Source organism: Gastrolobium bilobum, unplaced genomic scaffold, assembly GCF_033153095.1.
Source record: "Gastrolobium bilobum isolate Gb01-03AN ecotype WA unplaced genomic scaffold, APGP_CSIRO_Gbil_v1 utg6656, whole genome shotgun sequence".
Classification (NCBI taxonomy): domain Eukaryota; kingdom Viridiplantae; phylum Streptophyta; class Magnoliopsida; order Fabales; family Fabaceae; genus Gastrolobium; species Gastrolobium bilobum.
In genome coordinates, this window is record NW_026896856.1 from 17,759 (window position 1) to 89,847 (window position 72,089).

A 72,089-nucleotide genomic window follows, 5' to 3' on the forward strand; every position below is an offset into this window, starting at 1 on the left:
AAGAGGTGCTCTTGGAGCTCAAAACGTCACTCCAAGGTTTTGTCTCTCTCTGCACACGAAAATGGTACACCAAGGTGGTCCTTTTACTCAACAAGAAAGCTCCTTTAAGCCTCAAAACCCAATGAGCAAGGAGGCACTCCACCCAAACCTCAACTCAGAACACAAACAACCCACAAACAGTGGCCAAACCTCAAGCACAGCACCCTCACACCCTCTCAAGATGTTTCTCAAGTGTTTCCCAAGTGAAAGGATGAAGAAAAATCAAGACTTGGTTCAAGAATGGAAGGAAAGGCCAATAGAGCAGTCACCAAGCAGCTGGTCAGCTCCCTCTCGCGTTGGTTTTCTGTTTTCTAGGGCTATGTGCCCTTAAAAATGGGTATTCATAGCTCAAACGCACTTAAACACACAGTATTAACTTTAATTTCTACGCTTAGCATTTTAATCCCAAACTTTGGATTATGAAACTACATAATTTTCTAAGATCTATCATATTTTTCTTATAATTTTCTGAGCACTTTTCCGGTACGCGCTTTTCAAAGCCAGTACCGGTTTCCAGCACCAGTTCTCATTATCTGGACTTGAAAATCGTTTTACAAGTCCTACATATCATTCTAGTAATTATCATACACTTATTATAATTTTTCGGGATACTTTTTCGGTACGCATTTATACCGACTAGCAGAACCGGTATCTGCACTTTTCTTCCGAAAAGCGACTTTCAGCATTTTTACCCACTTACTATAATTATTAAAGCCTCTTAATAATTACTAGAGTCAATTATGGAATCATTTCCTAATTTTGCATAATTAATTAATTAAATACCTTAATTAACGGTGCGGGTTCTTACATTCACCCCACCTTTTTAGGATTTTGACCTCAAAATCAGAAACATACCTGGTCGAAACTCGGGGTACTGCCGGAGAAGCTCGTCCTCACGCTCCCAAGTACACTCCTCAGGGGTCCTTCCGGTCCACTGCACCTTGACCATCAGAATGATCTTGCTCCTCAGCTGCTTCTCGCCAAGATTGAGAATCTGTAGTGGTCCTACGGGAGTCTTTAAGTTCTCCCGAACTTCCACATCATCCGGTTGCACCACGTGCGAAGGATCTGCTATGTACCTCCGAAGCTGAGACACGTGAAACACGTCGTGGATGTTGGCCAGGTTCGGAGGCAAGGCAAGCCGGTAGGCAACAAGTCCTACTCTACCAAGAATCTGGTATGGCCCAATAAACCGCGAGCTCAGCTTCCTCACTCCGAGTTCCCGTCCAACACCCGTGACAGGTGAAATTCTCACAAAAACGTGCTCACCCTCACTGAACTCCAGTGGACGATGCTTGACATCGTAGTAGCTCTTCTGACAATTCTGTGCCTGCTTCAGCTTTTCCCTGATCATCTGGATCTGCAGGGTGGTATCTTGGACATAGTCCAAGTCAAACAACTCACGATCCCCAACCTCCGACCAGCAGGTAGGTGTACGACACCTCCTACCGTAGAGCGCCTCGTAGGGTGCCATGCCCAGGCTAGCATGAAAACTATTGTTATAAGAAAACTCTACCAATGGAAGGTACATATCCCATGCCGAGCCCTGCTCCAACGTGCAAGCCCGCAACATGTCCTCCAAGGTCTGGATAGTCCGCTCAGTTTGTCCATCAGTCTGAGGGTGATAGGTTGTACTCAGTCTCAACTGCGTACCAAAAGCTCCCTGTAGCGCCTCCCAGAACCGAGATGTGAACTTCGGGTCCCTATCACTGATGATACTCACGGGCACCCTGTGAAGCCTCACAATCTCGCGAACATACAGTTTGGCCAACTGCTCTGTAGTGAAGCTCACCTTCACTGGAAGAAAATGGGCAGACTTCGTCAGTCTGTCCACAATGACCCATATCGAGTCACAGCCAACCTGAGTCTTCGGCAGACCCACAACGAAGTCCATGGAAATGCTCTCCCATTTCCACTCCGGAATCTCAAGAGGTTGAAGTTTACCAGACGACTTCTGGTGTTCAATCTTCACTTTCTGGCAAACCAAACACTTGGACACAAAGATAGCAACATCTTTCTTCATGCCCGGCCACCAGAAGTTCTTCTTCAAGTCTTGATACATCTTAGTAGCACCAGGGTGGATAGAAAACTGACCCTTATGGCCTTCTGCCATAACCTCTTTTGTCAACGGACCTTGAGGAACCACAATCCTCCGCTGGAACAAAAGCAATCCCTCATCATTCCAAGACACACCGTCTTGGTTCTTCACATAATCCAGACACTCTCTCTGAACTTGTGCCTCTTTAATCTTTTCTAGCAGCTCGTTCACAACATCTGATGCTTCCAACCCGAGAAGTACGCTCGCACACGGAGCGGTCACTGCCAAGTGGCGGAACTTCTCAACCACATCGAAGTTACCAAGTAGCAAACTGGATGAACTACTGGATTTCCGACTCAAAGCATCAGCTACCACATTAGCCTTGCCAGGATGATACCTTAGCTCAAAGTCGTAGTCCTTTATGAACTCCATCCATCTCCTCTGCCTCATGTTCAACTCTTTCTGGTCGAACAGGTACTTCGAACTCTTGTGGTCACTGAACACCACAAACCTCAAACCAAAAAGATAATGCCTCCAAATCTTAAAAGCAAACACAATCGCAGCCAACCCCAAATCATGAGTCGGGTAGTTCTCCTCATGAGGCTTCAACTTCCTCGAAGCAAAAGCAACAACTCTACCAGACTGCATCAGCACACAGCCCAGCCCCTTTCCAGAAGCATCACAGTAAAGCTCAAACTGCTCCTCAGGATCAGCAAGGATCAACACAGGTGAAGCAGTCAATCTCTCCTTCAACTCCTGAAAGCACGCCTCACACTCGTGAGTCCACACAAATGGAGTCTCCTTTCGGGTAAGGCGAGTCAAAGGGAGAACCATCGTGGAAAAACCCTTGATGAACCTCCGATAGTAACCTGCCGAACCTAAGAAGCTCCTCACCTCCGTAGCTGTCTTGGGTCTCTCCCAATCCAACACAGCCTCAATCTTGTTGGGATCCACTACAACTCCATCTGCTGAAATCACATGCCCCAGAAACTTGACTGATTTGAGCCAAAACTCACACCTAGAAGGTTTAGCATAAAGCTTTTTCTCCTTCAGCACTTGCAGAACTATCCTCAGATGCTCCACATGCTCCTCCTCAGTCTTGGAGTAGATCAGAATATCATCAATGAAGACAATCACAAACTGATCCAAATACGGCTGGAAAATCCTGTTCATGTAATCCATGAACACTGCCGGCGCATTTGTGAGTCCAAACGGAATCACCAAATACTCAAAATGACCGTATCTCGAACGAAACGCGGTCTTCGGGACATCCTCCGGCTTCACCCGAATCTGATGGTATCCGGACCGGAGATCAATCTTGGAATACACACAAGCACCCCTGAGCTGATCCAACAGATCATCAATCCGAGGAAGGGGATACTTGTTCTTGATTGTCACCTTGTTCAACTGCCTGTAGTCGGTGCACAATCGCATTGTCCCGTCCTTCTTCTTCACAAAGATAACTGGTGCTCCCCAAGGAGACACACTCGGTCTAATGAAATCTTTCGCCGAAAGATCCTCAATATGCTTCTTAAGCTCAGCCAACTCCGGTGGCGACATCCGATAAGGAGCTAAAGAAATCGGCCCCACACCAGGCAACAAGTCAATGAAGAACTCTATCTCCCGCTGCGGTGGAAACTCAGGGATCTCCTCAGGAAACACCTCCAGGAACTCCCCCACCACAGGAATGCCAGTGATATCCTCATGTGTCCCACTCACCAAACCACCCAACATGACATAACCCAATGCCCCTGCTCGCAACGCTCTCTAGCCTGCAGCAGTGAAATGTATGGCGAGGAACTAGCTGTGGAATCACACGGAGACATCACCACGCGCTTTGCACAACAATCAATCAATGCACAGTTTCTAGACAACCAATCCATGCCCAGAATAATCTCAAGGTTGGCCATCGGCAACCCTATCAGATCTACCGAGAACTCACGGCCATCCCACTGAAACGCTACATCGCGATGTACAGTGGTAGAATCACAAATCTCTCCTGTGGCGGTAGTCACCCGCAACGGTGGAGAAAGCACAGCACTGGGAAACTCAAGCCCCAAAGCAATCGGGGTAGCAACAAACGAATGAGTAGCCCCGGAATCAAAGATAGCATCAACAAAAGAATCACCAATAGACACAGTACCTCTGACAGGTTCGGAGCGCGATCCGACTGCTGCCTATCCAGTGTATAAACTCTCCCAACAGAAGGTGGCACTGCAGGTGCCGAAGAAGATGCCATCGGAACCATCTGCAAAGGAACTGCCTGAACAGCTGCAGCTCTTGCCGTCAACGACGGACAATCTCTAGAGAAGTGGCTCTCCTTGCCACACTTGAAGCACAACAATTGCCCCGTAGCACAGCGTCCCACATGCTCCTTCCCATATCCTGAACATCTCGGAGTGGTAGGAGGCCTAGCAGAACTCCCCTGATGTGAAACAGCTCTCTTGAACTGACAAGGCACCTGCCTAGTCGCTAACTGCTTTCCCTTGCCCTTATCAGCAAACCTCCTGTCCTTCCAAGAAGTAGGAGCAGGAGTGGAACCACCTGTTCCCTTGCTCTCCTCAACCTTGGCCCTCTTGGCCTTGCTTGCCACGCAAACATCCTCGATGTCCTTACACTGCTGAACCAGTGTACCAAAGTCCCTCGAAGCAGCACCAGCAAGATGCTCAGCAATCACCTCGCTAAGTCCCCTGCGGAACTTAGCTACCAGAAACAACGGAGTAGGAGGAACCATCCGGAAGTGTGCAAACTTCACTAGCTCATTAAACTTAGCCAGGTACTCATCAACAGACATCGAGCCCTGTACCAAACGATCAAACTCTCCCTGCTTCCTCTCCTGCGCATCATAGGGAAAGTATCGGCCCAGAAAGCACTCCTCAAAGAATGGCCACGTCATGACACGGCCCTGCCTCTCAAAAGCACGAGAGGTGTGCGTCCACCACTCATGGGCATTGCCCTCCAGCATGTAGGTCAAGAACATCAGCTTCTGTGGGTCTGTACACTGCATAACCCGAAAAATCTTGTGCAGCGACTCTAGCCATCTCGCAGCAGCAATAGGATCCAAAGACCCCTCAAACACAGGTGGCTTATGCTTCCTGAAAGCATTCAGCCGGCGATCGATCACATCACGATCCTCGGCAATCCCCACAAGGGGCTCCCCCGTCTCAGCGGCATGAGTAGCACTGCCGATGTGACTATGGCTCTCCTCCTGAACACTAGGTGGAGGCGGTGGCGGTGGTGGCGGTGGTGGTGGAGCCTGGCCAAGAGCAGGACTAGCTCTCATCTCTTCCAACATGACTCTCATCATCGTCATGTTCGTCATCCTGTTCGCCTCGATGACTTCCTCAGTGGTCCTCCGGTTCGCTTCACGAACCTCAGCTGCGGCTATCCGGTTCGCCTTGCGAACAACTTCCATCATTGCCGCGTTGGCCACTCTAGCGGCCTCCTGATCGGCTAACCTAGCCGCCTGCATCTCAACCAATGCAGTCAGAATAGGATCGGGTTGATCCTCAGAAGTCTCTCGTGTTCTCCCGGACCTTACCATGACTCTGCACAAGTTACACAAATTATGAGTTGATCAGGCCCACGCAGTGTGATTACATATGCATTATCATAATAAAATTCGACGGAGAAAACAAACAAGACAGACACAACCAAACATCCTAGCTATTGCAATACATACAGGCTTTTCCCTCGAATCATTGCTCTGATACCATAAATGTAACACCCCGTATATATCCGGCAATGTTATCATAATATCGTATTAAGCTGAGCTTAATAAAAAAAATGCGGAATTACTTTCTCTTTTCAATTATGATGCCATTAACATTACCAGCTTGCTTAATAATCAATTAATAGAACATCGCTTGGATGTAATTGCAATAAAACAGCTAACTGAAATACCTCATAACATAGATAATATAAATGTGGCTCTAGTCACGGAACTACAACAATGTAGACCGGACCATCTAACAGTTTATACAACTCCAATCTAAAAAGTACTAACAGAAAGTGTCACGGACAATCCCCATGCTCACTCAAATAAGGCAAGATGCCCAACATCAGTCTCAACAACAACATATCATAAATAGCGGAAAACATAAATAGCATCAATATCCAGTCATGCTAACAAATAAGCAGAAACAACATAATCAGCTAAGCTACGGCCTCCTGCCGCCTGAGGCATCAGTACCCATACTACCTGATCCTGAAATAAGCATTCCCCAAACGTGGGGTAAGATCTCTAATCTAGAAATCTCAGTAAGTCAGTGAGTCCTCAAGGATCTTCCACCCTAAGCTCACTTACATGTGCAATATAAGTTCAAAAACAGTTTATCATTTATCATTTCTAAAACAATGCAATGCAGCAGATAATCATGCCATGTGTGTCAATACTAATCTACTGGCCAGAGACAGTGCAGGTATACGTCTATCACATACACACCGTGCAAGTACCACTTGCATTCACCCCGGTACATCGTCTTGTATGGCGCTACATACTCAGGCTTCCCGTCAAGATGAAACAACACATGCATATTAAAAGTCATTACATGTAAAGTTCAATCAACATATCAAATATCCAAAAGCATGTACACAGCATGCATAAACCATACCCCCATGGGACATGTGGAACCACAATATGGCTAAACCGAGGACACGAAAGCTTACCTTGCAAGCTAACTCCAAAAGCCAAGAGTCCACAGCTCAAAGTCCAAACACAGCAGATTCACAATCTGTTATGGACCAAAAATACATCAACAACATGCACCACAAGCATACAATATTAAGACAACGCCTTTCCATACGTTTAACGTCTTAAGGCTCCATACCAAGCCATAAGTCCTTAATCACTTGATTCTGACTTAGTTTAATTAAAACAGAAGTTCAACTTCATCAATCTAGGGTCCACAAACCCCCAATAGCCTACTGTCCTCACAGCACAGCTACTGTTCTTCGAAATCCCAGAATACCCGTATATTCCTCGGGGCCATATCCGGATATGCAATATCCGGATATCATGAATCCCATATCCGGATATCACATATCCGGATATTCCTCGGGCACATATCCGGATATTTCACGACAGAATGCAGAAGATACATTCCGTGAAGATATCCATCCAAGGTTGGGTTTTTAACGATTTAAAGCACCTAAACATGCATTTCTAGGTGTGTTCAACATTACCCCACAACAAGTTATCATATTTAAGCCTTAACATGCATCAAGCTTTCATTTTTAAGTTCAAAGACTAAAGACCAAAGGTGACAAGGCTTACCAAAGCTCAATCAGCCAACAAGAGGTGCTCTTGGAGCTCAAAACGTCACTCCAAGGTTTTGTCTCTCTCTGGACACGAAAATGGTACACCAAGGTGGTTCTTTTACTCAAAAGCTCCTTTAAGCCTCAAAACCCAATGAGCAAGGAGTCACTCCACCCAAACCTCAACTCAGAACACAAACAGCCCACAAACAGTGGTCAAACCTCAAGCACAGCACCCTCACACCCTCTCAAGATGTTTCTCAAGTGTTTCCCAAGTGTAAGGATGAAGATAAATCAAGAAAGATCAAGACTTGGTTCAAGAATGGAAGGAAAGGCCAATAAAGCAGTCACCAAGCAGCTGGTCAACTCCCTCTCACGTTGGTTTTCTGTTTTCTAGGGCTATGTGCCCTTAAAAATGGGTATTTATAACCCAAACGCACTTAAACACACAGTATTAACTTTAATTGCTACGCTTAGAATTTTAATCCCAAACTTTGGATTATGAAACTACATAATTTTCTAAGATTTATCATATTTTTCTTATAATTTTCTGAGCACTTTTCCGGTACGCGCTTTTCAAAGCCAGTACCGGTTTCCAGCACCAGTTCTCATTATCTGGACTTGAAACTCGTTTTACAAGTCCTACATATCATTCTAGTAATTATCATACACTTATTATAATTTTTCGGGATACTTTTTCGGTACGCATTTATACTGACTAGCAGAACCGGTATCTGCACTTTTCTTCCGAAAAGCGACTTTCAGCATTTTTACCCACTTACTATAATTATTAAAGCCTCTTAATAATTACTAGAGTCAATTATGGAATCATTCCCTAATTTTTCATAATTAATTAATTAAATACCTTAATTAACGGTGCAGGTTCTTACATTCACCCCACCTTTTTAGGATTTTGACCTCAAAATCAGAAACATACCTGGTCGAAACTCGGGGTACTGCCGGAGAAGATCGTCCTCACGCTCCCAAGTACACTCCTCAGGGGTCCTTCCGGTCCACTGCACCTTGACCATCGGAATGATCTTGCTCCTCAGCTTCTTCTCGCCACGATCGAGAATCTGTAGTGGTCCTACGGGAGTCTTTAAGTTCTCCCGAACTTCCACATCATCCGGTTGCTCCACGTGCGAAGGATCTGCTATGTACCTCCGAAGTTGAGACACGTGAAACACGTCGTGGATGTTGGCCAGGTTCGGAGGCAAGGCAAGCCGGTAGGCAACAGGTCCTACTCTACCAAGAATCTGGTATGGCCCAATAAACCGCGGGCTCAGCTTCTTCACTCCGAGTGCCCGTCCAACACCCGTGACAGGTGAAAGTCTCACAAAAACGTGCTCACCCTCACTGAACTCCAGTGGACGATGCTTGACATCGTAGTAGCTCTTTTGACGATTATGTGCCTGCTTCAGCTTTTCCCTGATCATCTGGATCTGCAGGGTGGTATCTTGGATATAGTCCAAGCCAAACAACTCACGATCCCCAACCTCCGACCAGCAGGTAGGTGTACGACACCTCCTATCGTAGAGCGCCTTGTAGGGTGCCATGCCCAAGCTAGCATGAAAACTGTTGTTATAAGAAAACTCTACCAATGGAAGGTACCTATCCCATGCCGAGCCCTGCTCCAACGTGCAAGCCCGCAACATGTCCTCCAAGGTCTGGATAGTCCGCTCAGTCTGTCCATCAGTCTGAGGGTGATAGGTTGTACTCAGTCTCAACTGCGTACCAAAAGCTCCCTGCAGCGCCTCTCAGAACCGAGATGTGAACTTCGGGTCCCTATCACTGATGATACTCACGGGCACCCCGTGAAGCCTCACAATCTCGCGAACATACAGTTTGGCCAACTGCTCTGTAGTGAAGCTCACCTTCACTGGAAGAAAATGGGCAGACTTCGTCAGTCTGTCCACAATGACCCATGTCGAGTCACAGCCAACCTGAGTCTTCGGCAGACCCACAACGAAGTCCATGGAAATGCTCTCCCATTTCCACTCTGGAATCTCAAGAGGTTGAAGTTTACCATATGGCTTTTGGTGTTCAATCTTCACTTTCTGGCAAACCAAACACTTGGACACAAAGATAGCAACATCTTTCTTCATGCCCAGCCACCAGAAGTTCTTCTTCAAGTCTTGATACATCTTAGTAGCACCAGGGTGGATAGAAAACTGACCATTATGGCCTTCTTCCATAACCTCTTCTGTCAATGGACCTCGAGGAACCATAATCCTCCGCTGGAACAAAAGCAATCCCTCATCATTCCAAGACACACCAACATAAAGAATATTTCATTTATTTATTTACATAGAACACCAACATAAAGAACTCCCACTAAACCGTAGTATCATCGAACAAAACAACACCCATATGAGCAGTATGCTCGTGAAAGACCTTATGCACTAAGCCTTTAGTAAGCGGATCCGCAAGCATGGAGTTCGTCCCTATGTGTTCTATGGAAATCTGACCACTTTGAACTCTTTCTTTAACAACAAGAAACTTTATATCGATGTGCTTCAATTTTGAAGAGCTTCTGTTGTTGTTGGAGTACAACACTGCTGACCTGTTGTCACAATAAATCTTCAGTGGCCTTTCAACACCACTCACTATATGCAGCCCTATGACAAAGTTTCGTAGCTATACCCCATGGTTTGATGCCTCAAAACAAGCTACAAATTCAGCGGCCATAGTAGAGGAAGCTACGAGTGTCTGTTTAACACTCTTCCAAGAAATAGCTCCTCCGGCCAACATGTAGACATAACCTAACGTGGATCTTTTACTATCTTGGCATCCAGCAAAATCAGAGTCAGTATATCCGACGATCTCTAATTCATCTGACCTCCGATATGTAAGCATATAATCTTTTGTTCTCTTTAAATACCGTATAACCCTCTTGGCTGTTTTCCAATGATCCATTCCTGGATTGCTCAAGTATCTTCCTAACACTCCCATTATAAATGCTATATCAGGGCGAGTACAAACCTGGGCATACATAAGGCTTCCTACTGCCGAAGCATAAAGTACCTTTGTCATTTCTATCATCTCAAGCTTACCTTTAGGGCATTGGGCGAGACTAAACTTGTCTCCCCTAGATATGGGCGTATCTCCTAACGCACAATCCTTCATGCCAAATATATCCAAAATCTTTTCAATGTAGGCCTTTTGTGATAACTGTAGGATACCTTGAGCGCGATCTCGAAGTATCTGTATTCTTAAGACAAAAGATGCATCACCAAGGTCCTTGATCTCAAAAATTTTAGTGAGAAGTTTCTTGGTTTCATGCAATAAGCCTATATCGCTACTGGCAAGTAAGATATCATCAACATATAGTATCAGGAATATGAATTTACTCCCACTGAACTTGTGATACACACAATCTTCCACTAAGTTCACCTCAAAGCCATAGGAGATAATAACCTGATGGAATTTATGGTACCATTGACGAGAAGCATGCTTAAGGCCATAGATGGACTTTTTCAATTTGCAAACCATAGACTTTGAATCTCTCAATACAAAGTTTTCTGGTTGCACCATATAAATTGTCTCATCAATGTTACCATTGAGAAACGCTGCCTTTACGCCCATCTGATGTAGCTCCAAATCCAAATGAGCCACAAGCGCCATTATTGTCCTAAAGGAGTCCTTCGTAGAAACCGGAGAGAAAGTCTCTTTATAGTCTATGCCTTCTTTCTGAGTGAAACCTCTAGCAACTAGACGCGCCTTATATCTTTCGATTTTGCCATTTAAATCCCTTTTGGTTTTCAATATCCATTTACAACCAATGGGTTTCGCACCTTTAGGCAACTCAATAAGATCCCAAACGTCGTTGTCTTTCATAGATTGCATCTCATCTTTCATGGCATCAATCCATTTATGAGCATTAGAGCTTTCTAAGACTTGTTGGAAGTTGATTGGATCATCTTCCTTCAAGCTTAAAATATTTTCATGCTCTTGAAGAAACACAATATAATCATCCGGAATTGCATTTCTCCTTTCTCTAGTGGATCTCCTTAATGACACTTCTTGAGTTTGATGAGTTTGTTCTATAGGTGGCATAGGGGGTGGTTCATTATTGTCTTGACCCAAAGCAATGTCAGAGACCAAAGCCTGTTCCATAACAATGTCATGCAGAGGGACCTGATCATTAATTGCTTGTTCCGTAATTGCATCTTGAATGATGACAATATTAGGAAGAGAAATATAATTTTCTTCCTCATCAAAGACAACATTCCTTATTTTATCTTCCTCCCCCCCAAACTCAACATCCTCAAGGAATCTGGCATTTCCCGTCTCAAAAAAGGATCTTGTAGTGGGTTATAAAACTTAAAGCCCCGAGAGCGTTCAGCATATCCAGCAAAATAACAGCTGATTGTTCTTGAGTCCAACTTTCTTTCATTTGGCCTATAAGGCCTCGCTTCTGCTGGACAACCCCAAATGTGTAAATGCCTTATGCGAGGTTTCTTTCCATTCCATAGCTCATAAGGGGTTTTTGTCACTGCTTTGCTAGAAACCCTATTAAGGATATAAACTGCAGTCTTTAGTGCTTCTCCCCAAAGTGATTCTGGCAATGAAGAATGACTAAGCATACTCCTCACCATGTCTTTAAGAGTCCGGTTTCGCCTTTCCGCAACACCATTCATGCTAGGTTTACTTGGCATTGTGTATTGCGGGACGATTCCACACTTCTTTAGGAAGATCAAAAAGGGCCCTGGACGCTGTTCACCTGATCCATCAGATCTACCATAGTATTCACCACCACGATCAGATCTAATGGCCTTAATTTTCTTGCCTAACTGAAGTTCAACTTTAGCTTTAAATTCTTTGAACACATCCAATGATTGTGACTTCTCTCTAATCAAATATAGGTATCCAAATCTTGAATAGTCGTCTATGAATGTGATAAAGTATTGTTGACCATTCCAAGAGGCTATAGGAAATGGTCCACAGATATCCGTATGAATCAATTCTAAGACGTCTGAAGCTCTGTTGGAACCTATTTTTCTTATGTTTGTCTGTTTCCCCTTTATGCATTCAATGCACACCTCAAAATCATCCAGATCAAGGGGTTCAAGAATTCCATTAGTCACAAGCCTCTGAATTCTCTGTTTAGAGATATGACCTAAACGCTTGTGCCACAGAACCAGTACCAACAAACTAAAGTGAGAGTCATACCCTTCTTTTCGCGCCATGCCTTGTATTTGGAACACTCTTTCTTCATGTGTCCAGATTTCTTACAAAAGAAGCAGGTGAATTCCTGGTCCTGCTTCTTTTGCTTCTTTGGCAAAGCATCCGCATTATCCTTAGCTCTCTTTCTTTTCTTGTCTTTTGGAGGTTGATGCCAAGTGAGCACTATCAGTCTTCTCTCGCTGTAACCTCTCTTCCTCTTGCACGCAGTGAGAAATGAGCTCATTAAGAGTCCATTTTTCCTTTTGAGTGTTATAACTCACCACAAATTGACCGTATTGTGCAGGAATAGAGATAATAACTAAGTACATGAGCAACTCGGAGGGCAGCTCTAACTTTAATGCCTTTAGTTTTCCAGCAAGATTAGACATTTCCATAATGTACTCCCTTATGTTTTCCTTTCCTTTATACCTCATGTTTATGAGTTTGGACAAGGTTTGATCAATTTCAGCCTTTTCATTTCGAGCAAAGTATTGCTCGAGTTCCTTCAGAAATAACTTGGCATCAGTAGTCTCAACAATCGAGCCCCTAAACGCCTCCGGAACGCAACGTTTCATGATCATCAGACACATGCGATTTGAACGTTCCCACTTCTCAATTTTATCCATGTTTGGATTCTCCTGAGTGGAAGTGGGTTTCTCAGTCCTTAGCGCATTGTCGAGATCCATGCAGCCGAGAACAATTTCCACATTCTCTTTCCACAGCTTGAAATTTGCCCCATTAAGCATTGGAAGCAAATTCATTTGAGCAACATAATTGGCAGCGATAGCAGAAACTATACAGAGAACAAAAAAGATAACATACAAATAATCCGAAGTAAAATGAGTTTATTGTAAGATACCTAGCACAACATTAATATTTAGTCTGTGGACAAAAATATCAACTTATAAGTGGTACTCTTAATGTAGTAATCAAACATTGACAATAAGTCATGTCAAATCATAGCCTTCCTGTGGGCCGACTATGAATTACATGGAGAATTCTTGATAATTGTCACATATTTATTACCACAGGTATGTTTGTTACTTGGCCAAATAATAACCTTCCTGTGGGCCGATCACTATCCGCATAAGCAATAAACACACACATGATCACATAACATATGTTATTTGGCCAAACAATAACCTTCCTGTGGGCCGATTATTATTTGCATAAATAAAATATATTTATATGACCAACCTATTTGAAATCAAATTAACCTTTATAAATTTGGCCACTGTGGCGGCTAACAAATCTATCATATTTAATTTCAAATAGAAACCTTTAGGGATAATAAACCCATTTAAAAATAAAATAACAACAATAAAGAAAATTATTCTTTATCAATCCTCAATGTATATACATACATACTATATCATTATACCATTAACAATAAATATCTTTTCATTATAAGGCTTAAAAAATGATGCACAAACAACGCACATGTAAGCCTTTTCAAATGAAAGCTTGAAAATGATGCATACAATAAATACCTTTTCATTATAAGGCTTAAAAATTAATGTACAATCGACGCACATGTAAGCCTTTTCAAATGAAAGCTTGAAAATGATGCATAATACCAAAAATAAATAAATTATATTTAGCTTTTAACAAAGAATATCAAATATAAGGAAAACCCCAAAACCAAAGACCTTAAACACTTGATTTCTTTCAAACCGTAAGTCCAAAATTTTCTAAGAGAATTCATTGTTTATTCAAAAAATTCAAACAACAAAACCTCATCGATTATAAAGCCAAAATTCTTTCAAACATTCCATCTATTCACAGATTCAAAATTTAAATAATAAACCCTTATTAAACTGTGGATCCTAGTTTTTTTCTAAAAAATGTAGCTTTTGTTCCAAAACCAAAAAATCACCGTCAGGGAACAAAAATAACACTACATAGCTAATACAAAATACATAAGATGGAACCCGCGTTCAAAAAATAATAAACTTTATGCCAAAAGACAATAAAGCAAAACTTTTCATGATTAATCATATATAAAAATCACAAAACTTAATTTCCTCATAATTCAATATGACGATGGCTCTGATACCAATTGTTGGAATTTTTAATTCTTCTAAACTTTATGGTGATAACTATCACCTACAAGCCAAGATCCATCATACCAAATCATAAAGAAAAATAAGAACAATATAAAGGTGGAGGAATACCTGTCTCTATTGCAGCGGAATAACTTTGATCTTGTCTCTTGGGGTTTGTAGTCTTCCTCAGTCAAATCACCCTAAAACCGAATTCCTTAGTGTGTCGTCTCTCTCTTGATGGGGAAGAGAAACTAGGGTTGTTAATTTGACGTCTTGGGGACCATAACCCTTATAGTGTTTTTATCTTTATTGTTGGGCCAATAAGCTCCCATTATACCTAGTTGACCCAACACTGGTATCCACTCATTCAGCCCATACTCACTTAGGAATCTATTTGGGAATATTTAACTGATCACTTTAATTTACCCAATATATATAAATAGCACAATATAATTATTAATATAATATGTGACCCACAATAATTATTAGAAAATATAATTTCCTAACAATTTGACATACAACTCAGATGGTTTCGATTCAATGTTTCATATATCATGGAACAATGCCCCTTTTTCGATAGGTAGAAGAATCAAACAAAGCTAAGTGGAACTTTAACCGTAACAGCGCCCCTATAGAGCGGTTCATAATCAGTTTTAACAAAAATTGAACTGAACTAATGGTTAAGTTTTTAAACCGAACCATTTTCTTCTTTTAAAAATCCAAAACAGGTTTGAAACCGGTTCCAAAATCGGTTTATGGTTTATAACCGGTTTGATTTAAAATCGATTTTAAACAGGTTTTAATTCAAAATCGGTTTTAAATCAAAATCAGTTATGAACCATAAACCAGTTATTCAATTCATAACTGGTTTTTTAACAAATTCAAAATCGATTTTTGATGGATTGTGCTATTTTTATAAGTAGTCGTTTGTTTCTCCCGGTTATAGGTAGTTGACCAACTATATCTAGCAAGAATCTTCATTGTTTTGGAACTCTCCGAATAAAATGATTATAACACCTCACAATTTTAAATCAAGTAATTAAAATATTAAGTGAGCATTCAAGTGATGGATTAGTGAAAATCCTAAAGAATATGCCAAAATACAAAGAAATGGCAAAACGATAATTAGCCAACACGCAATCCTAGGAAGATAAAAAATTGAGTAGAAGGTCTCATATGGTAAAAATAACCCTGGAAATGGGTTCAGAACGAAAAATTGAGTGGATAGGCAAGTTTCAGAAAAATCAGTGAATAGTGTTTTTCGCGGGTAAAAATACCGCGTTACGATTGCACCGTAAAACGTGCCAGTTGAATTTTGAGCTCTAGGTTTCAAATATGAGTTACAAATGGTCTAATGAGTTAGGAAATATGACTGTCGATAAAATTTGATGAAAGTAAGTCATTTTGGGGAAGCGTGCCAACGACGCGCGCGATAGCTTAAAACAGTGTTTTCTCCGAATGACCGGAAAAATCCGGATTCATCTGATCAAGTATGATTAAAGGACAATGGTTAATGTTAAAAATTAGAGTTTCTAAATAGGTTGTGAATTTACGGACGTTTAATGGAATCGAAGGAAAATTCGAATTAGTTTTAAATCGCGTGAGGTGGCGGTGGGACCCACCCCACTTAAGTGACTTAAGCCACATGTGCTTGGCACTATTCATGCATCACTTTCCTCCCTTCTTCTTGTTCAAACCCGCAGCCACCATAGCCATTCCCCTCCAAGATTTCATTTCACCATAACTTAGCCATTTCTTCACCAAATCCATTGGTTCTTGTCTTGAAATTTGATGGAAATGGCCTTCTAAACCCATTGGTGGTACTCCCAAGCCTTGAATGCCACTAGATTTTGAGAAAAACCCTCCCCAAAGCCGCGGCCCTTTCCTTTAGATTTGTGAAAATGGTGTTGATTGATGCTCCAATGGTGGAGTATGTTTAGGAGGAGCCTTGTGCCAAGCTTTTGGGTGGGTTTCCTTGTGTTCCAATGGTTTAATTTTGTGGTTGAATTTATGAACCCTAAAGAGGGCTTGTTGGATTGATGTGTTTAGAGAGCTCAATTGGAAGATATTTGTACATGAATGTGTCTTAGAATGATGTGTAGTAGCCATAAATGCAATAAAAATTATTGATGAAAAATGTGAATTTTTAACTTAGACATTTTTGAGGTTGTCATGACTTTGAGTTTTGAAAATGTGTTAGGATTGGATTGATGAGTTATTGTATGATTGTATGTTGATATAATAGGATTGTATGAGGTGTGGATTGGTTAAAATTGAGTGAAAATCTTTGGAATTCCCTATGTTACAATTCGGCCTTTAAAGGAAAAATTTGGGAATGGATGTTGTTGAAAATTAATTGAGTGATGTACTATGTGTTATATGGTACTTAGATGGGTTGTGTTGTGGTTGGAAAGTGTTTGAATCAATGGGAAAAATGAATTGTGTTTAGAGACCTAAATGATCCTAGAGTGAAATATTTCGCAAAACGATGCGTAAATGTCGTAAAACGGAAAAACGACGATTGAACTAGCCTCTAAGCAACCTAAGGAAGCGTTATAAAATGAGAAAGAAAATTTAGAAAAATAAATCTCAAATTATCACTTGAATAGTCGAACCATCAAGGGAGGATTTTGTGATTTTGCGTTTTGATGCTATTTGACGCGTACTGATGGATGTACGTGATTGTATAGGTTGCCGTACGTTGACTTGAATCCCGAAACTTGAATCTAGGAGTTGCCCTTGGTCCTGGACCAAGTGGATTGAGGTATGTAATTGGTTCAATGCATGTATAATTGTAAATTAGCATGTATTGTTTGAATTATAAGAGATTGGGAATGTCCTCTGTGTAGGCATTCTGCTGTGTACCAAGTTGAGGGATAAGCTGCTGCGGAGCTAGTTAGGAAATTACTTAAGGTAACCTCTTGGTACTTGGGCTTGTACCCCTTTTCTGTTCCACCTTGCCAGTTGATGGCAACGGTAGAAAGTGTGTATGAGTAATATAGAACACATGAGCATGCATGCATTATTACTATGGGTATTTATGTACCGAGTCTCTAGCCAGTAGACAGTTTTATTAGCCTGCGAGCAGTTTCGGACTTCCGCTGGATAGGTCTCCAGGAGGGAGTTCCAGTTGACTGCGTGTCATGGTGTGTGATCCGAGTAGGAGCACACTAGGAATGTCTTTAGCGTTTTGGATGGTTTGGGCATCATGGTAGTGGTTTCTTTGAACACACCTTGGATGATACCCATAGGCTTATATATGCCCAGGGCGTACGTGGAATTGGGGTTACCATCCCGTATCGTCGTAGTTTGTATCTTTATATTCCCCATTTCTCTAAATCCCTTGCTATATCCCGTTTTCAAAGTGGTTGTTTTATTCTATTGATATGCATCGAAGTGAACCATTGGGTGGAGTTTTCTCCAGAACCTCTTGGTTACTGAGATATATTCGTATATCTCACCCTGTCTCGGGGCATTTATTTCAGGAGGTAGCAGTGGAGCCGGAGCAGCGGGCAAGAGGCCCGCAGAGTGAGCAGTGGAGTGCTTCATATTTTGCATTTTGTTGGCCGTGTGGCCTAGGCTAGACTTAGGGCATGAACATCTCATATGTATGTGGGATGAGCTTCATTAGCATATTTGTTCATGCCATTTTGCCTAAGTCTAGTAGTTATGTATTTGGTTATGTTGTTATTTGAATTTAAGTTGTAATATTGGAAGAATGTAAGTTAAAGTTTAAGTTTCAAGTTGTAAGTTGTAAAGCAATCTTATAATCATATTTGATGCATGACTATTTATGATGGAAGGGCCTTAGGCCTATTTTAGGGTATGATTACATGTATGATGAAAATATGCATGAAAAAGGTGTTAGTGATTGCAACTACTTAAGGATGATTAATATGAATTATATGCCTAATAACTATAAACTGGATTGGATTGTAAGTGCCCCAAGGCGTTGTTGGTCCTTGTGTGTGCCACCCATTGGATTATTACTGTATTATCATGTGATTATTAGGTACATTTGAGGCTTAAATGATCTTTTACAAATTTGGGATTATTGGAAAAACAAAGGAAATTCTGACGAAATTTCTGTAGAATTGGCAGATTTTAGGCGAACTTCGAGAGAGCATATCTCCCTCCATAGAGGTCCAATAGGGACGTGCCATACGCCATTTTGAAGGTTGAGATGTCCTCTATCTTGTGTCAAAAATTGGGAAAAATATGGGTTGATCTTCGGCCTGAAATAAATGGAGAAACACGGACTGCTCATGTGCCACTGCATCTGGGGCAGATCTGGACCTGATTTGGGAAATTAATTCCCGCTTCGTTTCTCAGTCAAATTAAGCGTGTGATATATCAAAATGAATTTTGAGATGTCTAGTTTGTAGGATAAAAATTTGAGAGCAAATGGATGAGTGGATTGAGTGCAGTAATTCGAGTAATGTTAGTGGTTTGGAGCTGTTTTTGGGTTGTTTGGCTATTTGCTTATTCAACTTCAAACGACGATAACCGGAGCAAATGAGCTCCGAATTGAGCGTATGATAGCTTGTTAAAAAGGGAATTAAAGACAAAGATATAATCCGAGAAGAAGGTTTGTTTGCGAGCGGTGTGGTCGCAGAAAAATTAAGAGTGAAACATGTCCGAATAGGTAAAAACGTAAAGTTTGGAAATTGGCTAAGTGGGTTTATGGGAACCCCTTAGTAACTTATAATAAGTAAAGTAAGTTATAAAAATAGTTTAAATAAGTCTTCCGCAAGAGTTTACGGTTACGGTCACAGCTTTTAATTATTACGCCTTTTTATGTTTTAAATGCTCGCGTAATAATCGAAAAAAGTTTTGATTGAAGGTCTTTTACGAGGTCTTTTATTACGCCTTCAACTAAGTTATATCATATATGGCTGGAGGTCTTTTACGAGGTCCACATTGAAGTTTTCATTCATTTATTCAAAAATGTGTGTGCATGCTATTAACTGTGGGCCCGAATGCCACTGAGAAGGTACTTGTTTTTCTTGGGTTTATGTAGGATTTACATCTAACAACCACATTTTCCATATAGCTCTGACTTATGATATGATATAATATAATTAATCTTTAGTTTATGCTTTATTCTTTACCTTAACGAAAAAATTATTATCCATATGGAACATGTATGTAATGTGACATTCTTTATAGAGGGTGTTACATGTACTATTATAAATAGAGAATTTTAGTAGAACTGAAGATCCCTGTTACAATACCTATCCGAGTAATTTCCATAGTAAATAATATAGTTCTACATGATAGAACAAATTCTAACTACAAAAAATTCTTACTACTAGCTTACTACCCATCACATTACCATTGGATCAAAGAGAGGGAATGTTAAAAAGTTTTTGAAGAGAGAGAAAATGTTAATCTAATGGTAATTAGATAGGTAGTAAGTTGGTAATAGAAAATTTTGATAATGAGAATATCCCTCTTCTAGAACAAAATGTCAAAATATATGGACGGGATAATACAACATTTGGAGTGCAATGCTTTGCCCATAAGTAGAAACTGCATAAAATCAACAGGATAAAGACGACTAATTATATTCGTAGTCTCTATGGTTAAAAAAACAATGCTCAGTTGATACAAATGATATCCTTCTAGACAATGTTAGAATGTTTCATTTGTTGGAATGTCATTTGCACGAACTTTAAAAATGACCACAGCATTTAAAATAAATACATGAGGATATAGGCAATTTAATAAATTCATGGATAACACATATTCACCATGGTTGCCTTCCTTTCTAGCTCCCCGAAAGATTTTAGAATACCCCTATAACCAATCTTTACCATCTCATCTTCAATATGTTAAAATCAGCCCATAAAAAGAAAAAATAATTTACCAATAACAATATTGTAATGAAAATTGGGGCCCAACACCAATCAGATCATCCAATTCAAATTTAATCGATACCAATAGTGCACACTGCATAAGTGATTTGCAGGACAAAATGTAAAAAAATACAACAAAATTTTCAGTAGGTGCTTACCATAGAGCTTCACTGCGCACACATTTTAATGAGTGTGTAAGAAAATATATCAAAGAAATTCTTGACCGCAGCTGCTATCTCTTTGGTTCCCTTGAAAAAACTGTTTGCAATGGTATCCACAAGACATCAGAGTAATGTAAATAAGAAAATATCTCAGGACCCATCCAGTTTGTAGTTACCTCTTTGTACAGTTCAGTTACAAATCCAGCCGGTTGTTGAATATTGAAATCCCAAGTTACTATAGCTGAAAATAAGGACAGGCAATACTCATCAAATCAAAGTATAACTAGAGAAATTGAAATCATTTTTAGCAAAAATAAAATAAAAATGAGACAAATAATCAATTATTCTGGAAGAACTTTCTATACGTATCCACAGTTGAATTTTCTCCGATGAATACCAAATAAATGCAGATTTCAACTCGCATGAAGGAACTTACAGAACAATAATTTGAGCCTTTAATTTTGAAAGCTCGTACTTCTGCTGCCGATTCCTTCTCCGTGAATCTTTTGTAGGAAATCTTAGATTTATGCGGAAGCGGTTTAGGACCTAGTACATTGGTATGCTTACCGAATCATCCTTGTTTCACAATTACCTCTCGGTGCGCAAGTCTCGTGTAGAATCTTCCCTTGTAGGATTCCTCTTCACGAACAGCTCATCTCAGCGCCGCAGCACGAACAACCTCCTTGAAGCTGGACTGTGGCAGATCTTCCAAACTATCTCTCGAGGAGGAAGGGGAAGTGTGTGGGCACTGATTAGATTCAGAGCTTGCCTCTTTCTCACAAAAAGACCTTTTTGGCTGATGACTTAAGAGGTACTATTTATATGGGTTCCAAGAAATCCTAACTCATTGGGCTCTAGGTTCCTTGGGCTCTTCTCATACTAATAACCCATTTGGGCTTTAGTAAAAGAGCAAACCCAACAATCTCCCACTTGCTCTTTTGGATACAAACTTGAGTCGTAAAACCCAAGATCATGTAACCCATAAGTCATCATCTATCCGAAAAATACCCCATCCCTTGTCTCAAGCTAGCTTGGGGATCTACCATCTGTTATTAATCAAAGCTCCTGATAATCAACGAATGATTATCTAATTCGGTGCTACTCCACTAAAAGCCCGAACTTGAACTCCAAGATTAACAACACTTATAACATGAATATGCATCGCCCCTTTGTAGAATGTCTATAATTGATTGACAAGTTTTCTGTAACTCAATCAATTATTTATTCCCTTGACTATGATAGTTTCTCTGATGGATTACATGCACTGGCCAGTGTCTTTAATATCCAAGTACCGAAACATATCAAGGGGACATATCCTACAAATTCCATGTTGTTTATCTCATAAATACCGATAATCAAATAATCTCACTCCCAAAATACCGAGTTATTGGCCGTCAATAGATCAAACTTCACCCGTTGGTAAATCAAAGAATGAAAACTATTTGATTACCTATTTATAATAAACTCAGGATTAAGAGCAATCACATAACTATAGTTAACTGGAGATTTGATACCTTATGACAGAAAAACAACCTTAATCAAATCTCTCCTTGATCCTTTCAATGTGAATGTTAATTCACACCAATATTTTACAATGATTCAGACAAAACCATTTCATAAAATATTGCAGCCTAAATAAAGTGCCCAACTTTATTTAACAGCTGTGAATCCATTCATCAATTGTGAGAACCTATGATCATGTCCTCTATGAACGTATCCATATGATCATATACTCCACAATTTGATCCGGACCTTTATGTTTGTAAATAGTGCGCAAAATAAATAAATAAAACCTTATTTATGAAATTCAGAAAATTATTTTATTGTTTCATTGTCTTACTCCAAGAGCACAATGAAACCAATAACTCCCACTTGCTTAATGCAAGTCTGGGATCCTCCTAAGACCCAAAGAAGTAACATGCCTCTCGAACACAAGTTCAGGCAAACTCTTAGTAACTGGGTCTGCAAGATCCACCTCTAATGCTATCTGAGTTTAGTGAAAAACTCATAGCTCGAGGTTGATTTTCTTGAGTCAATATCCACTTGAAATAACTGAATTTTTGAAAACTCAGCTTTTCAAGACTCCCACTAGAATATACCAGCATATAATCTCTCGTTCTCCAAAGATACTTGAGTACATGCTTAACAATAATCTAGTATTCCTCTAGGTTCAAAATGGTACTATCTCACTACTCCCACTGCGTGACAGATGTCTGGTTTAATGCCCAACATGATATGCATGAGTCTACCTTTGCCAAAGCATAAGATATCCTACTCATGCATTCTTTCTTCTTAGAAGTCTTTGGTTATTCCTTAGGAAGATGAATTCCACATCTGAGAATTATAATTCTTCTATTAGAATTCTCATGTTGAATTTTGGCAAGAGTTTTGTCAATGTAAGTAGCCTGAGGTGATGCCAACAACTTATTCTTCCGGCCTCATAAGAGTTTTATACCAAGAATATAATTGGCTTCCCCAGTACTTCCATACCAAAACACTAACTTAGCCAACTCTTTATGCTTGATATTACCTCCACGTTGTTTCCAATAAGGAGCATATCATCTACATAAAGTACCAGAAAAACTACTGTCTTCCGTTGAATCCTTTACATACAAATACACATCATTCATCAAGGTTCTCTCAAAATCAAAATTTTGATAACCTGATCAAAACTGATGTTCCAAGACCTGGATGCTTGCTTAAGACTATGAAATAGACTTTCACAACTTGCATACCGTGTGTTTCTACCCATTTGCTATAAACCCTTTTTGGTTGTAGTATGCAGATATCCTGACATCCAACTCCCAAAATTAAATCTCATAATTGAGACTTATAGCAACCAAGAGAATCTGGATAGACTCAAGCATGACGTCTGGCAAAAAATGCCTCCAAGCTAGCTTTGAAGTTTTTCACCTTCCTGTCCATCCTCTCTTTGCCTTTTATGTCCACATGCACCTTGTTGGTTTTACCCCTCTTGGTGTTTTTACTAGGACCGAACGGAGTTGAAGTACAAGTATTTCATCTCATTGTTCATAGCTTGAGCAACACTTGATCAACAACATTTTCTAGTGCATTATCGTAACTAGTAGGATCAATGTCACTCAACAAGAGACAACTTGAGAGTTAACAAGGTTCTCTCCCACTACGAATGTACTGCACTAGACCTTGTGTATTTATAGGTAAAACAAAAAGTGGGTCAAATGATGGATCTTCAATTTCTTGAGGATCCGCTTATACTTGATATTGTTCCTTTACATGTGATACTAATATTTCTACTAGTTTCACTTATATATTATCATGTTGAATTTCCAATCATGGTTCTCTTGTTTGTTCACTTAGAGATATATTTATCCCCTCTTGAACAATCAAGGGAACAGTGGATGAAGCTTCTAGAGATTCTTGAAATTCTTGATCTGAGATAAATCTCATCAAGAATAACTTAACTTAAGAGCTTATAATTGCTTATCTAGTCCTCCTTTAAGAAAATCATGTGAGAGCTCACTTAGATTATCTTGTCCTTAAGACTAAATAAGAAATCATCCCTAGTTCTCTTAGGGTAGCCAAAAGATATGCACTCTTCCAAACAAGATTCCATCTCATTTGACTGCTGTTGTAGGACGTGTGTCGTAGCACCCTAAATCCGAATATGGTTTGATCTGGGCTTGCACCCTTTCCATAATTCTTTAAGTGTCTTTACAACAAACTTTGACGGAACCAAGTTAAGAAGGTACATTTCCTTCTCTTAGGCATCTCCCTTGAACAACATTGACAAAGATGAATAACTGAACATGATCTTCACCAAGTCTAGAAATGTTTGATTTTTGCATACTGCAACTTCATTCAACTAACGCGTTCTTAGAGTTGACAGTTACGAAAATTATCCCCTCTTAAATCAAGTAAGACCTGAACTTACCAGATAAGCAGCCAACACTTTAGTCAGACCAAAGTGTTTTTGATTTGAACACCTACATGCTTTTCTGCCTCAGACTAAACCTCTTGGAAATTTCCAAAAACTTTAGACTTACGACGCACTTGGTTCATCTGTCCAAATCCAGAGTAAACATTCATATAATGAAGTACTCATCACCTCTTCTGGTCTGAACGCTAATTGGTCCACCTACATTAGTATGTACCAGTTCCAGTTGAATAGTTGCGCAAACCTTTTTGGCCCTTGTAGGATTGCTTGGCCATTTTACCTTCCAAATAGGACTAACTTGTAGCTGTTAGTTAAAAGATTCTTGAACTTTCAGTCCCTCTTTTAACTAAAATATGTTTCCTACTTGAGATAATGTGACTCAATCACAAAGGCCAAAGTTATGTTTCATTTGAAACTTTTATTTCTTTGGTGAAAATCCTTGTTCATCATCATTTCCATTCAACATAACAAATTTAAAAAGGTTATAGGACATAGGTAATAAAGACTATTTAAACAATGTACCAGAACAAACAAGACGAAGATGAACTTCGAAATGTAACTGAGGAATCAATTGCATTGTCAACCCATGTTTTAACCAAAACAACTAACAAAAATTGAATTCCTCTTGAAATCTGGAACAAATAAACAGTCACCCAAAACCATAGTCTTATAAATAACTTGTCCTACTGCAAATGCAGACACAAGTTCCCATTTTCAAGCTTAAAATATCTATGTCCATTGCTGACAGGTATGCCATGTTTGAACTACTACAAAGAGTAACAAACATAATCAGTGATTCCTGAATCAATAATTCATTCACTGATCAGGCCTTGATATGCCCATGTCAGGTTCTTTTCATCACCTATGGACAATTTTTCTTTCAGTATCCCTTCAGTCTGCACTTGAAGAACTTTCCTTGCGGCTTCTTCATAGCAACTGGTTTGACAACTGATAACCAAGTCATTTTGTTCTTGTTACCACCCTTGGGTTTCCCTTTGGATTTAACAAGACTCTTAGCAAAACCTGCACCGACTGCATTCTGTCTAGCAAAGCTGCTAGACGCAGCAAACATGTCATTAAGAGTCTGAAGCATTTCTACTCCACTCTTAATCATGTACACTTGCTTCTGCAAGTATTTGGAAAAACTGACAATAATATAGCAGCGAACTACCATATCTGCCCTTTCCTAATCTGAGAAATGCATCTTAATTTCCTTAGACGCATCCTCTGCAGGTTGCTATGGCCCTCGCATTGTCAGGACAAATTTTAGCTTCCATGTTTTAGAACAATATCAAAGATTTGCTTTTCACTTATTCATAGTTGGTACCATCTAGAGGTTTTCGACTCAAAATCATTTCTAAGATGTTTTCTGAAAAACATATAAAGCACACAATTACAAACAAATAATGCAATAAACAAACGAAGTGCGAGTAGATTCTCATAACTACTCTTGTTTATTGTTAACAATCCTTCAGTTTATCTTTACAAGGCTTACGATGGGCAAGTCACTTGTAAAAACCAAAATTGTTATTTGGGCCTTCAGTGCCATTGCCAGAGCCTCGACGGGAGGGTTAACAATTTTACCAAAGTTGAATGTAATTAACCATTGTATAATTTCAAAATTATCCTTAGTGTCTAAACATTGCCGACGATGGGCCGTACAATACTTTACTAAAATTTTGAAATTATTAAGATTTAATCTAGTGAAATCTGATTATCCTTATCCGATGGGGCTTCAGCGATAACCATTTCACTAATAAACCCACAAATAGAGCCCGCAGGTTTTAAAATTAATTAATTTTTAAAACCTTCACCCATTCAACATTTTTGTTTGAGAATTTTCATAAGCCCAGTCGAATTCATTGTTTAATTTCAAAATTATCTTTAATAACTTAGTATTATCGACGATGGGACGTACAATACTTTATTAAAATTTTGAAATTATTAAGGCCCAATAAAATCCAATCATGCTTATCCGTTGGGGCCTCACATGATTATTTTATTGATAGGCCCACAATGCGCCTGGAGGTTAAATTAATTTCTTAATTTAAATCTCCTCCCATAGATATTTAAGTCCAATCTAATAAAATCCAATCATGCTTATTCGAAGGGACTTCACATGATTATTTTATTAATGGTCCTATAATGCGCTTGAAGGTTAAATTAATCTCTTAATTTAAATCTCCTTCCATTCAACATAAGCAACATTTTTCTAATTTCCAAGAATTATTTAATTGAGAGTATCCTTTGTTCGATTTCAAAAACTATATAAGTAAGAGCGCCGATAAACGTGCACTAAGCTTAACATAATTTTGAAAGCATTAAGGTCCTGAAATCCGGTCACTTTACGTCAGCGTGTGCTCCAAACAATCATGATACATGAATGTTGTATGCAGCGTGTGTTATTCCATGACCATTTCAGAAAAATCCACAAATTACTCGCAAAATAAAAGAATTCTCTCAGGAAATTTTCTCTAATTATTTTTCTAGATTTAAATCATCCAAATAGCTGACTTAATTATTAATCTAGATTGCAACAATCATAATAATTATCAATTATGAGGATAATTTGAAATCAAAATAATTTCCATAACGATTATTTGTCTTGATGTTAATTATCCAAAATTAATTAATTCAATTATTAATCTAGATTTTTAATAAAAATCATAATAATTATTAATTAATTTCTTAGGATGATTTAAATTCAAAATAATCCCATAATGACTATCATACTAGTCGCTGAAGACATAATAGCTATTATGCTCATGCAATCATACAAGTTATGCAACAATATGGCACCACCTATTCTATATGGCATGTTATCGCAATAAAGCATGTTATCAATCATATAATTTATACCAATCAATAAAAGCATTAAATAATAAATCATAATTACTTTAATCCATGGCCTTCCTATTTTAAAGAAAATAAAATTAAATAATACAACTTTGGAATTCGACTTTCGCCTAGCCCATAGTATCTGTCCCAAGCCCCTTTAGGGTTTCATGGGCCCAAAGCCCAAAGACCCAATACTTTGGCGAGAAACCCTAGGACGCGAAAGAGGAACCCTAGCCGTCAGGTCTGCCGCGCCGTCACCCGAAGTCAAATCAGGCCGAAACTCCAGGGGAAGGACCACCACGTAGAGCCGAGTGCTCCGCCGCCGAAACCACCCAAAAAGGTGGCCGGACGCTCCCTCACTCTCCCATTCTTTGCCGGAGAGTGGCGGCCACTTTCAGCCTCTTGTGGAGGCGCGTGGTGGGGCGTGGAGTCTCCGATGGCGGTGATCCACCCACCTTTGCGTTCGTCTTTCCGTCCTCTTTCCAACCATATATAGATCGCCCCATTCCGAGATCGGTAAGTCTTCGAAAAGTCTCCGACAGTGCTGACTGCGCATCTTCCTCGCGATTTCTCGATCTTGAATTTTTACAAAATATTGAAAAATACACAGAAATTCCAAAAATAAACAAAAACAGCAAGGAGGAAACCTAATCATATGAGATTAGCCTCCTTGTTACAAATCGAGAAATACACGAGAGACCCTAACCATGGATTAAAACATTTTTACCGATTAAAATTTAAACTTTTATGAAAATGAATTATAAAATACACATGCTAGATTCATACCATAATCCTAGAACCCTAGGTGCCACATTTCAAGAAGCAAAACTAATTACATGAATAGTGAAACTAGATTCACATACCAATGTACAGCCAGGCTCTGATACCAATTGTAGGAAATCTTAGATTTATGCGGAAGCGGTTTAGGACCTAGTACATTGGTATGCTTACCGAATCATCCTTGTTTCACAATTACCTCTCGGTGCGCAAGTCTCGTGTAGAATATTCCCTTGTAGGATTCCTCTTCACGAACAGCTCATCTCAGCGCCGCAGCACGAACAACCTCCTTGAAGCTGGACTGTGGCAGATCTTCCAAACTATCTCTCGAGGAGGAAGGGGAAGTGTGTGGGCACTGATTAGATTCAGAGCTTGCCTCTTTCTCACAAAAAGACCTTTTTGGCTGATGACTTAAGAGGTACTATTTATATGGGTTCCAAGAAATCCTAACTCATTGGGCTCTAGGTTCCTTGGGCTCTTCTCATACTAATAACCCATTTGGGCTTTAGTAAAAGAGCAAACCCAACATCTTTCAACACTACAACAAAAGATATGACAACAAAAAATGTAAAATTCAAATAATCAGTTCAGTGAAATCACCATCCTCTTCATGGAGTGTAAACAGTAAAACTCTTCATTAAACTAGACAAGAAGTTTAAGAGCTCACATGATTTGCAAAATCAATGCTAGCAAGCTTGACATTTTCCAGCAAGATCGACAAGCAAATTAGCCACTTTGATATCCCTATATGCAAACAAGAAAAAGGAAGAAATAAACAAGACACCAAACAGTCAAAAACCATACTGAATCAACAATTTCTTCCCAAAAAAAAAAAAGAGTCAAAAAAGTAGTATTTGACAATAGATTGTTTTAAAGCAACAAAATAAAAACTTGATGGATTTCTAGCCTTTCTGAACAAGGAAGGACATATTCTGTTAAAAGCACCTGTATTTGACGTTGGACAAAGCACAAGGACATTTTCAGATTGGAAACGAATGGAAGCACCTTATTTGCCGTATACAGCACATATGGTTCAACAAAAGGAATTGCTAAAGGCAAAAATGTCATTTAGTCTTCAAGTTAACAAACAGACATATAATTTTTTTCTTTCTCAAAACAAGCAATAATATCATTTTTACCAACTAAACAGAAAAATGAAATTCTACAGAGGACAAAGTTGAACTTTCTATTATCAGAAAATTGAGTGACGCGTGTACAAACTGATAATACTTACTTGAAACCAGAATCAGAAACCTCTTTGCCATCACAAATGGACTTTGGATTGACTGGAGTGAGTGTGAATGTGCTTATCCATATTTAATATTTCATCTCCATGCATATTTTTGGAATTCTCAACCACCTTTACCCTGCTCCCAGCTTACAAACCGGCTGCAGAAGATGGTAACAAATGTACAGAAGTAGATAATTTAAGGGTTTTCGTTTTATCCTTTAACATAACACAACAAATTTTCCTACACTCACAACATTTTGTGGGGCCAACATTTTTTAAAACAAAAAAATAAATAAAAAATTAAGGCACGCAAAACGAATCTCTATAACATTACACAATCACTTTTCCTACAACATAACTCTTATAAAACCCATAATTTAATCACCTAAAAAGATAACCTATGTATAGCACATCATACAGTCGATGCATGTCAAAAATCAAGTAAAATTAGCATCTGAATTAGGCTGAGCGAAAAGTGAAAACTAACATGGTGGTTACCCAAGTGGTATTAAAAGTTATAAAGTGTCAACTCACATTTTGGCAATATACTATCATGAAAAAAACAATAGAAAACAATTCAATGATTACATATGATTGATCCTAAAATATGTGGAACTAAGAGCTTGATTATTATATATATTTTGGGTACAGAGCTTGATAAATATTAAAATGTCATAAAAAGTCATTCGTGCTTTCATTCTTTGGATAGGTGGATTGCAGACTATTATCAGCAAACATGTCTGAAATATGTGACTAACCAATCCACCATTCCTATTTTTGTAAAGCAGGGGTAGAAGAAGCATATCAAAAGGTTATCGGTGACACATCTATTTGAGATAGAGAATGTCAAAATATAGATACAAATCCTGTTTCAAATGTTAAAAGGAGTAGAAATGTAGAATGTTCCCTCTGTCCTAATTTTTAAAGCTTGCTTTTTCATTTTGGGAAGTCTAAAAACTTGTTTCTCATTTTTGAACACAAGTACATTCTTTACTCTTTTCCCATCTGTTCTTACTTTTTCTTTTTAATTCAAAAAAGATAGGACCAGTATTCAAAATAACACTCTTGATCTGATATATTAAACTATTAAATAGAATTATGTAGAAATATGTGATAGAACATAAGAATCATCTTCAACTTCTTGTAAAAGCAAAGGAGTCATACTATGTGGAACAGAGAGTGCCAATTACCATCTTGAGCTTTGATGGGATAAGACCCACCTTAATACATGGGATGTGATGTTTGGGAGAATTATGGCATCCTAGTTGAGACAATTACCTAACCATGAACAACAGCCGCATCCATTTATGCAAGGTTTATTTCAGAACACCTGGTTCTTAATTTAGGGCAAGATAGGATAATGTACCAGAACTTACAATGCAAAATAGACCTCAGCACCCAATAATCCGATATCATTCGGAAGAATGGAATCTATTAAATGAATGCTGCGTCATTTCTTCCGTATAATGATAATCTGAGCTCGCAATCAGCAGCAGTATTTTGCCAGCCTGTTTCATGAAGACAACTAAGTAACGAAACGAAACACATCCTGTGATATACAATGACAACACATTACAGGAAATACCTACTGATCCAAAAGTGGCAGAGGTAGTAGTACTATTTCAGGTTCCACAAGCTGTTCAGGCTTGACATAATCTTACTCTTCAGTCTACATAAATTCAATGTGTTTATCGACTTGAATAAAGCACCGCAGAGACATAGCGTACTGGACAAAGACAAGAACATGAATGTGTTCCACCTTAAGGTTCTCTTCTACATGTGCCCTTAAGAGAGCTTCTCCAACAGCTTGAAAGTAATGCACATGGCAAAGAAAAGAACATATCTAATCAAATATAATGTTCACAAAATATCAACACATATCAAATATAATTTAAAACTTGTAGTTGTGATGCTGATTCCTTCACCATGAATCTTTCAACACTTCAACAAAAGATATGACAACAAAATGTAAATACAAAATAATCGGTTCAGTGAAAACACCATCCTCTCCCCGAAGGAATGAGGATGGTGCTTTCATTAAACTACAATAAAAATTATCTGTTTGTCTTTCAAAACTACAACAAAATGCAAATAATCAGGTTAGTAAAAGCATCATACTCTCGTTGAAAGAGTGTAGACAGTAAAGCTATCTATTAGACTAAAGGGGAAGTTTAAAAACTAACATGAGCAAAATCAAAGCCAGCAAACTTGACATTTCTAGTGCAATCAGCAAGCAAGTTAGCCATTTTGATATCTCTATATACAAAAAAGGAAAAGGAAAAGAAATAAATGTTAGATATAAAACATTCATGTGATTTCATCCAATAGCTTAAATCTTAGGGATAGTGGTTCACAACAAAAAACAATCCATTTAACAGTAAAAAACTGTATTAAAATGTTTTTCCACAGAATATTATATGAATGGCTATACATCTACTGCCGAGCTCATGCTATGCAAGCATATGAGTATTCCTTAGAGAACAGCAGTTTTGTTATGCAAATAAGACAACTCAGATAAAATATAAAAAAGAAGGGCTATGTTTTCATGATGTATTTTTAAATTTTAGAGACTTTGAAATTCGTTGACATTGATTTTTTAATTGAAAAATAATCATTATAATTGTTATTAGCACTGCATTTATAATTTTTTTTAAAATAGATTTTGTTGAAGCAACAGAATTTGATACAGTCTTAATGAAGTTGGATGAACAGATTCTGTTAAAGTTGACAAATGTATTTCTTAATGAAATGTAGAGAGAAAACAAAAAGACAAATACATTAGAAATGTGAGGCACAAACAGACATAAGGAATTGCTAAAGGCAGAAATGCCATTTTGGCTTCAAGTTAACAAACAGACATATAATTTTTTGCTTTCTCAAAACAAGCAATTATATCATTTTTACCAACCAAACAGAAAAATGGAATTCTAGAGATGACATAGTAGAACTTTCTATTATCAGAAAATTGAGTGACGCACAAACTGATTATACTTACTTGAAACCAAAATCAGAAACCTCTATGCCATCACAAATGGACTTTGGATTGACTGGCGTCAGTTGAATGTGGTCATCAATATTTCATATCTCATTCTATGCAGATTTATGGAATTTTCAACCACCTGTACCCAGCTCCCAGCTTACAAACCGGCTGCAGAAGATGGTAACAAATGTACAGAAGTAGATAATTAGATCATCTAAAAAGAAAACCTGAGTATAGCACATCATAAAGTCGATGCATGCCAAAAATCAAGTAAAATTAGCGTCTCAATTAGGTTGATTGAAAAGTGAAAACTAACATGGTGGTTACCCAAGTGGTATTAGAAGTTATAAGTGTCAACTCACATTTTTGTAAAGGAGGGTAGAGAAGCATATCAAGAGGTTACTGGTGACACATGTATTTCAGATAGAGAATGTCAAAATATAGATACAAATCCCTCTGTCCCAAATTTTAAGGCTCGCTTTTCATTTTGGGAAGTCTGAAAATGCGTTTCTCATTTTGAAAGACAAGAAGTAAATTCTTTACTCTTTAGCCATCTGTCCTTACTTTTTCTTTTCAATTCAAAAAAGATAGGGCCTATATTCAAAATAACACTCTTGATCTGATATATTAAACTATTAAATAGAATTATGTAGAAATATATGATGTTCTTAATTAGAACATAAGAGTCATCTTCAACTTCTTGTAAAAGCAAATGAGTCATACTATGTGGAACAGAGAGTGCCAATTACCATTTTGAGCCTTGACGGGACGAATACCCTCCATTCATACATAGAGTGTGATGTTTGGGAGAATTATTGCTTCATTGCTGAGACAATTACCTAACCATGAACAAGAGCTGCATCCATTTATGCAAGGTTTATTTCAGGACACGAGGTTGTTAATTTAGGGCAAGATAGGATAATGTACCAGAACTTACAATGCAAAATAGACCTCGGCACCCGATATCATTGGGAAGGAGGGAATCTATGCATCATTTCTTCCATATAACGATAATCTGAGCTCGTAATCAGTAGGAGTATTTTGGCAGCCTGTTTCATGAAGAAAATTAAGTAAGGAAAAGAAACAAATCACGTGATATGCAACGACAACACATTACAGGAAATACCTTCTGATCCAAAAGTGGCAAAGGTAGTAGTACCATTTCAGGTTCCACAAACTGTTCAGGCTTGACATAATCTTACTCTGCAGTCTATAGAAATTCAATGAGTTTATCGGTGTGAATAAAGCACCGCAGAGAAATAGCATAATGGAAAAAGAAAGGAACATGAATGCACCTTAAGGTGACCTTCTAATCATATATAATGTTCACAAAATATTAACACAATATCAAATATAATTTAAAGCTTGTAGTTGTGATGTTGGTTCCTTCACTATGAATCTTTCAACTTTCCAACAAAAGATATGACAACATAATGTAAAATACAAAAATAATCAGTTTAGGTAAAGTAAAAGCACCATCCTTTCTGTGAAGGAAGAAGAATAGTAAAATTATCTGCTTTTCTCTCAAACCTACAATAAAATGCAAAACCAAATGTTTAAAAACTAACATGATTGGCAAAAACAAAGCCAGCAAGCTTGACATTTCTAGCATGATCAGCAAGCAAGTTATCCGTTTTGATATCTCTATATAAAAAAAAGGAAAAGGAAAAGAAATAAATGACAGATATAAAACAATTCATGTGTTTTCCCACAATAGCTTAAGCTTTGGGATAGCTGGCCCACGACAAGAAACAATCCATTAATCAGTAAAAAACTGTATAAAGAGTTTTTCCACAAAATATTATTTGAATGACTCTCCATGTATTATAGAATTTATATCCTATTTTAATACAGAGCTCATGCTACCGAAGCATATAAGTAATCCTTAGAGAACTGCAGTTTAGTTATGCAAATAAGCCAACACATGTAAATTAGGAAAAAAAAAGGTTTATCTTTGGATGATGTATTTTAAAATTTTAGAGAATTTAAAATACAGTGAAATTGAAATGCAGTAATTAAAAACCCATTATATATAAATGTTAATAGCACCGGATTTTGTTGAAGCAAACAACAAAACTTCACGTAGTCATGCGAGGATCAACTGCTTGTTAAAGCACGAGTAAGATCGTGAAGGCATTCTTAATGAAATAGAGAGAAAAAACAAATAGACATGAAGTTGCACAACATCAGAATTACCTGTTGAGAATCACACGTCAAGAAACACATCTCCAATTAACTCGAATGCAGGGGATGTGGGAAATTATGGGCCAAATTAGCGGGTGCTTTGTATTGCACCGTTCTTCCAGCAAATGACTTTTATAGATTTCGAGTTTTATGAGAGAGGGAGGCAGCCTTTCCCCCGCCATATTCTGCAGCTTGGGACAACAATCAATTGATAATTTTTGGAGAGAGGTGAGGTGGAGAAGCTCCTTGCAGTTCAACGTCTCCATATTTTCAAATCCAAACAAAACCAGAGTCCTGAGCGAGGGAAGCTGAGGCAGAAAACCCTCCTTCGGGAATGACTTGACACTCTCACATGATGAAATCGACAGAAAATTGAGACCCTGATGCATGCCCATCGATGATATGCCGCTCAATAGTTTCTCGCAATTGAAGATGGAAAGTCTTGTCAAGTTAGGCGGCAGACCCCCTTCCGGAAACGAATCAATTTCTGGGCAATTCTTTATTTTGAGATCTTCTAACTTTGGGAGAAGAGTATTCATGTGACATGGCAATGACTTCAACTTGTTGCAACCTGAGAGGTCGAAATAAGTCATGCTGGGCGCAGCAAATTCATCTCTCGGAAAACATACAAGATTGGGGCATCCATTGATGACGAGTTCTTGAAGATTGAAAACCTGTGACTGAGACACCGAAAGAGATTCCATATTTTCACACTCTTCAATTTTCAGACGAGTGAGATTAGGAAAGGTCTCCAATGGGAAGCATGTGAGTGAATCACAGCTGTTCTTTATTTCCAGTGACTCAAGTAACTCGGTTTGCCTTGGAAATTCCAGTTTTTTACAATTTTGGATAATCAGATTTTTCAAACATTGTGGTAAACAATCCCCAGGAAATGATAAGGAAGAGGAACAATCTGAGATGCTCAAAGAATGAAGACAAGTTGGTTGGGTGATGGCCATGGCTCCAAACACCAACTCTAGCAGCTCTTATTGATAGAGACTGCAGTGATGTCGGTAACTCTTGCAACCTTACTTAGTTGCTTTCAAGTATCGTTAATTCCTGAATTGCAGGAGCATCTACTTTCAATCTCGAGTGTTTCCAAAGCAGGAAGGTGACTCGGGAGATCTCCCCTGAAGCTTCTACATTCACTTATTTTAAGCTCTTTAAGTTGAGGAAAAGCATGAGACTCATGTGAACCCCACACCTCCCAACTAGGCATTCCACTAAATGACAGAGTCTCCAAGGACGGAAAGGGTGTTGCCAAACAAGAATCATCATTATCATTCTTGGAAAACTCACCACCAATAATTTCCACCAGGCTATCAAAACCATCAATCTCCAAAGACTTTAGGGAGGGTAGTTGTCCAAGTGAAGGGAGCGTATAACAATTGCTACAAGACACAAGTCTCACCCTAGTCATATTGTGGTACGAAGAATGCCCTACCCAATCCGGAAATCTAGTACCCCTATAGCTCATAATCGTGAGCTTTTTCAGGTCTTTGTAAGGTTGTAACTTGTCAAATATTTCTCTTTCGGTGTTCGACGACATTGTAACCATATCACCACATGAAGACCACTCCAAGATCAAGTTTTCAATGTGGGTCTTATCCATGATCCTTGCCCCTCCTGCTTCACCGCTATTAGTAACATTCTCCAATTTCTTAATCCAAAGTGAGCCATGAAGATTTGAAATTTCACCTAATTCCTTTATCCCATTCTCTTCATGCTCCCCCACAACAAAGTCACTTAAAAGCTGCAAATGTTTTATTTTGCTCATTCCTCGAGGCATCTCCTTTAAACCAGTTCCTCTAATATCAAGATGTCGCAAGTTCACAAGATTTTGCATGTCACTTGGCAGCATGGTCAACATATAACAATGACGCAGCTTCAACGTCTGCAGATTGTACAAATTACTCAATGATTCTGGCAATGCTTTGACACTTGTCCGAGAGAGATCCAAGTAACGCAGATGGATCAGTTCACCTATTGAATCAGGCAATGCATCAAGTTCATAAAAGTGTGATAAAATGACAAAACTCTTAAGTACTTAAACTTGGACAATATGATCAATGCTGCGCTTTCCAAGCTGAATGAAGGAGTTGAGAAATAGATTGGTAGAAAAGTCCTCAAAGATTTTAATTTATCAATGGCAGCAAAATTTTTTGGGATGGGATGACTCAGACCTCCTCCATATGACAAATGACGGGTCTGAATTTTAATGTTGTCCGCTTTCCCAAGTTCTTCTGATCTAAAATAGGAGTCCCCAGCAACCGATATTGATAAGTCATGCATCAGGTCGTGCATCACAAAATACTCTTCAGATTGTATTGGATATCAACACAGAAGAATATTCATCAGAAACTGGCCAGCTCAGCAAAGCTGTTAAGCAGTGCCATGTGGATCCTTTAATCACGGAATCACCCACGTGACATAGCTTTAAGTTAGTTATGAAGTTATGATTAGTTGATTAGTTGGTTACACTTATATAAATATGTATCTGATACATTGAAAACTCAGTTAATTCATTTTTTCATTCTCAGTAATGAATTCTTCTAGATTTCTCTCATTGATCTTTTGTAATATGATATCAGAGCTTTCATAGGCTCTGGTATCCATATTCCGCTGCTTTCTTGTTCTTCAATCTCTGATTTTCTTTCTTATTTTCTTGGAAACAATGGCTGATTTGATTCCAGAATTTCTCATGAATCCTGGACATGCATTCTACATGCATCCAAATGAAAATCCTGCTTTCATTCTTGTCAATCCTCCTTTGAGTGGGAAGAATTACCACACTTGGGCGCGTGCTATGAGCATGGCGTTGCTATCCAAGAACAAGCTTGGATTCATAGATGGATCCATTATTCCACCGGTTGCTGCTGATCCTTTGTTTGTGGCATGGCAGCGTTGTAACACTATGGTCCTTGCATGGATTCATAGATCCATCAGTCCTTCAATAGAAAAGTCGATTCTTTGGATGGACAAGGCCTTTGATGTTTGGCTTGATTTGAAAAATCGTTTTAGTCAATCAGATATTTTTCGTTTGTCTGAAATTCAAGAAGATCTTTATAAACTTCAACAAGGTGATATGAACATCACTGATTACTTCACAGAGCTGAAGACTTTATGGGATGAACTGGAAAATCTTCGTCCATTGCCTGTGTGCCGATGCATTGTTGCGTGCAATTGTGGCCTTCTTGGACTCATACGAACACACAAGGATCAAGATCAGACTGTGAGATTCCTCAAAGGACTAAATGAGCAATATGCTCATGTTAGATCCCAAGTCATGATGATAGATCCACTTCCTCATGTCAGTAGAGCCTTTTCTTTGGTGGTTCAGCAAGAAAGGCAATTCCAATCGGTTCCCCAAGGTGAATTTTCCTTATTATCTCATTCTTTGTCTAATGAGACTAACAATGGCAGAAGAACCTTTGTTGAGAAAGGAAAGTTCAGACCTAACAGTGGAGGTCAGGGACGTGGAAACCAAGGAAGAAACACAAAAATCTGCACTCATTGTGGGAGACAAAACCACACAATTGATTCTTGCTATCAACTTCATGGATTTCCCCCTGGAAATAGACCTCCTGGATATAGGACTGAAACTTCTAAACAGCATAATGCTGTAAATTTAGCACAACAAGAAGCTGACATGTGTGCTATGAACGAGAACCAAACAGATAAGCAAAGGCTGGGAGTATCACTGTCAGAGGCTGAATATCAGAAGTTGTTGAATCTTCTGCAGAACACTCCTTCTACAATTGAAAATGAGGAATCATCCTTTCGCTCGAGCAATATGGTTATAGCAGTAAATTCCACTAATGCATCCTCAGGTAATCACTCCATTTATTGGATTTTAGATTCAGGAGCTACAGATCATATATGTTCTATGATCTCAATGTTTAGTTCGATTCAGAAAATTCCCCCAATCTCAATAATGATACCAAATGGTATTCGAGTGACCACATCTACTTGTGGAACAATATGCCTTTCTGATTCACTAAAATTAGTAGATGTACTATATGTCCCAGACTTCAAGGTGAATTTAGTTTCTGTTTTGAAACTGATTAACTCAATGCCTTGTTGCCTAACCTTCTCCAAGAATTCATGCTTTATTGAGCAGGTGGATACAAAGAGGATGATTGGTACAGCTAAAGTCAGAGGAGGACTCTATGTTTTCGAAAGTCCACAGCAAGACTCAAAGAATTTTAATTCTTTTAATAAGAGTTCGATTCATGTAACTCAAAAGATTAATAATGCCAAACTTTGGCATTTTAGATTAGGTCATTTGTCTCTTGAATGTTTAAGACAAATGTCTAAGTCTTTTCCTTTCATTTGTTGTGATGATGTAAGGCCGTGTGACACTTGTCACATCAGTAAGCAACGGAGATTACCCTTTATTGTTAGTAACACCCAAAGTAATAAAGCTTTTGATGTTTTACACGCAGATATATGGGGTCCCTTTGCAGTTCCTTCAATTCATGGACACAGATTTTTTCTCACAATAGTAGATGATTTTTCGAGGCACATGTGGGTAATCTTACTAAAGAGTAAAGCTGATGTACGCAAGAAGTTACAGAATTTTATCTCATATACAGAAACTCAGTTTGATGCTAGAATTAAAGTGGTTCGTAGCGATAATGGGTCTGAATTTCTCATGACTGATTATTATCTCCAAAAAGGAATTATTCACCAAAGGAGCTGTGTTGAGACTCCCCAACAAAATGGGAGAGTAGAAAGAAAACATCAACATTTATTGAATGTGGCACGATCCTTAATCTTCCAATCTCATTTACCCATCAAGTTTTGGAGTTTTGCCATTTCCCATGCTGTACATTTGATTAACCGGATTTCCACTCCCTTGCTTAACAATAAATCTCCATACATGTTACTCTATGACACAACACCTACTCTTGATCACTTACGGGTGTTTGGCTGTTTAAGCTATGCAAGTACTTTAGCTGCTCATAGAGGAAAATTTTCTCCTCGTGCAAGGAGATGTGTCTTTGTCGGTTATCAAGATGGGATTAAAGGCTATGTTGTCTATGACTTGAAGTCCAGAGAGTTCTTCACATCACGCAATGTAATCTTCTATGAAGATTGTTTTCCATTTAATAATAGCACAAATGTTGAAACTGGCAGCTATGACCCACTTCACCCACGTGATACTGCATCTACTGTTGTACCTACTCTGGATGAGTTTTTCAATCACCCATGTGATCCTGTACCTTTCCCTAATGTATATCCCCTTCAATCTTATCAACAACCCTCATCTATTCCCATGCCTACACGTGATGTTATTCCTACACGTGATGTTACTCCTTCACCTACTGTATGTCCCTCTCAATCCAATTCCTTACCCAATACCATATTTCAGCCACCTACTGATTCAACCCAAAACATAGACTTTCCTTTGATACGTTCTACTAGAGATAGAAATCCACCTCAGTACCTACGAGACTTTCATTGTCACGTTTCTCTCAGCAAATCAAACCCCATTAGCCGAACCAAACCCACTCGTTTCCCATTATCCAATGTGCTATCCTATGCACGATGCTCTCCTTCCTTTACTCGTTTCTGTTGTACTTCCATTACCCATACAGAACCAAAGTCATACTTCCAAGCCTCAAAGGAAGACTGTTGGAAGAAAGCTATGGAAGCAGAAATTTTCGCTCTTGAACAGAACCAGACTTGGGTTCTTGTTAACCGACCAACAGACAAACACATTATAGGGTGTACGTGGGTTTACAAAATTAAACTCAAAGCTGATGGGAGTATCGAAAGGCATAAGGCACGCCTGGTTGCTAAAGGGTACACACAAATGGAAGGGATTGACTATTTGGACACCTTCTCTCCAGTTGCTAAAATGACCACAGTGCGTGTTTTGCTCAGTGTTGCAGCAGCTCGTGGATGACATCTTATGCAACTTGATGTTAACAATGCATTTTTGCATGGAGATCTTCATGAAGAAGTCTACATGGACTTACCTGCTGGCTTTCCTAAATCAGATCCTCCCAAGGTCTGTAAACTTCATAAGTCCCTATATGGCCTCAAACAAGCCAGTCGACAGTGGTATGAGAAACTGACTTCAGCATTGGTCAGTTTGGGATATCACCAATCCCATGCAGATCATTCTCTTTTCTCAAGAAAGACCGCTCTTCCTTCACGGCACTTTTGATATATGTCGATGATATTGTGCTCTCTGGGAATGACTTGGCTGAAATAACCAAGGTTAAACTTTTCCTGGATTCTTGCTTCAAAATAAAAGACTTGGGTGATCTTCGTTTCTTTTTGGGACTAGAGGTTGCTCACTCTCAATCTGGAATTGTTGTTAATCAGAGAAAATATGCTCTCGAACTTCTCTCTGATAGTGGTCTGTTGAGTTGCAAACCAGCCACTACACCCATGGAGCCAACCACTCGACTTCATCGAGCAAAGGATCCTTCTGAAGTTTTGTCTGATCCTCAACCTTATCATCGTTTAGTTGGTCGATTGCTCTACCTCACCAATACTCGACCCGACTTATCCTTTGCAGTACATCAGCTAAGTCAATTTGTTTCTTCTCCCACTGAACTTCACATGACAGCTGCCAATCGTATTCTCCGGTATATCAAGGGTTCCCCTAGCAAAGGCCTCTTCTTCTCATCTTCAAACTCTCTGTTGCTGACAGGATTTGCAGATAGTGACTGGGCTTGTTGCCCAGATACCAGGAGATCTGTTTCAGGTCTCTGTGCCTTCTTAGGAGATTCATTAATCTCTTGGAGATCGAAGAAGCAACACACAGTTTCCAGATCATCAGCTGAGGCTGAATATCGTGCACTTGCTTCTATGTCGTGCAAAATCCAGTGGCTTCGACTCTTACTTTAGTATTTACAGGTCCTTTGCTCCAAACCTGCTTCTGTCTTCTGCGACAACATTTTTGCCATATACCTTGCAAAGAACCCTGTTTTTCATGAACGCTTGAAACACATCGAGATTGACTGTCATGTTATCAGGGAGCGCATTTCTAATGGCACCATTCATCTCCTTCCAGTTTCGACATCAGCACAACTGGCTGACATCTTCACCAAGCCTCTTCATCCTCGTCCATTCACTTCTCTTGTTACCAAGCTTGGTCTCCGCGATATTCTACGTCCCGCTTGTGGGGGGGGGTATTGGATATCAACACAAAAAAAGATTCATCAGAAACTGGCCAGCTCAGCAAAGCTGTTAAGCAGTGCCATGTGGATCCTTTAATCACGGAATCACCCACGTGACATAGCTTTAAGTTAGTTATGAAGTTATGATTAGTTGATTAATTGGTTACACTTATATAAATATGTATCTGATACATTGAAAACTCAGTTAATTCATTTTTTCATTCTCAGTAATGAATTCTTCTAGATTTCTCTCATTGATCTTTTGTAATAGATTGTTTGAAAAATGACCTGGAAGCTAAATCATCAAAACACTTGGAACCAACTTCTTCCAATGTCTCTCCTGTCATTGGTAGCCGTAAAAGATCTTCTGCCATCCATAATAAGATTAATTCTTTTTTACTAAATTCATAATCCTTGGGATACAATGAACAATAAGCAAAACAACGCTTTAAATGTGTAGGCAGATGGTGGTAACTTATTCTCAATGCTGGAATGATTTTACTATCCTGTGTAGGAAGTTCCCAAATTTCACTTGCCAAAACAGAATTCCAGTTCTTGACATCATGACTTCTTTTCAAGAGACCACCAAGGGTTTCTACAGCTAAAGGCAATCCCTTACACCTTTTAACAATCTGTCTGCCAATTTTTTCTAGAGTTGAATCGCCATTAGAATCTGGAAAACATGCATTCTTTGCAAACAGTGACCAACAATCTTCATCAGACAACTCACGCAAATGGTAAGGTGGACAAGTTTGGACTACTGAAGCAATCTCTTTACTACGAGTTGTTACAAGAATTCTACTTCCTGTAATTCCACATTGAAAAGGAGCTTTAAGAATGTTCCAACCATGACTATCAATATTCCAAACATCGTCCAAAACAACAAAGAATTTATTTTCCCGTCAGCTTTCCCTTCAAATCAAGTTGAAGTAAATTTAAATCCTTCAAATTACAAGCACTCCGAGTAAGTTGCTCTATTACTGACTTCGTAATGTTAGCAACATCAGATTCTTCAGACACACAAACCCAGCTTTCAAATCAAAGCCCTCCATCAAATTTTCATCATTGAACACCCATTGGGCTAAAGTGGTTTTTCCAACCCCACCCATGCCAACAATAGGGATCACAGATATTTTCTCTTCACTACTGTCATTTAATATTTTGATTATGGCATCTTGGTCATTTTCCCTGCCATATATATTCCCTTTTACCAGAGATGTTGATGTTCTCCACGACAAGTTATATATCCATGGGAATCTTTTCAAGACCAAGGATGTACTTGCGCTTTTCAATATCTTCTATTCTTCTAACAATCTTTTCCATCTCATTTGCCATCTCCCTATCTTGGAAATTGAAGATGCCACGAAAAAAGTTTCTTACCTCCTTTTGAGTAGCAGTTGCAGCTTTGGTGAAAACATGGTCAAGTAAGTCATCAGCCTCATAGACAGCATCTTTGAGAGAATTGAGCCAGTTCTTGACACTTGAGTTATTGATTTGCTTCTGCTCTGCGTCAATAAGCACAGCTTCAGCGGCACACAAAGCAGTCTTCAATCTTTCAATCAACTCTTGATCAAGCTTCTTTCCTTGTACCAAGTGAACAAACTCAGGTGAAGAGTGTCTCTCAAAAACAACATTAACAAAACCAGATAGAAAAGCACCACCCACAAGAGCTCCAGCCATGATCTCAATATTCTTGCACAGAGTATAGATTACAAGAGAGAAAATGGTTACAGACTTTGTATCTTCTATTATTAAGTATATAGTGAGGTGCTGGTAATTTCTTAGCAAATGAAATTGACTTGGTCATGCGGTCATAAAGATTAGATATACTTTAGAAAATTCTTATTGGTGGAAATGCTAGCTGGGTCTCTCCCTCTCTCTTCAATTATTGTTTGAAAAATGGCACTACATAAATTTAAGAATGAATTCTATAAGAGTTACGTTGTAGGAAAATTGATTATGTTATGTTATAAATATTTGTTTTGCGTTTCAGAATTTTTTATTTTTAAACATGCAGGCCCCATAAAATATTATGTATGTAAAAAAAAATTTGTGATCATCTTGAACGATAGAACTAAAACCTTTTAACAATCTGTCTAAAGTTTTAACTTTTGTTATTTGTAGGTTGTCGATATGTCTCTATAATAATTACACCCATGGGTCGTTATTACGCTGGCTAAGCCCAAATACCTGCTTATGATATACGCCAAGAGCATACTCTTATTTTTAAGTTAGAAATTATTTATAAGTTAAAGTTAAAAAAAGAGTTTAAAAAAAGAAGTTAAAAGTTATTTGGAAATTACATAAAAAATTTAGTTTAAAAATTACTTAAAAGGATATATTTTAAGAAAATTATCTCTTTTTATCTTTATCACTTTTCATTTTAAATAAAAGCACACAATTAAAAAAAAAACATATAAGAACTTAAAAAAAATCTCCTAGAAACTTTTAGTTTTCAATTTTTTTCTTCATTATAAAAAAAAGAGCTTTTAGTTTTCAGCTTTTTTCTTCATTATAAAAAAAGAGTTTTTATTATAAAAGCTTTTTCCAAAACCTGTTTAGCCTGACTTATACTTATAAATAACTTTTAACTTAAAAAAAAAATCCAAATAGGCAGTAAGAATTCAGAATATGCTTGGGCATATCCCAAGTACCTCTTCAATGTCATTTTATTTCCAAAATTACAAAAATCATCCGCAAAATGCCATATGTATATTTTAAGACAAAAGGAAAAAAAAAAAAAAAAGACTTCAGGTAAGTGATAGACTTATACTAGTCTTTTCTTTTAGTTGTTACATATAATAAGTTAGAAATTTTTCAGTTAAATTTGAATAGTGAGTAGGAAATTTAGATTAGTGTATATTATATTTTAAAAATATTGAAGCTTAATAAGGATATCGTAATAATATATTTGAAGATATTAGCTTAGAAGAATTTTGACTAAGTAAAGGATACCATAATTTTTTTTTAGAAGTTTTGGAAAAATTAAACTAAAGGCCTTAGATATTTATAGGGAAAAGTGTTTATCTTTTTAAATGATATCACTTGTGTCATTTTACTTTCACAAAGAAGAGAAATTCACACCTTTATATATTTTTTTGTTTACTCTCTTTCCATAATTTATTTATTTTTTCTCACTTAAAATGACACAATATTACATCTTTTTAAATGACACATGCTTTTCCTTATTTATAAGGCAATTAAGTGATCAGGAGTTAGAAATTTATTACATTTTACATAAGCTTTTAAAATTTTAATTTAATTTTTTAGTAATTTAGACTTTCTTATACATCCTGTCATCTTCGTTTAAAAATATGTTTTATGTTCTGCATGAGGTTTTAACCACTTCAACTTAATGTGTTTCTAGATTTAATTTTCATTTGATTAGTGTAGAAGTCTTTTCTTTTTATTTGTTACATTGTCAAAATTGTGAACTATTATTAATAAGTTAGAAATTTTGTAGCTATATAGTGTGTAGGAAGTGTAGATTAGTGTATATTATATTTTAAAAACATTGAAGCTAAACAAGGATATCGAAAATAATATTTTTGAACAAATTAATTTTGAGAATTTTGGGTAACTAGAGAATATCATAATTTATTGAGAAGTTTGAAAAAATTAAAATAAAGGCCTTAGTTATTCAGAAGGCGGCTAAGTGAGCAAGAGTAAAAAATTTATTATATTTTGCGTGAGTTTTTAAATTTTAATTTAATTTTATTAAAATTTAGATTTTTGCAATACATCTTGTCATCTCAATTTAAAATTATGTTTTACCTTGTGGACAAAGTTTTCACCACTTCGACTTTTCGTGCTTCTAGGTTTAACTTTCGGTTTAACTTTCATTTATAGGATTTTGACCTCCCATGGAGAAGTGAAAACTTGACCTAAAAGTTGAATAAGTTATTGTATGGGTTTTCCTTCACACATTTTGCTTAAAAGATGTCTTTCTTCAGATTATCTTTCCTTAGACCTTCTCCAGGGTTTTATATGGATCTTGTTGCATCATTTCCCTTTTTAGGGAGTTAACGTCGTGGTGTCACTCTTTTTAAGGTCTTTGCTTGATTTGCATCCTGTTCGTTTTCCCTCTTCAAGGTTATTTCTGAAACTCTTTTTCAGGATGTGCACCCTTCTTGATGGTTACTGTTCCGGATGGCCCAACTACTAAGTGGCCCAATGGCTCAGGCCTAACTCCAGGCTCCAACCCACGTCAGCCCTAAGGGCTGACGTGGACCCTCCCATCCCCCAATACTGCGACGCGTCCAAGGAGAAGCACCAAAATGTCACATCTTGGGACCTTAACCCCCTAAGGCGACTGTCACAGGCACCTTAAAGGGAAACTGTCCCTTTGTCCGACGCTGACATCGCCAGGCACAGAAGGCGCAGCGCTGCTATAACAGCAGCGCCTGCCACGCCAAACATTGCCACCAAAGGGGTGAATCCCAATGAGGGTTGACCCCCTCCTCACCAACCCACACCGTTTCCCCTATAAATAGCCCCCGAAGGCACACCATGGAGGTATCTTATGTATCGTTATTCTGCCCATTTACTTTGAGTCATATTATCGCTTACTTATCCACTAATTATTGCTTGTTTATACTGGGCAAAGTACCTCTTAGCTTGGTCTCTACCTGTGCTAAGGGTATAATCCATACAGTGACTCATCCCTGAAAGGAACATAGTGGGCTTATAGATCCCTACGGTACATTGGCGCCGTCTGTGGAAAACTATAAACTTCTATTCCCATTCTCCTACCAAAGATCCACAAGACGCACTTCAAACCTAGATAACTAAACATGGTTGTCACGACCAGAAGAGCGGAACAAGCCAGGGCTGTTACCCCGGATGGTCACGTGCAAACATTACATTCCAACTCCCCGCCATCCATGCATTCAGCCCCCGCTGAGCGAGCCGCTGGCGAGGCCCTCCCCCCGGCACTACAATCTGTTGGCCCGCAGCTGCCAGTAGCCGGTGATAGAATAACACAATTGAACCATCGTGCACCTGTGCGTGAAATGCAAGGAGAAAATTTAATCCCAAACCAACCCCCATCGCCGAGAGTTCATTTCGGAATCACATTCCCTACTACTGCTCCATTAGCCATCCCTCATGTGCAGGACTTTCCCAACTAGTAGCATTGCGTCTTGGGACAATTTGGCAAACAAGTTCCAGTCAAACTTTGTAAACAGTCGCCCCGTACCTAAGTCCGTTCATTCCCTTGAAAATAATCGCCAACAATCTAGTAAGTCCCTCAGATTTTTTTTAGACTGCTTTGATAAAGAGGCTCTGCAGGTGCAGGGCTTAGACCCCAAGGAGTAGGTACATATATTTCTTTCAAGCTTGCGACAGGGAGCGTTCGCTTACGAACTCGCTCGACATGAAATTACTTACTTAGAAGAGGTCAAGAAGAAAGCCCAGGAATTCATGAGAATTGAAGAGTATAAAGGGAGTCGAGTTGATGACGCCCATAACCAAGAGAAGACGGTCAGCAAAAGTAAGAACCAAGTTGAAGAAAACAGGAAGGGTCACAAACCATTTAAGTATGCCAGTCGCCCTTCGGAACGTGGTTAATCAGGACGCCAGTCACACAGTGTCCTGCAAACAGAGTACAAAGAAGAGCCCAAGAGTAACCAACGACCCCAGCAGCCGATCAGAGAAGTTGCCACGTACTGCAAGTTCCACCGTAGCAACAGCCACAGTACCGAGGAGTGTAGGCACCTTAAAGATGAGATTGATGAGCCCATCAAGGGCGGTTCCCAAAGGCGTGGCGGTGACGCGGCACGCCCAGCCGACACAGGAAGGCGTCACCCCGAGCATAGCAGGTCGCCAGAACGAAGAAGAAACAACCAACCTGGCTATCAACCTCGCCGCGAACGAGATCGTAGAGAAGGCTCCCCACGAGACCGCAGAGTGCCGGTTAGCCAAAGCAATGGAGGAAGGAGGGAAGGAGATGACGAAGATTCAGCAGTCATCAGGCACAGGGTGATAAACATGATATCAGGAGGGCTGAGCGGAGGCGGAGAATCGGTCAACGCCAGGAAGAGGCACCTGAAACAGTGCTTGGCGGTTGCGGGTAAAGTGATCAGCAAAGTACGAGTGGATTCAGGTTCTGCCAAGCCCAAAATCGTGTGGGATTGCAACGACTTCAGTGACGTCCTTCCTGGACATGATGACCCTCTAGTCATTCAAGCAATAATCACCAATTTTGGCGTCAATCGCGTGTTTGTTGACCACGGCAGCTCTGCCGATATCTTATTTTTGCCCTGCTTTAAGGCGTTAGGATTTACTGTTAATGACTTAACCCCAGTTGCAGGTGAACTTTCAGGTTTCAATGCAACTACCACCAAGCCTCTTGGAATGATAAACCTACGTTTGTCTTTGGGAATACCTCCCACATCAAGGTCAGGCGACATCCAGTTCCTGGTGCTTGACACCCAATCAGCTTACAACGTTATCCTCGGCAGAAGGATGCTCGCCGCGTTTGAAGCAAGCATATCGCACCCGCACTTGGCGATGAAGTTCGTGGCGAGGGACAACAAGGTCGCGACGGTAAAAGGCAACCAGACAGTAGCCAGGAGTTGCTACAATATATCTCTGAGACCAGCACCTAAGGCCACCTTCAAAGACCAACCAACGCCACAAGTGGTGACATCGCAGGTAACGAAAGAAAATACTAGCAGAAAAAACAAAGAGCTTGACCAATGTTTTCTTGTAGAATTCGATGCTAGGGACGACCCTCGAGCAGAACATTCCAGGCCCACGCCAGACGCAGAGTTAGAGCATGTCGTTTTGGGTGACGCCGAACACCAGACGACTACTATCGGTGCAACCACTGATCCAGAAATGAAGAGTAAGCTGATCAAACTACTACGTAGCAACAAAGACCTCTTCGCCTGGAAACCATCTGATATGCCAGGTATAGGTCCTGAAGTGTGCTGCCACCGGCTGTCCGTAGACCCCAAAGCAAAGGCCGTCGCGCAGAAAAAGAGTAAGTTTGGCCCGGATCGCTAGAGGGTAATCGACGAGGAAGTGGAAAGGCTCCATGACGCTGGCTTCATAAAAAAGTCAAATATACAACCTGGCTCTCCAACCCGGTATTGGTCAAAAAGCCCAGTGGGGCATGGAGGATGTGCGTCGATTATACTGACCTGAACAAGGTATGCCCCAAAGATGCTTATCCCTTTCCAAGCATTGACCAGCTGATGGATAATGCATCCGGGTTCAAGATACTCTCATTCATGGATGCCTACTCTGGTTACAATCAAATTCCATTACTAGAAGATGATCAAATCAAGACGGCGTTCTTCACCCAGAACGCCAATTACTGTTATACTATGATGCCCTTTGGCCTGAAGAATGCGGGCGCCACGTACCAGCGAATGATGAATGAAGTGTTCAAGGACTTGATCGGCGGCAGCGTAGAAGTCTAGATTGATGATATGAGTAAGTGCGAAAGTACAAACATGCGGCTCAATCCGAGTAGGTGCACTTGATCGCCAAATCACAAACACCGGAACAACACTTGACGCATCTTCAAGGCGTGTTCGATAGGCTGCGAAAGTACAACATGCGGCTCAATCCGAGTAAGTGCACTTTTGGCGTTCTGGCGGGCAAGTTTCTAGGCTTCATGCTAACCGAGAGAGGCATAGAGGTCAACCCTGATATGTGCAAAGCAGTCATTGAAATGCGAAGCCCGCAAACAGTCAAGGAGGTTCAGCAGCTGACTGGTAGCTCTAACACGTTTCTTGGCAAATTCCGCACACAAATCGCTCCCCCTGTTTGGGTTGCTCAAAAAAGGTACATCTTTTGCATGGTCCGAGGAATGTGAAGGAGCTTTCCAAGAGTTTAAAAGGGCTTTGTCCTACCCGCCAGTCCTCACTAAACCAGACAGTGGCGAAACTTTGTATTTATACCTCGCGGTTGGTACTGAGGCCATCAGTGCGGCGTTGGTCAGAGAGCCAATGGAGGAAGGCCAAAAGCCAGTTTACTTCATCAGCAAAGTGCTGCAAGGGGCTGAGCTGCGGTATCAACAAGTTGAAAAAGTCGCCCTCACACTCATTTTTGCGGCACGAAGGCTGAGGCCATACTTCCAGTGCCACCCTATCATTGTCAGAACCAATCAGCCCATCCGCCAAGTCTTGCACAAGCCAGACCTCGCAGGACGAATGATGTCCTGGGCGATTGAGCTCTCAGAATACCAGATCAGTTATGAGCCAAGAACCGCCATCAAAGCTCAAGCCCTCACTGATTTCATTGCTGAGATGACACAAAATCCTCCACCCAGTGCCCAAACCGCTGAGACGCCGATGTCGGCGATATGGAAACTATACGTTGATGGCTCATCAAACGCCAAAGGCTCAGGTGCAGGAATGATAGTTGAAAATCTAGACGGTGTTGCTGTCGAACACTCCCTGTCTTTCGAATTCAATGCCACGAACAACCAGGAGGAATATGAGGCCATGATTGCAGGCCTAATTCAAGCAAGGGAGATGGGCACCAGACATCTCAAAGTCTTCAGTGATTCCCAGTTAGTAACGTTTCAGATCCTTGGTGAATACCAAACCAAAGGACCGTTAATGTGCAGGTACTTAGAGAAGGTCAAAGAGTTAATCCAAAGCTTTGAAAGTGTCGAGGTGGAGCATATCAGGCGTGCCGAAAACACAAGGGCAGATATCCTCGCCAAGCTAGCGAGCACCAAAAGCCCAGGTAACAATCGTTCTGTAATCCAACACAATATGCCTAACCCATGCATAGTCATGAGCATTTCAGAGTCAAACCCTGAAGTCGCCAAAGAGACCTGGATCACGCCCATTGTCAACTACTTAGCTGAAAGGGTTCTACCTCTCGACCAAAAGGAAGCTATAAAGATCGTAAGAAGAAATGCCCATTTATGCATGGTACACGGGCGATTGTACAAGCGAGGACTCTCAACTCCATTCTTGAAATGTCTGAACCCTGGCGATGTTCAGTACGTTTTAGAGGAAATCCATGAAGGGATCAACGGCCACCACATGGGCGGTCACTCGCTAGCAAAGAAAGCGCTAAGAGCTGGATTTTATTGGCCAACCATGGAGCGTGACGCCCATGAGCATGTCAAAAAATGTGAAAAATGCCAGAAGTTTGCCGACGTACACAAAGCTCCACCTGAAGAAATGACATCAATCACCTCACCTTGGCCTTTCTACAAGTGGGGAATCGACATTCTGGGTCCCTTTCCCATGGCGGCTGGCCGGGTCCAATGGTTAATTGTCGTCATTAACTACTTTACCAAGTGGGTAGAGGCAGAACCCTTGGCAACAATTACATCTCAGAGGGCAAGGAAGTTATTTTGGAGGAGCATTGTCTACCGCTTCGGTATTCTAGCGGAAGTCATTACAGATAATGGTACCCAATTCACCGACACCAAATTCCAAGAGTTAATGAGCAGTCTGTAGATCCGACATCACTTTGCCGCAGTTGAACACCCCCAATCCAATGGCTTAGTGGAATCGGCCAACAAAATGCTGGCCAAAGGAATTAAGAAGAAGCTGGAAGCACACAAGGGGGCGTGGGTAGACAACCTCGACAACGTGCTGTGGGAATACAGGACAACCACCCAATCTTCCACTAGAGAGATGCCTTTCAGACTAACTTACGACACTGAAGCCATGATTCCCGTTGAAATCGGCGAACCCTCCTAGCGACGGGAACACGTTACCAAGGTCGCCAACACTCAAAATCTGAACGAAGCTTTGGACCTATTGGACGAGCTCAGAGGGCTTGCCTCCCAGTCTGACCGCCTTTCAAAAGAAAAGTTAGCCACTTATTATAACAAGAAAGTCATTTCCCGGAGTTTCGAAGAAAAAGATTTGGTTCTTAGAAGAGCAGACATAGGCAACAAGAACGCCCGAGAAGGAAAGCTCGCCCCAAATTGGGAAGGACCTTACCGGATAGCTAACAAATTGGGGAAATGAACTTACTCCCTAGAGACGCTTGGGGGAAAAGCCATACCGAGGGCGTGGAACGCAGATAAGCTCAAGAAGTATTATAGTTAAACTACCATGTAACACTTCCTACACTCTTTTCCTTTCCCAGGTTTTGTCTCCATGGGTTTTATTGGAAAAGGTTTTTAATGAGGCAGGGTTTCACGTTTTCGATAAATACAAGCGCCAATTTGCCAACTCTTGTTAAAGTCGCATGATCAACCAGCGGGATGGTTTTCACCCCCGCCAAACGTGTGACTGGGACGATTCTCACCCCCAGCAAACGCCCAACTAGCGGGATGGTTTTCACCCCCGCCAAATGTTGGACTGGGACAGTTCTCACCCCAAACCAACACCCAACTAGCGGGATGGTTTTCACCCCCGCCAAACGTTGCACTGGGATGGTTCTCACCCCCAGCCAACACCCAACTAGCGGGATGGTTTTCACCCCCGCCAAACATTGGACTGGGACGGTTCTCACCCCCAGCAAACTCCCAACTAGCGGGAGGGTTTTCACCCCCGCCAAACGTTGGACTGGGATGGTTCTCACCCCCAGCCAATGCATAAGTTGCGAGACGGTCCATCTAATAAATGATACATCAGTATTTAAAGAGTTTAGATTGACAGCATAAAAAGTTAAACAAATTCATTGATAATTAAAGAAGTACAAGTCCGCAGTCGACATACCAACCACGACAAAAAGAGGAAAAGAGCCCCTTGTTGACTCACCAACCCTACTACACTTATATCTAAACTTGCAAATCAAGATTGGCGATCATCAGCTACGACATCTTCATTAGTAGCTTCTCGGACCTGTTCAATCGCGCCCTCCTCAACATTCTCCAAAGTCTGCTTAGGGACGCCCGCAACTGCAACGCCTCCCCCAGTCGCCTCGTTAGGACCAATCAAAGTTTCGTCAACAGGTTCTGTCGGCGTGTCACGCCTAACATCATCCTCCTCACGATTATCATCACTCGGCATCACTTATTGGGCCGGTCTCGGGCACGCTTTCATCTTCATCAGTCTCAGTCCCCTCCTCAATTACCTTCACCCTGCCATCCTTGAGGCGCTCAACTATCTTGTTGTCTTCCACCTCATAGTCGGGGGTGAAACCATTCAAGTCAAGCTCAAGATACCTAACAGAAACTTGCTGAAGGGCGTTGCTAAAAGAAGCGTACATAAGGTTAGCTAAAGCTTCTTCAAAGTCTTCCACCCTCCCAGTGAATTTTTTGAAGTCCTCATCTTTGGCGTGGAGGCTCCCGTGTTCAGCAAACAAATTAGCAGACAGCTGGTCTTTCTCAGTTTGGAGACCCTCCTTCTCTTTCTTCACCTCTGCTAATGACTTGGTTAGGTCATCTTTGTCGGAAAATATCCGCCTAACCTCTTCTTTCTCTTTCTTCAGTCGCGAGGATAAAGATTTGTTCGAAGTTTTCGCCTCGGCAACCTCCTTACCAAGACGCCCAACCTCGGCAGTAAGACCATCCACCTTGCGCCCCATCTCACCCAGACGATCCCCTTGAGAGGAACAACGGCTGTCAACTGCAAGGGCGATCTCTTGCATTCCTAAGATGCGGCCAATAACCACCTGGGTGCAGTTCATGAACTCCTGGCGATCGAATCGCTCTGGCACCACCATCTTAGGACGCCCCACATTGGGAAATCCGCTGTCACGGTCCCTCTCAGACAACTTGAGGGCCCTACTGTTGGATGGTTTGCTGATGGTGGAAAAATATAAGTTCTGATAGGGGACGTTCCTCTGTTCTTGCAGAACACAGATACGTCCCTTAGTTCCGACCCAAGTGCACAAGTGCACGCATCAAGTAATAAAGGGAGTATTAATGCCCAAATTATCGTTCCCACGAGGATAGAGTGCTCATTATTATTTTATCACTGTTTATAAAGAGTGAAAATGAGAAGAAAAGTTAGTAAATGAACTGTCTGGTCAAACGTTCCCTACTGTCTTGACAACGTTCCTCAGGAACAATAGGTTCAATCTGATGGCAAACAGTTGCTCGCTGCGTTATGTATGTGATCCTTCCTGTTTAGAAGAAGGTGAGATAATAATCATTGGAGTTTTTATAAATACTAAATAAAATAAAAACTATTAAAACAGAAATAACTATAATCAAGAGACAACAGGGTGGTGGTTAAAACAGTTTAACAGAAGGAACAGATTTACTGCTTCACTCTTAAAGGGGTTATTTTCTCTGCTCAAGACTTAGCACCTTTTGGCTTTGTCCCAGTTTCTTTGCCTGCCAACTCTGATTCCTCAGCTCTTGGTCTAGATGGCTCACAAGTTTCCATATTCCTATGGCTCCCTTGACTCCAACAGGTACTTAGTTCAGAGCCTTAAAATGAACGAGTTGGCCCCTTATTCCTAAGGTGACCAGTAGTGTTTTTGCCATGACATCTACCTTCCCCCAATGGCTAAGCTGTCTGAAATCCCTTCCTTATGGAAGTTCCTTTCACAGTATGTACCCAATTTCCATTGGCGCACAATGAATATAGCTTACTTAGCCAAAGAAATACAAAAAGCTTCGGTCAAGAGTTTTGAAAATAGTTCTTTAAGAGTTTCACAGTTTACCCATTCCACAGATAGTTCAGCTCATGACTGATAGTTTAAACATAATTATTCTCAACTGAGATCACATAGACCCGAGATTCAGTCAAGAGATAACGATTGGAACGAAGAGAAAACACTTATATTAATTTAAAAGACAGTTTACAAAAAGAAACAAAAAATGGAGAAAGATGGGTATTTGCTCGTGAGGAGTCTTGATGGTTGTTTACAGAAAAGAGAAGAGGGGTTGTCACTTAACTACAGTTACAACTTAAAATTAAACTATGTTACTAACTACTACTAAGTGATCTCTTCCTTTCGGACTGCAAACCCTCCAGGATTCGATGATGTTTTTGTGTGAGGGTGGTCCTATTTATAGCTGGAAGAGGAGTGGCAAGACTGTAATTCCTTTGGAGCTAGTTGCTTGAATGAGGGGACGAGACTGTGGCAGCAGAGCGTGAAGCTTGTGTGAATTGCTGAATGGAACAGGATTTGGTGATGATTAACCATTGATTGTAGACCTTCCCATGTTTTGCTTCTGTTTTTAGCCAATGAGAACTCTTGATTCTCTGCTCTTCACGTTTCCAGCTGCTCAGTTGGTGCACCGCCTTGATTTTTAGAAGTCTTTAACTCTACGTTACCTGCAAAGTGTACAGAAGCATTAAATGCGTCTCAGTCTGTTTCCCTTTTAATATATTTTAAAGGAATACGTTACCATCCGTTCCCCCACTGTGTTTTTGTCACAAATGTGTAAAACAAGTGATTTTCATGCTGAAGTTGCTCATCAGATGAGGGAACGTATGGTATTTTGCCATCAAAATAGGCTTAGATGGGAACGAATTTACGTCCCATCAAACACCCCAAAATTAAACTGTTGGTTGTCCTCAAACAACTCAGAAATATTGTATTGGTCTGCCCAATTTAAAAGAATAGTATAACAGAAAGGAACATGAGCCAGTGAGCAACCGTGAACTTTTCAGAAAATGAACTACTCTCCATAGTAAACAATAAGAGGATTCTGTCCCCAGATAAGAGAAGGTTGATGATCTTTTGCAATGATTGATGTAGAGCAAGGAAAGCTGGTGTTGAGAATGAATGAAGAAACAATTACTGTCAATGTTTTTGATTGTATGAAAAGACCTATTGAAAATGGTGATTGTTTCAGACTTGATGTCTTAAAGGAGGTGGTTCATGAAGAGGAAACTCATATTCAAGAGCTTGAAGAGGATTTGAAAAACTGTGATCATGTTCAATTTGAAGATAATATTGCCGATGTCTCAGAGGTTCTTGAAAAGAAGGAGTCTGATAAAGAAGGGTTGTCTTTTGATGATGAAAGAAAACTAAAAGAGGTTCTCTTAGAGCACAAGACTGCGTTGGGGTGGTCCATTTCTGATATTAAACATATAAGTCCTTCTTTTTGTACCCATAAAAGTCTCATGGAGGATGATGTCAAACATGTGAGAAAGCCTCAAAGGAGGCGTAATCCTACAAGGAAGAAGGAAATGAGAAAGGAAGTGGTGAAACTCTTTGATACTAGTTGAAAGATTTATGTGGATTACCGGAGGATAAAGGCCACCAAAAGGAGATTCTGCGAGAAGAGACACCAAGACTCTGTCTTTCAGAGAAAACAATACTTCAAAGAGTTCTTCACATGGATTCACGGTTGGAATCAAATCTAGGAATGGTGGTCTCATGCACTGATGCATCCAGAACCACCAGACCCTGCATTTGCTGAGTTATCCCATGCTGCTGAGGGGGATAACATGGAGGATTGATTAAATCTCCTTGCTGTCGGAGAGTTATTGTATATTAGTTTGTTTTTCTTTTTAGTACTTTTGCTGTTTTATTATGACCTTAGGTTGATGTTAGGGTCATTTAGCTACTTTGCGTTGGTATATTTCCCAAACACTCTGATATTTTCTTGTGCGCATTATAGTTTATCCTATATGCCGTTGTTTGTTCCATTGTGCAGGTTTTTCATCCATCTTATGGTTTGACTATTGCTGGGGGCAACAATTCTTTAAATCTGGGAATGGTAGGCTTTAGGAAAGCACTTTGGAACTGCAATTCTTTTGCCAGGGGAGATATTCTAAACTCTTTTAATTTTTTTTTAGTTATTTTGTGTTGCTCTTTATTTAAAAAAATTAAAAAAAATATTGATCTGTTTTTCAAGCAATTCTCAGGTTTAAATGTGCTTATCTAGTTAATGTGCTTGACTGAATTCTTGGAAGCATATAGTATGACTTTTTGGCATAACAGTGCATAGGTATAATTGGATTACATGATTGCTCGTTTGTCTGAATTAATGTTGTGAAATTATGATAATGTCTGAAATCAATATTCTTGAGTCTATATTGATACCATAGCTGTGAGGTTTAAGCTAAAACACTGGATTTTCTTGTTGAGAGACCTCACTGTTGTAACACTCTAGAACTTGATCTGTTTCTCTGTAATGCATGCATTGGTTGGAATGATAAAGGCATTTTGTTCTTGTTAGCCTGTGGCCAAAATAGTCCACTTGTATGAATTTTTCCATTGCTAGCCCCTTGAGCCTGAAATTATTTTGTTGATAAATGACCTGTGCCTGATTGATGGCTTAGCCTATATCCATGTGACTTACCTTGATTGAGATTGAATTACTGATGTGTTGAAAATAAAACAAAGCAATTGAGGTAAGCTCCACAAAGGTCAAGAAATTAGGAGATGTAAAATTTCATCGTTTCATCTGTGCCCTTAAAAAAGGGGGGAAATGAAAAAAGCAAGAAAAAGGAAAAGAATGAATGTGCATAAAAGGTGGCTGAAAGGAATTAATTCCCAAAATTCTGTGGGAATGTTAGTGGAGCAAAATCATTGAGTTGAATGTGTTAAAGTGGAATAATATCAGTTTTTCAATCTCATTGTTGTTTAAGCTACTATCCATATATTCCTACCCTTTAACCCGGCCAAGTTACAACCTGTGAAGTCCTTTTGATCAATTGCTGCATGTGTTTGATTCTTCATTTTTAAGAATTTTTGAGAATATGATCAAGCCTATGGTAGTGTTATAGCTGTGATTGATTGAGTGATCATGATACCCTTAAACACTGAGTGTGAGTGGACATTATTTATCTGTGTGAGGGGTAATCAATTTAGACTTGTATCTTTAAGAAGCTGATGACATTGTTGGGAATTTATGATATTGGGTCAGTCATACATGGTATATTGTGCCTGAGAGTGTCTATGGAGTGTTATGTTGGATTAATTGAATGTTTCCTGGATTGAGTCTTGTACATTGCTGGGGACAACAACGTTTAAATCTGGGAATGGTTTGATGTGCCTCTTGCAAATGTAGTTTTTCAAGCTGAAATTGATAAGAATTGAGTCATAAAAGAGCAATTTATATACATATTTGCTGACTATATTGATTATTTCCATGTCAATGATATTTCTCACCTATTGGTTATGTTTATATAGGTAGAAGAAGTGAAAACTACAAAATTGTAAAAAACTTGTTGACGCGACTCCACACAGTGAACCTTGGGCCAAAATACAGAGAGTTGGCGTAAGTTGGCGCCACACTGGCTCCAATCGGCGCCGGGTTGCGAACTTCCAGGACCGCGCGGTACAAATTCCAGCTAGTTGGCGCGGACTGGCCCCGCTATGGCGAAGACCCGCGCTGTTGCCAGGATCGCTTTACAGAAAAGTGGCGCAAGTTGGCACCGCTATGGCGCAGACCCATGCCGTTGTGCGAGAAAAAATATCTGTGTTTTTTGAAGGGAAATTTTGGAAGATTGAAAGAGACATATAAATAGGATGCTCGTGACAGAATTAGGAATCCAATCCTATTCTATTCAAGAGAGACGACGGTGGTGCTCAGGGAGAGTCTTGCAAGGAGCTATTTCATCTTCTTCTTCTCTTTTCCAATTTCTAGTTTATGTTGAATATTGCTAGGTCAGTCATGATAATGGTTGGCTAAGTTCTTTTTATTGTAGTTAGGGTCACAAACCCTATGTGAACCCTTGTTACGACGGATTGGTTTACATTTACTTGTTGATATATTTATCTTTATTTCTACTCTGTGCGTAATTTCTATCTTCTTTATTAGAACTGATCAATTTGATAGTTGATGATAGTTTGAGGGTTAGAACCCTAGATAGAAATATTGGGGTTTTTAATCTTGAAAGGGACTAGGATAACAATTGGTATGCTTGCTAAGAATAGACGTATATTTGATTGCAAATGTTTAATTTATCGTGTTCATTGCTTAAATCCATGAGGAACATTGCAAGGAATTGGGGTTCCAATTGGGGTTAATGGGTTAACCTTGCAAGGAATTGAGGGTTAACTAATAATATTTTTAGATGATAATTTATCTGAGTAATTATATAAATGAATGTTGTAAATCAATCCAATTAAAGAAGTGGGAATCATTCGGTGAGTGTACTCAAGCTACAATGCCTTCCCATATTTTACAAAACCAATTTCTATTTTATTTCTCATAAACAAAAAGCCAAAAATAAGTCTTTACTTTTAGTTCTTATTTTTACCCAAATCAACAATATTTGTCACATCAATTTGAACTCTTCCAGTTTTAAAATGAATGATTAGTTGATATTTGATCACAATCCCTGTGGAGACGATACTTTTTCTTATCACTGTATTACTTGTGCGATCGGTATACTTGACAGTGAGCATCACCTACTCGCCCGATCAACAAAAAAGGGTAATTCCCCCTTTCCAAGCACTGGTTTGATCCAGAAGAAAGTATGTCGCCAGTTCTTATATGAGTTGGCGTACTGGGCAAATATTGATCCTAATGCGTTGCCCGCCTTTAGCGAAACCCAACCAAGCTTCTTCAGTGAAGGCGACACCTGAAAGCAGTAAAAGAACAACCGCACAGAATACGCCCATCCAAAATACTGGCATATCTTCTCGAAGACCCGAACAAACGCCCAAGCATTTGGCTGCAATTGTGAAGGAGCAACCCGTAGGTGGGTAAGCACTCCCATCTCGAACTCTGACAAGGAAAACCTTACCTTTTGATCCGTGAAGTGAGTCTTATACACCGCGAATCGCCAACGAGATCTCGCCGCACTGTTAGGAGTGTCACAAACACGCTAGTCACTCCTAACTAAGATTGTTTGCCACTTCGCCTTATATACACCATTTGGGGTGATGTCAAAACTAGCTTCTGTTTGATAATCACGGTTCAAAATTTCCCTAGAAGAATAACTTGATGATGATGACGCCACCAAAGGGTCTACCCAACTCCTCACCAATGTGCAATCGCCTTCCTCAGGAGCTGCCATAAGCCAAGAGATTGTCTTCAAATTCTACAAGGGAGTGGTCAATCGCCAAACACTGTTCCAACCGACGAGTAGGAGATCAACAATTGGGGAAAGCTGAGGAACCTCCACAATACCCAACCCTCACTCCTGTGACCGTCAAGACCCTCCTTACGAGCAACTAAAGAAAAAAATAACTCAAGCACAAACAACTTACCGTCAGAATCAGAAGTTTCTTAAGAGCTCGAAGAATAAAAAATCGAGTAGCTTAAAGAAGAAGGCCACCAAGCAGGCGGTATCTTATAAAGCCTCAGGTCATAATATATGGCGTCCCACACGCCATACTTCACAAGTCGTCTATCTTCCGGGGTGGTATCTACCTAGTCGGTTGTCTGTAGATTCATCATATTTACGGCGGTGGAAGAACTGGGAAATGTTGGGAATATGGCCCCGTGATGTACTCAAGGCAATAAAAGAGTCAACAGTCAGATGGCGAGGTTTATAGTAATACTCTATGGGACGATTTTGCGGTTGACAGTTAATAGAAGACAAAGGCCGGACAAGTCGCCCTGCTCCAAAGGTAGAACACCGCGAAACATGGCGACGTGAACCTCTCCTTGGTTCGCAAGAGCGAATAGAAGACCTTGAACGACGACTTCGTGGAGGGCGAGGCCTAACCCCTTCACTTGAACCACTTGACTGTCGCCTTCCGGAACTGGCACACTGACATCTACCAAACCCAGAAGCGGTCTCACCACCCGACACCTGGCGCCCACCACGACTTCGAGAGCCGGATGCTTCACCCAAATAAGGAAGCACAAGCCCTAAAGCCCGTTCCGGCAGGAGATTTTGAATCTCCTCTTCAGAAAAACCCAGAAGCTCAGGAATCCTATCGTGGGGTAACGACTCAACCCCGGGAACTAGAGAACGATAGGAGGGAAAGCTACTGTTGTCCTCACCACGCTTAACAAGATATTCCTGCATAGCTGGCCCCACCGTACAACCTTCGAGTGTGTCGAAGGCTTCATCAAATTCTTCCTCCTTAACTTCAACCTCCAACTCCAGTAAGAACAACCCAGGCACGTCCGTTATTTTAACCATTCCCAGAAAAAAAGAAGAGAAGCGAAGCAAAAAGAAGTGCAAAGGAATATCAAAGCAACAAGAGTGAAACACTGTACCTGAGATAATGCAGACAGTGAAGAAAGGAGGACCGGCACGAGCATTATGGCAAAGAGAGAAAAGCACAACGCAATGTGCAGAAACAGGAAGAGCAGTAGATAGCATGAAGAAAGCCCTCAGGAGGGAACGAACCTCCTTTTTAAAGGAGCCTTTTTAAAGGAGGGAGGAGGTCAAGATGGCATACACGTGTACAGCCTCCCTTTTTTTTCAACCGTAGCATATCATAACCTTCAAGTGATCAGCGGTTGCGGTGAAGGGCTAGATGGTAATTTCAAGGGGATAAGACACCCTTCACGTCGCATTAATGTGTCGTGCCTCGTGACGACACGTCGCATTAATGTGTCGTGCCTCGTAATGTTTGATTCCTGCAGTTGCTTGCAAAGATGGGAGAGGCCATCATTACGACTCCTCGAAATTTGAAGAGACACACTTCGTGTCAGAAAGGAAAAAGACCCAAAATACCCCTTGCAAGGCATGAGAGGCTGGATACCACTCCTACACCAGTCAGGGTGATGCCCAAACCCTTTACCTTGGCGATACCAACCAGGAGTCGCCCAAAGACCGTAACTTGGCACCAACCTACGCTTGCTACCAAGCTGGGGGACTCCTGTTTCGGATGGCCTCACTACTAAGCGGCCCAATGGCTCAGGCCCAACTCCAGGCTCCAACCCCACGTCAGGGCTGACGTGGACCCTCTCATCCCCAAATACTGCGACGCGTCCAACGGGAAGCACCAAAATGTCCCATCTTAGGACCTTAACCCCCAAAGGCGACTGTCACAGGCACCTTAAAGGGAAACTGCCCCTTTGTCCGACGCTGACATCGCTAGGCACAGAAGGCGCAACACTGCTATAATAGCAGCGCCTGCCACGCCAAACACTGCCACCAAAGGGGTGAATCCCAAGAAGGGTTGACCCCCTCCTCACCAACCCACACTGTTTCCCCTATAAATAGCCCCCGAGGGCACACCATGAAGGTATCTTATGTATCATTATTCTGCCCATTTACTTTGAGTCATATTATCGCTTACTTATCCACTGATTATTGCTTGTTTATACTGGGCAAAGTACCTCTTAGCTTGGTCTGTACCTGTGCTAAGGGTATTATCCATACAGTGACTCATCCCTGAAGGGAACATAGTGGGCTTATAGATCCCTACGGTACAGTTACATAGGCTATTTTTGTTATGAATGTAACAACAACGGGGGTAAATTGAAAATTGCAAATCTTTTAAAAAAAGGGTTTATACCTCTCATGTCACTGCATTCAAAAATCATCTATAGCTCTCACATCAATTATTGTGCTCAGCTTTTTTTTCTTTTAAAAAAAAAAACAAATAGGACCCACAACAACTGTGTCTATAGCATAAGATGGTTGTTCTCCTTTGAAAGGAGAAGTTGTTTTCCCTTTAAAAAATGGCCTTTTCTTTTGCAAAAATGATTTTCAAGAATCTTTATAAACAAGAAATGAATGTGTAAGATAAAGAACAATTTTACAACAATGAAACGAAACACAAAACAATGTATAAAGATATTTGTGGTAAAAAATCCTTATGATACAATAATATTTATAATCAAGGACTGAAGTTATAAGGTAGAAATAATGGTACAACAATGTATAGAACTACAAAATAGTATTTATGTCAATATTTATTTAAAACAAAATGGTTTTCAAGATTCTTTATGGCCAAGCGATAAATGAACAATAGAAAGATCCTTTTACACACTACAGAACTTAAAGTTACTAAGATAAATGAAAAAAGAGTGCAAACGAGATTTATTCTGATTCAGTCACTATCACTTGTGACATTCATTCAGACTCTAAACAAACCACCCAAGATTTTATTTCACTAATCATCCAAGGTTCAAATGGGTGCTCGAAAATCACTACAATTACTGAGAGTTCTTGGCCTTGGAAAACCTTACAACAATTCCATCAATTTACGGATATTAGTCACCTAATATGATTCCTAGGGTCTCTTTACCCTCTCCAACAAACTCAAAGTATGTAAGAAGTGTTTCAGAATCTGTATACTCTCTCAATATTGTAGATAATACAACGAAAGCATTATAAGAATATGATTTCCAAAAATTTGAAAGGTTTCTTAACATATGAAACAATGTCGAATTCTTAACCTAAGAGACATAAGAATGTTATATATATGAGTTACAATTAAGAACTAGCCATTAAAAGTCAATTTGGACAGTTACAAGCAATAGTTGAATATTGTTAACTGTATATGTTGTCATTTGGATAATGGTGATAGTTATCTTGATAACCAAATCATTATATCCAAAAATCCATTTCAAAAGACCATAATCAAAGCTCTCCTTGATACCTTATGACAGAAAAACAACCTTAATCAAATCTCTCCTCGATCCTTTTAATGTGAATGTTAATTAACACCAATATTTTACAATGATTCGGACAAAACCATTTCATAAAATATTGCAGCCTAAATAAAGTGCCCAACTTTAGTTAACAGCTGTGAATCCATTCATCAATTGTGAGAACCTATGATCATGTCCTCCATGAACGTATCCATCATATACTCCATAATTTGATCCGGACCTTGATGTTTGTAAATAGTGCGCAAAATAAATAATACCTTATTTGTAACATTCAGAAAATGATTACATTATTTCATTGTCTTACTCCAAGAGCACAATGAACCCAATATCCTCCCACTCGCTTAATGCAAGTCTGGGATCTTCCTAAGACCCAAAGAAGTAACATGCCTCTAAAACACAAGTTCAGGAAAACTCTTAGTAACTGGGTCTGCAAGATCCACCTTTAATGCTATTTGAGTTTAGTGAAAAACTCATAGCTCGAGGTTGATTTTCTTGGGTCAATATTCGCTTGAAATAACTGAATTATTGAAAACTCAATTTTTCAAGACTCCCACTAGAATATACTAGCATATAATCTCTCGTTCTCCAAAGATACTTGAGTACATGCTTAACAATAATCTAGTATTCCTCTAGGTTCAAAATGGTACCGTCTCACTACTCTCACTGCGTGACAGATGTCTAGTTTAACGCCCAACATGATATGCATGAGTCTACCTTTGCCAAAACATAAGATATCCTGCTTATGCATTCTTCCTTCTTAGGAGTCTTTTGTTACTCCTTTAGGGAGACGAATTCCACATCTGAGAATTATAATTCTTCTCTTAGAATTTCCATGTTGAATTTTGGCAAGAGTTTTGTCAATGAAAGTAGTCTGAGGTGATGCCAACAACTTATTCTTCTGATCTCATAAGAGTTTTAAACCAAGAATATAATTAGCTTCTTCAGTACTTCCATACCAAAACACTAACTTAGCCAACTCTTTATGCTTGATATTACCTCCACGTTGTTTTCAATAAGGAGCATATCATTTATATAAAGTACCAGAAAATCTACTGTCTTCCGTTGGATCCTTTACATACAAATAGACATCATTCATCAAGTTTCTCTCAAAATCAAAATTTTGATAACCTGATCAAAACTGATGTTCCAAGACCTGGATGCTTGCTCAATTCTATGAAATAGACTTTCACAACTTGCATACCATGTGTTCCTACCCATTTGCTATAAACCCTTTTGGTTGTTGTATGTAGATATCCTGACATCCAACTCCCAAAATGAAATCTCATAATTGAGACTTATAGCAACTAAGAGAATCTGGATAGACTCAAGAATGGCGTCTGGCAAAAATTGCCTCCAAGCTAACTTTGAAGGTTTTAACCTTCCTGTCCATCCTCTCTTTTCCTTTTATCTCCACATGCACCTTGTGGGTTTTACCCCTATTGGTGTCTTTACTAGGACCGAACAGAGTTGAAATACAAGTATTTCATCTCATTGTTCATAGCTTGAGCAACACTTGATCAACAACATCTTCTAGTGCATTATCGTAACTAGTAGGATCAATGTCACTCAACAAGAGACAACTTGAGAGTTAACAAGGTTCTCTCCCCTACGAATTTACTGCACTAGACCTTGTGTATTTCTAGTTAAAACAAAGAGTGGGTCAAATGGTGGATCTTCAATTTCTTGAGGATCCGCTTATTCTTGATATTGTTCCTCCACATGTGATACTAATATTTTTACTAGTTTCACTTATATATTATCATGTTGAATTTCCAATTACGGTTCTCTTGTTTGTTCACCTAGAGATATATCTATCCCCTCTTGAACAATCAAGGGAACAATGGATGAAGCTTCTAGAGATTCTGAAAATTCTTGATCTGAGATACATCTCATCAAGAATAACCTTACTTAAGAGCTTATAATTTCTCATCTAGTCCTCCTTTAAGAAAATCATGTGAGTGCTCACTTAGATTATCTTGTCCTTAAGACTAAATAAGAAATCATCCCTAGTTCTCTTAGGGTAGCCAAAAGATATGCATCCTTCCATACAAGATTACATCTTATTTGACTGTTGTTGTAGGATATGTGTCGTAGCACCCTAAATTCGAATATGGTTTGATCTGGGCTTGCACCCTTTCCATAATTCTTTAGGTGTCTTTACAACAAACTTTGACAGAACCAAGTTAAGAAGGTACATTTCCTTCTCATAGGCATCTCTCTTGAACAACATTGGCAAAGATGAATAACTGAACATGATCTTCACCAAGTCTAGAAATGTTTGATTTTTGCATACTGCAACTTCATTCAACTAACGCGTTCTTAGAGTTGACAGTTATAAAACTATCCCCTCTTAAATCAGGTAAGACCTGAACTTACCAGACAGGTAGCCAAAACTTTAGTCAGACCAAAGTGTTTTGATTTGAACACCTAGATGCTTTTCTGCCTCAGACTTAAACCTCCTGGAAATTTCCAAAAGTTTTAGACTTATGGCGCACTTGGTTGATCTGTCCAAATCCACAGTAAACATTCATATAATGAAGTACGCATCACCTCTTCTGCCTTGAACGCTAATTGGTCCACATACATTAGTATGTACCAGTTCCAGTTGAATAGTTGCGCAAATCTTTTTGGCCCCTTGTAGGATTGCTTGGCCATTTTACCTTCCAAATAGGACTAACATGTAGCTTTTAGTTTAAAAGATTCTGGAACTTTCAGTCCCTCTTTTAACTAAAACATGTTTCCTACTTGAGGTAATGTGACTCAATCACAAAGGCCAAAGTTATGTTTCATTTGAAACTTTTATTTCTTTGGTGAAAATTCTTGTTCATCATCCTTTCCATTCAACATAATAAATTAAATGGGATATATAACTTAAATAATAAAGACAATTTAATATACCAGAATAAAAGAAGATGAACTTCTTATTGAAACTGAGGAATTAAATTGTACTATTAAACCATGTTTTCACAAAACAACTAATAGAAATAAAATTCCTCTTCAAATCCGGAATAATTAAACTGTCATCCAAAACTAAAGCCATAAATTATCAAAAGATAAAATAACTTGTTCTAATGCTAATGCAGACACAAGCTCCCATTTTCAAGCTTAAAAATATCTTTGTCCACTACTGACAGGCATACCATGTTTGAACTACAACAAAAAGTAACAAACATAATCAGTGATTCCTGAATCAATTATTCATTCACTGATCAGGCCTTAATATACCCATGTATGGTTCTTTTCATCACCCCCTGGACAATTTTTCTTTCAGTGCCCCTTCAGTCTGCACTTGAAGAACTTGCCTTGCGGCTTCTGCATAGCAACTGGTTTGACAACTGATAACCAAGTTATTTTGTTTTTAGCAAAAACTGCGTTGACTGCATTCTGTCTAGCAGAGTTGCTAGACACAACAAACATGTCATTAAGAGTCTGAAGATTCTCTACTCCACTCTTAACCATGTACATTTGCTTATGCAAGTGTTTGGAAAGACCGACAAAAACATAATAGCGAACTACCATATTTGTCCTTTTCCAATCTGAGTATTGGGTCCTTAGACGCATCCTCTGCAGGTTGCTATGGCCCTTGTACTGTCAGGACAAATTTTAGCGTTCATATTTTTAGAACAATATAAAAATTATTTTCCATTCTTCAAAGTTAGTTCCATTTAGAGGTTTTTGACTCAAAATCATGGCTATAGGATTGAAGGAAGTCATTTTCTAAAAAAACATATAAAGCACACAATTACAAACAAATAAAGCAATAAACTGTTGGGTATGGCTCATACTTCACATGATGATGTTGGCCCTAATTGTCGGGGTCAGCAGAAAGGCAACTGGGGTTAGGGTTTCTTAGCAGTTTGGGCTTGGGCCCATGAATAGCTGCTGTTAGGGTTTCTTGTAATCCTATTTATATTTGCCTTGTAAACCGAGAGACTAGTAACGAGTGGCGGTGAGGTGAATATAGTACAGACAAGCTGGACGTAGCCTATATTGGGTGAACCAGGGTAAATCATCGTGTCAATCTCTCTACTCTTATCTCTTTTTTCTGTTTTCTCGATTCTGTGTGATTGTCGATTTCCAACATAAACAAACGAACCCCTAAGGGTAGCTCAGTTGGCAGCTGAGCTCCCAAGGGATTGCTTGGTGCAAGGATCAAACCCTGCCTCAAGAAGTTTCTTGGAAAATCTTTAGGGGCCAGAGGATAAGCCAAAAAATCTTCGGTTGGGGGATTAGTCTCGCCCTTTCTCCGGTTGCGAAGCTTAGTGCACCCACTGTTACAATGAGGGGCTAGCCCAAACGGGCCGTACCCCGAGGGCATGGTGCCCGGAGAAGGTTGAATGGGGATACCTCCTGGCAATGTACAAAAAAAATAAAATAAGCAATAAACAAACGAAGTACAAGTAGATTCTCATAACTACTCTTATTTATTGTTAACAATCCTTCAGTTTATCTTAACAAGGCTTACGATGGGCAAGTCACTTGTAAAAATCAAAATTGTTATTTGGGCCTTCAGTGCCATTGCCAGAGCCTCGATGGGAGGGTTAACAATTTTACCAAAATTGAATATAATTAACCATTGTTTAATTTCAAAATTATTCTTAGTGTCTAAGCATTGCCGACGATGGGTTGTACAATACTTTACTAAAATTTTGAAATTATTAAGATTTAATCTAGTGAAATCTAATTATCCTTATCCGATGGGGCTTCAGCGATAACTATTTCACTAATAAATCCACAAATGGAGCCCGCAGGTTTTAAAATTAATTAATTTTTTAAAACCTTCACCCATTAAACATTTTTGTTTTAGAATTTTCATAAGCCTTGTCGAATTCATTGTTTAATTTCAAAATTATCTTTAATAACTTAGTATTATCGACGATGGGTCGTACAATACTTTATTAAAATTTTGAAATTATTAAGGCCCAATAAAATCCAATCATGCTTATCTGTTAGGGCCTCACATGATTATTTTATTGATTGGCCCACAATGCGCCTAGAGGTTAAATTAATTTCTTAATTTAAATCTCCTCCCATAATTATTTAGGTCCAATCTAATAAAATCTAATTATGCTTATTTGATGGGACTTCACATGATTATTTTATTAATGGTCCTATAATGCGCTTGAAGGTTAAATTAATTTCTTAATTTAAATCTCCTTCCATTCAACATAAGCAATATTTTCCAATTTCCAAGAATTATTTAATTGATAGTATCCTTTATTTGATTTCAAAAACAATGTAAGCAAGAGCGCCGATGAACGTGCATCACTTAGGTTATCTGAATTTTGAAATCATTAAGGTCCTAAAATCCGGTCATGATAGGCAGCGTGTGCTTCACACAATCATGATACATGATTGTGGTATGCAGCGTGTGTTTAACACATGACCATTTTAGTAGACCCACAAATTACTCGCAAAATAAAAGAATTCTCTTAGGAAATTTTCTTACTAATTGTCTTGATTTTAAACTCCAAAAATAATCAATTTGATTATTCTAGATTTTACCAAAATTATAATAATTAAATAATTTTCGAAATTAATATAACCATTAATCTAGATTTTGTTTCTAAAATCATAATAATCATAATTTTATTTTACCGGAATAATTAAAATCAAAAACTACGTGCATATACTATCATTCAAGTCGGTAATGACATAATAGTAAATGTGACATATGACATGTGATCATGCAACAATATGGCACCTTCCTATCCTATATGACATGTTATCGCAAATATCATGTTAATTGCACCTATAATTCATACCAATCAATAAAAGCATTAAATAATAAAATCTAATTACTTTAATCCATGGCCTTCCTATTTTAAAGAAAATAAAAAATAAGAAAAATATTACAAGTTTGGAATTCAACTTTCGCCTAGCCCATAGTATCTGTCTCAAGCCCCTTTAGGATTTCCATGGGCCCAAAAGCCCAAAGACCCAATCCTTTGGCGAGAAACCCTAAGACGCGAAAGAGGAACCCTAGCCGTCAGGTCTGCCGCACCTTCTTTCGAAGTCAAATCAGGCCGAAACTCTAGGGAAAGGACCGTCACATAGAGACGAGTGCACCGCCGCCAGAACCACCCAAAAAGGTGGCCGAACGCTCCCTCACTCTCTCTTTATTTGCCGGAGAGTGGCGGCCACTCTCAGAAGTTTGTGGCAGAGAGTGGTAGCACGTGGAGGTTCCGGTGGCGGTGATCCACCCACCTTTGCGTTCATCTTTCTGTCCTATTTCCAACCATATATAGATCGCCCCATTCTGAGATCGGTAAGTCCTCAAAAAGTCTCTAACAGTGCTGACTGCGCATCTTCCTCGCGGTTTCTCGATTTTGAACTTTCACAAAATATTGAAAAAATACACAGAAATTCCGAAAATAAATAAAAAACAGCAAGGAGGAAACCTAATCATATGGGATTAGCCTCCTTGTTACAAATCGAGAAAAACACGAGATACCCTAACCATGGATTAAAGTATTTTTATCGATTAAAATTTAAACTTTTATGAAAATGAACTATAAATAATTAACAACATGAATATCAATAACAAAATACAGAATAAAGGTGCCATATTTTCAAAATCACATAGAAAAATAAATAAATCAAAACTGATCTTAATCCCCATCACAATCCGGCTCTGATACCAATTGAAGGTATATCATCAGAAACGCGGAAGTGCAGCGTACCAATGCGATGAGGAATGAAGACATTGTTTTGATTACCTGGGGTGAAGAAGGGAGCGTGACGATTTCTCACCTTCAGTTCTCCTTGTCAAGCCTCACGATCTTGCAGCAACGCACCACGAACGGTTGCAATTCCGCTCTACAGTTGATCTTCCAGGCTATGACTCAAGGGGATCAGGGGGTTGTGTGGGCAACTGTTCAGATGATGAACGTCTGCCTCTTTGGTGTGTTTCTGATGACTGTAACCCTAGGAGGCACTAGAGAGAAAAGAGAGTTTATATACTCTGCTCAATCCAAAACTAACCCTAAGCTTCATGGGTTAAAATTGGACTTTGGGCTCACTCTCACTAAAGCTATTGGGCTTAAGTAAAAAGAGCATATTAAACCCAACAATAAACACCTCATATGCATTCCTTTTTGCTTAATTGGTCTTTGTCAATGATAAGCATGCTAAGTGACTTTAGGAATCAGGTGTTTATGTGTTTAACTCATATAACAAACCTATTTAAGTTCAATTTTAACATATTCATGCACTGCAATTATGAATGTCTCATTGATAATTTCCATACAATGCCTTCGGTGACACTAGCCATGAACATCCTATGTCACATCGTATGTAGTATCTGCTAAAGGAATACACATCAAAATAGTATTCCTAAACTCCCATTCTAAATCACAGAAAAAGTGCGGTTTTAGTAATATTTGTGGAGAAGTTCAAACCAAATTCATCCTCATATGCTATGTTCTGCTTGCCAGATCATTATCTTTAGATTAGCAATGTAAGGAAACGGGTAGAAAGAGTCAGAGTGAGAGAGAGCGAGAGAAACAAGTGAGTCATGCACCTCCATTGTGTATGACTTACCTCACATGCCAATATCCACTGACTCTTACATCCTTCATACGTGGGATTCAAGACTTGTTTTGTGTGATGTATAAGGCCTGATAATATTAATTTATATTATACGTTATGACATGTTTAGTTGTTTAGTGTGACCAACGTATAGTATAAGCTTATACAATATAATCCCTTAATACATCAAAATAATGCATAACTTAATCAGGCCTAAAGGGGCGAGATTATGTCTGATAAGGGGTTGATGTATTGACATTGCTGACTAGTGCAATTCTTAAGAATTAATATATTAAAATAAAAATTAATTTTTCAATATATTAATTTGTAAAATATTGGTGATTTTTATTTTTATATAAATTAATATATTTTTTGGACACACTGATAAATAGATTTTTATATACAAATTCTTTATTAAAGGGTATTTTTGTTAAAAATATTTTTTTTATCCTATCTAGTATTATACAGTGTATTACCAAACACTGGATGTTGTTATCTTATACAATGCATTATCTTATACAATATCATGCCAAATGATGGAGAGTATTAAAATTTAATCAAATCTTATACAATAAGACCTTATACTATCAGGTCTTATATTATTATACCTTATCTTACACCTCCGTTGTGCATGACTCATTGCAATAAATGGGGAAATAGTTTAAAAAATGCATTAAACTACCAAATTTTTTTAGAAAATGCATTAATACATTTGTTTAGCCCAAATTTATTTGAAGTGACTATGCCTCATGTTGAGGAATTGCAATTGACTCTGAAGTTATAATTGGATTGTATTATATACTACTTTTTTGGAGAATCAATTCTAAGGTTTTCTTTTTTCCCCTGCTATCAATCTCGAGATTTTAGTTTAGCTTAAAAACTACCAAAATAATATGATTTGTGTAATCACATAATTTGATAATTTACAGTGTTCATTGCCTTAATGAGCCCTATTAATTCGGTGTTGGCTTTGAACCTCTCTAGGAATTGTGACTCTTACGAACCGAACATGCTATCTTTTGTACAGGTTAAATCTTAAAGTCTAACTGGGATGCCACTAAACCAACAACTCTTAGATCTATATACTTTTTCTTAAACAGAAACTTCACCTTAATTTAACATTTCCTAGAATGGTTATGATGTTTAAATTAATTTTATGCATAATTTGAAATTAACCAAACCTACATGCTGCCCAAAGGTATAACTTTTGCTTCACTTTCTGTTAGGCTATCCAAGGTGTAATTGTGATTGAAAAACCTACAAATGTCACGGTTAAAGATAAATTTTGTGGTCCAAGTTGATTTAAGTGTATTGTTCAGTTTTGCTACACAATTTAAGCTATAGGACATATTTATTTGGACACAGTTGTTGTCCAATTTCTTCCCAAGACCAAGTGTAATATTGCTGGATTACCCTTTTGTTTGATAATTGCCACATAGATTATTCAACTAGGCACTCAAAACTATTTAAGGAAATGACACCATTGCTTGATATTGGATTGGCTCATTCTTATTGTGTTCTTAAATCATTCAGTGATGTTATTTTTCTGATTATAAGCCATGAATCTAAACAAATGAACTTTTAATAAAATTACAATGATCACTCTATTACATTTTGTAAC

General features: G+C 39.2%; 1 protein-coding gene and 1 pseudogene across 1 annotated transcript; one reads left to right on the forward strand and one right to left on the reverse strand.

Moving 5' to 3' along the window:
* Positions 1-28,033: 28,033 nt before the first annotated feature.
* On the reverse strand, positions 28,034-43,357 carry LOC133302400 (putative disease resistance protein At3g14460; annotated as a pseudogene).
* Positions 43,358-49,583: 6,226 nt separating this feature from the next.
* On the forward strand, positions 49,584-51,056 carry LOC133302401 (uncharacterized). Its single transcript, XM_061502169.1, has one exon. The coding sequence runs from the start codon at positions 49,584-49,586 to the stop codon at positions 51,054-51,056; it is 1,473 nt and encodes a 490-aa protein (XP_061358153.1).
* The last annotated feature ends 21,033 nt before the right edge of the window (positions 51,057-72,089 follow it).

Bases quoted from the DNA above. Each gene is read 5' to 3' on its own strand.
- LOC133302401 (XM_061502169.1), top strand. From the start codon at position 49,584: ATGGAGGAAGGCCAAAAGCCAGTTTACTTCATCAGCAAAGTGCTGCAA.